Raw genomic sequence first — 72,089 nt, forward strand, 5'->3', positions numbered from 1 at the left:
TAGTAGCAGGATGGCCGTAAACAGAGCGAGAATTATGGGCGCTGTTAGTGTTATTCCAGAGACGATCGAATGAATGAAGTCTAGTATTAGACTAAAAACAGTTTGAAAGCCTGTGAGAAGGCCGGAGGAGACAATGTTAAAAAAGTGTGCCATAAATGTCAGATGTGTTGAAAATTGTGTAACAATTCACAAAGTGTAATGGGAGGTCCATATTTAAAAGGGAGTGTATTTTACTTGAAGTTTGTGCTATCTGCAGTCGATAAATTACTTTTGGAGACGTGAGGGACACTTCTGTTTGAAACAAAAGTGCTTTCAGTTTGCTCCGTTTAATAAAATCTGTTTTCAAAGTAGGTATTGAAGGCCATGTTGAACTTTGAGAGTGACTTTGTATGGGTGGGAATAGAGATTGCCAGAGGAAGTTATCCAGTTTGAAACAGTAAGGACATACGGTATGCCAGCTCACATTGTGTAGCAGTCCATGTTATTAAGAAGCAGATAACTGCCATTAGAAAGCTGTGTGAATGATGGTCTGATTGTGGAAGTTGGCGTGCTTTGAAGAAAGCACGCAATATTGGGGGCTGTAAGCTTAGAAGCGTCATGCAGTTGGACATTCTTGCATGGTAATGAATGACTGCCATTGAGGTCCCAATTTTCACCTGTGAGAAAATCTTTGGTATCCTCTTTAAGACAGCGATATGTAAATGGGAGCAACCACTGCTCGTAAATAAACGCGCTACCTTATATAATCACATACAACATGACAAACAACATGTACACTTAGCAGACACAATGACACTACGTACTGTGGGAACCGTGGCTAGCCATGTACACAAACCGAACATAGCACCTCTGGCACACAATGTAGAATGAGGGGAGATATGGGAGCAAAGTATGTGCGAAGGTGGCAAGTGATTCTCGATTTTAAAAGTATACAATGCAAATTGTTGAAGGGATGTGCCGGACAGACTTGAGTATGCAGAGCACAGACATGTACATGTCAACATACACTGATGGTCTATTGAGTGAAGTGGACAGTGGACGCAACCATGAAAGTACAATCAGTAGGGAAGATTACAAAAACATAGCGCATACGTGTCCCCCCAAATCTTTAGCGGATGGGCTGGCTCGGTGTACGCAAGGCTAGCGTAGGGGTATGAGTAAAAGGCACGTTTTCTCTGTGTGTGGTTCTCTTCCGGAATGGAGAACATGTCTGTCAGGTCTGCGCAGCTTACACCACCACGAGGCTGACGCCATGAGCGAAGGTGGCTGCGGGAATAATGCTCTCAGCCTGCTGCTACCCAGAAACCACCATGGCCGCTGTGACGCACATATGCCCCACAGTCCACCATGTGCTGGCGGAAGCTCCTGGGCTGAGGTCTGCGAGCTGGCAGGGCTCCTGAGATCAACACTGGCTACCGCCACACAGGCAGATAGCGTCCAGCATGAGGCCCAGCACCATGGAGTGCTCTGTTTACTACTAACGCAGTAGTCCAACAGGGACCAACAGTGGAACGATGTCTTGATCCCACAATGGATGATGTTAGAACTGCATCTGAGAGTGCAGATGAAGGTACTCCTTTCGACCAGCTGTAACCAACTCTAGGTCCCAACAGTTGAACGGTGTCTTGATCCCACAATGGACGATGTTAGAACTACATCTGAGAGTGGAGATGAAGGTACTCCCTTTGACCAGGTGCAAGCAACTCTAGGTCCCAACAATGGAACGGTGTCTTGATCCCAGAATGGCCGATGTCCGATATTACCTGCTGCTTGGTTTTCACAGAACTCCCTCCTTTGAGGTGCATCAGACTTTGTGCTTCCGTAGCTAATTGCTGCACATGATCATTTGGCTTGGCTGACTGCAGTCGCTGGAGTACACCGCTGTACAGCAGGTCCGAACAGTGGAACGGGGTCTTGATCCCAGAATTGTCGATGTTAGAACTGCATCTGAGAGTGCAGATGAAGGTACTCCCTTCGACCAGGTGTAACCAACTCTAGGTCTCAACAGTGGAACGGTGTCTTGATCCCAGAATGGACGATGTCCGATATTACCTGCTGCTTGTTGGTTTTCACAGAAGTCCCTCCGTTGAGGTGCATGAGAGTCTGTGCTTCCATAGCTAAGTGCTGCACATGATTATTGGGTTTGGGTGACTGCAGTCGGTGGAGTACACCGTGGTACAGCAGGTCGGAACAGTGAAATGGGGTCTTGATTCTGTGATTGAGGATGTCAGAAGTTAAAGTTTGTGATGATTTGTGTGTACACCCTCCGATCAGGTGCAACCAACTGCGTGCTTCCGAATCCAATGGCATGTGGTTAATGACCACTGCCTCTGGCCTACACTGCGGTCAGCAGGGCTCACAATTCAGATCGAGTGGTGATTGTTTAATTACAGAATCCAGTAGGCAACTAACTACAACGTCTAGTGAAATATACACAAAAGCCTTTTAGTATACTTGCTTGAAGAAGTTTTTTAAGATGACTTACAGCTCTAGTACAATGACCAAATTCTTCTTGGTAGTGGTAAAGAACACTGAATAACAGTGTACACAGTGGACAGCAGAGATCGCAATTTGAATTGTTTTGATTTATTTATTGCAGAGTTGTGTAATTTATGTTGTTGTATTTTGCGAAGAGGAAGTGAGAACAAGTACTCATGGAAGACTGTGCTCACTACTGCCTTCAATTTACACTGCAGACAGCAGTGTTCACAATTCAGATCGAGTCGCTATTGTAGATGACGCAGTCCTGTAGGCAAAAGATATTGCTCTAGTGTGCTCTGTCCGCACCACGCATATGCATCATCACAGGGTCCGCACACGGTTTTTATTGCTTCGCGGATGGCAAATAGGACAGCTCAAGTCAACGCCACATGGCTGTGGGCCCTTGCTGACCGCTCTCTGGCCTACACTGCAGACAGCAGTGTTTACAATTCAGATTGAGGTGCAATTGCAGATGATGTAGTGTTGTAGGCAACAGACATTGCTCTTAGTATGGCCCGCCTGCAGCATGCATCATCGCTGGCTGTGCACATGCTGAATACTTTTGATGTGGCTATCTAAGTGCACTAGACCTAATGGACCCTTTATGATACAATCTTCTTGTGTATTATTTCAGATCTACTGCCTGTCTCTCAGTATACCACAAGTTATCGTTTTTTTACGATAGAATATTTTCTGTATTATTTCACATCTAGTGTCCCTACCTTACTGCAGCACAAACTATTGACCCTTTTATTATTGAATCTCTGTGTGTGATCCAATGATTACTGTTGTAGTTGATGCTAGCAGCAACCATTCCCTGAGGGCTGGTTTACACTCACCCCACATGCATTCAGCATAGACGTCACTGGATATGTGACCCTGGTAATAAAAAGGAGTCAAGCGCACGTGCCAGTACCCACTTTCACTATCTATCTGTGTCCGTGTGTTCATTATCTATGCATGATAGTGTCCCTGGGCCGTACCACATTACATTGTGCTGTGGCTAGCGTATTCAACCATGTTACCTCTGGCAGTGGGAAAAAGTTCTGTTACGTAGCTTTTAGATGCATGGCTATCACAGGTGGAAGGCTACTTTACAGAGCATGAATATTGATGAAGATGATGGTTGCATGTTGTGTGTGTTGTGTCAGATATGTGTACATAGCAAAAAGCTTTCAAAAAAACTCTGTAAGCAGAAGAGGAGTCTCTCATCAAATGCTGTAGAGAGAATGACTAAAATGGGTGCGCTCCTCCAACTGTTACAAAAAAAGGATAATAGAATTCCAAAATATTACATAAAAATATAGAAAAAATATAGGTTTTTTAAATATTAAAATATGAAATTAACATTTAAAAAACCTTTGTAATTCACTGAAAAAAACATAGGTTTTACAGAAATTATAGTTAGGAATTAGCATTTAAAAAACCTTAGAAATTCCCTGAAAAAACCATAGGTTTCAGGGACGTTATAGTTAGGAATTAGCATTTGAAAAACCTTAAAAATTCACTGAAAAAAAACATAGGTTTCAGGGACGTTATGGTTAGTTGGACATTTGACTCATAAATTCAGAGAAATTCGCCCGTTGTAGTTAGTTGAGCTAACTATAACTCGCGTACCCGCAATGCACTGGTGATGACGTCACATTTACATCACTCATGACATGGTCAGTAACATCAGTGATGACATCACTGATGACATCTCAAATTACATCACTGATGACATCACTGATTACATCATCCACCTGATAATCTGATGCACATACTGATGGCCTAATATAAACTTTGATACACACAATCTAAAATACAGACTACTGTTTTTAAAACCATACACACAACAATGCCAGATACTACATACCACCCACTATTTCCGCAGTCTACACTCACATCCACTCACTTATACATACAGTTACTCATCAATACAGTACTATAATATGCACTCATACACCTATGCATACAGTCACAGTCACAGTCTGCTACTCATCCATAGAGTTACTCATACACCTAGTCAGTCATGAAAGGAATCAATCACATACCCATTTACTCATGTATACAGTTATACACACCAACTGCGTTATTTATACACACACCACATCACTTATTTATGCAGATACTAACACTCGCTGGAGATAACTCTTCTGGCCCTTTATGCAGCTGTAGTGTAGGAAAAGCAATATACATTTACCCAACGAGGTAGCACTTACTGATTAGCCTGTAGAAAGTACTCCAGTTGAGTTGAGGTATTGCACAAAACGGTGGCATCTTCTTGGATAAATTGTAGGGCAGGATTAATTCTGGCACGATGCTCCTGTCACAAAAATTAAACCTCAACAGGAAGCAGTTAGTCATATACTGAATTTGACCTTCAACTCAGGCACCTGCTTTATTTATATCTGTAAGTCTTACAGATATAAAGCAGGTGCCCGAGTTGAAGGTCAAATTCAGTAACGCATTAATCAGCACAAAATCTCCGCGAGATTTTTTGCCGTTTCGCGATATTTCGCGAAAGGTACTTTCGCGAATTCTGCCCACCCTTAATGATGTCATCAGTGATGTCATCAGTGATGTCATTTGAGATGTCATCAGTCATGTAATCAGTGATGTCACTGACCATGTCATGAGTGATGTAATATGTGACCTCATCACCAGTGCATTGCGGGCGCACGAGTTATAGTTAGCTCAACTAACTATAACAAATTTCTCTGCTTTTATATGAGTCAAATGTCCAACTAACTATAACATCCCTGAAACCTGTGTTTTTTTCAGTGAATATATATATATATATATATATATATACCTATTGACACTTTTGGGGCAGTAGTTAATTGAGAAGTATTTTGTGAATTACAATTGTTTTGCCCTTTTGTGAGTGTGTGTTTCATATTTGCAAGGCAATCCCAAACTCCTTAAATTTCACGAAACCCCTCCCTTTAGTTGAAAGTATTCCCCATTTTCAAGCCACTCCTCCTTTTTTTACTACAAAATATAAACTTACATTGCATTTTGTAGTACTTGAGTAGGACTACTTTATGTACTACAAAATGGGATTTGTAAATTGGGCCACCAGAGTGTATTTTTGAGATTCACAATCATTATAGACGATTTCTCTGTTTCTGTACATATCAGAATGTGGGAGATTGTCACAAAACTTTATCTTGTTGAAATTCTGTCTCTCAGACTCAGATATTTGTAAGGCTATGCCCAGTGCCTATGAAAAAGAACAAGGCACTTACCTCTTAGGAGTGCTGCATACTTTGGGTGCAACTTAGTGTCACCATCAGCACCATTTTTGATGGTCTCTAAAAAGGAAGAATTTTCAACCAATAATGGGTCCATTGCTCTGGCACATTTACTTGCAAGCATAGTGGCAGTTACAATGGCAGAGGAGGTGACAGTGGCCATTTTTAGATAATGAGAATCAGCAGGGGTGGCTATATTAGAAGGAGGCAAGAGAGTTGCATAGGAGAGTTGCAAAGGTGGTGAGTTGATAGAGAGAGAACTGGAGAACCATAAATGAAAGGTACAGCACAGAAAACAGGATGAGAAGAAATGGTGGGTACTTACAGGAGTGGGTTGTGGGAGTGCTGGTGAAGTTATAATGATAGTTACAGTAAATGTGAGGTGTGGGTTGAACGCTGAAGGAAGAGGAGGCCCCAGCACAACTCCAGGAGATATACAAGAGAGGAGGGGTTGGCAGAAATATATGCAGCCGATGGAGGGAGAAATGCAAAAGAGGAAGTAAAAATGAGCTCTTGCAATAGTAAGAGACGTATTTTTCACATGGCTGCCTTTAGGATAGTGAGACCGGTGCAGCCGAGTCTGGTGCTGAGCTTGGAAGGTGTTGTGTTTGGAAATACCTTTGTGTTTAAAAGCTCCTGCAGTAGAGTTCCTTATGTGTCCAACAGTTTTCAGACAACAACAAAAAAGGTAAGTATGAGGACTTGGATTGTAGGTTGAAAGGAGTGCAGGCCCATCTCAAACAAATGCCACGATCCTTGTCAGGGTGAACCACAAAAAGTCACACAAATCACCTGTATTTAAACCTCTGATAGCTTAGCACAAAAGAAGTCAGGGATGCTGTGTGTTCAGTGGGTCGAAGGGGACTCCAAATACCAGGTGCCTCTGTGCCAGGAGGGGTAATCTGCTGCTTTGGTGCTGGTCTGAGATGCTCTACAAAGCACTGCATCAACTCCCGCCGTGCCGGATGCCGTTTGTTCGTCTGGTCAAGGGTGCCACCAAGTCCCAGGTGACTTTGCGCCAGAATCGCCATCAGCCACTTGGGGGCCGGTCAGAGGTGTGCTACAAAGTGCTGCTCAACTCCCACCATGTGGGCTGTCTTAAGCCTGTCGGAGAACAGAAGAGGCCGGGCTGGGCCATCCCTCGAATTTCCATCTCACAGAGTACTTTTGCATTGACGGTGACTTCTAAATTGTACAACAAGCATTAATATTGGACCCTGGGACACTCCGTCACTTAGATTGGGACACTGTAGGCATTGTGGTTTTTTCTAGTGCCTTTTGCGTGGTTCATCACTTTTTTGTCTGTTGCTTTTAGACAGCGAACATGACAAAACAGAAAGCTAGGGAGGGTGATTTGAAGGCTGCAAAAAGTTTTTAAAAAACTCACAACTCGGTTGGGGCAAATTGCATAATAGCCAGGATCTATAACTTACTGGAAGAAAGCAAACAGATCTTCTGGTTCAGGAGCTCACAAACGCTGTTTCTAGTTGGAAAAAATCCCCTAATCCCCACAATGCAGCAAATTAGCATAGAATGCCAGGGATGTTTGTGAAGTCCAGAGACCAGGGTCCTGTGATTCGAACTGAGGCATAGATTGCTACGGGCTCAACTTTGCTTGATGCCCTCCCTACTGCATTACTCCCTGTTAATTTGGAAAACAGAGTGGAGGGTTTTCTTTGTAGCAACCGTTTTGCCCCTTTAAGCGAGCCACAGTTGGGGTAAAGTCTGGCAAGGGAGCATGTAAGCCCTGTAACTGATGCCTCCTCAACATTTTCTTGGTGCCCTGCTGTCAATGAAGCCACCATGACCACCCTTGAAATATACCTAAAGGAAGAGGTGGGTGTGCTGAAATCTCCAGTGGCATCCTTGTCTGCTACAATAAATCAGCTTTTAGCACCGAGTAGACATCCTGTGCCATTCATTCCCCTACAGTTTCAGCAGTCTCAAGCTTTGATTGAACTCTCACAAACAACGCAGATTCCATCCACGATCACTAAATTGCACCCCTCAGAGAACTCTGGGCCTCGAGCCAAGGCAAAAAGTGTAGTAATCAAACATACAACTGGCATGCTTGACATCACCCCCCATACATAAGTGATAAATCTTTTCCCACGGGTTATGCACAGCCATACAGGGCCCCACAGAGAAGATATGTTAGAACCAATCCCCAATTGGGGTAGGAGGGAAAATGCCACTTTTGGCTACATCACAATGACTAATGTTCCAAAGCTTCGGCCATAGAGACCCAAGTGTCCCTATTGAACACGTCCATCCACTGGATACGTTATGTTCATGGCTGTGGTCACTAATTCGTGAAAACATTGCTGGAGCAGTAAGAATGGTGAACAGAAGGACAGGCTCAACATTGTTCCTTTCTTCCTGCTGGCATATGTAGCTTTTCCCCATAGCCGCTGGAAGTAGGGGTGCTGGGAATGCAGCAGCACCCTCTCTAATAATCATGCTGGAGTTCAAAAGATGAATGAGCAATACAGATGCCTTTACTAGAGTGGTTGACCTTGAAGCTGGGGAACCAGGTTCAAGTCTCGGCAGGGACACTCAACATCCTGTGATTCTGGGCACATCACTTAATCTCCCCGTGCCTAACAAAATGAATGTGTCTGTCTGTCACTCAACTAGTGCTCATGTAAAGCACTCTGATACCTTCGGGTTGAATTTGTGCTATATAAACCCACCCCCAAAAACAAATTGTCACATTTGCTGTGTGTTCAAAGACAGAGGTCACATATCATACTATGCCTTTTGACAAATTGCCATATATTCTTTTAAGAGGGAGTTTGTGTTTACTTTTCTTTCTCTCACTGCAAAGTGAGAGGATTTTGAAAAGTAAACTATGCACAATATTTCTGGATACAGGAAGTATGAAAGAAAAGGCTGTAGGAAGTGATTACGTCTCGCCTGAGACAGCTCATGTGCTGTCACTTGCAAGACCTTTTTTTTTCTTATAGGAGACTTAGAGCGTGACTATTGCTTACCATTGGTTAGATTCATAGTTCTTATTTGCCTATTTGTCTTTGGTCAGAGAGTGCTCCCCTGACTTCCTGTTCTTGTATTTGTCCCTCCCCTGGAGCATGGCCCAACTACTTCTTCCTTGCTTAGTGTCCCTCTACTACTTGTGCTTTTGGAGCTACTATTTTCTTCTTGTGGAAGCACTCCATACGAGTGCATGTGTTTGCTCCTACTGTCCGTCATGTCACTTGTCTCCACCACTCTCCTCCCACTGTCTGTTGTGGTGCTTCCCCTCACCCTCATCCTGCTACCTAGACCACCCTCGGTGATGCTTGCCCCCTCCAGCCCTCCTCATTTTGCTTGCCCCTCCAGCCCACCTTCCACTGCCTGTTAACATGCCACCACTTCTCACTCTCCTTACACTGTCTGGCATGTTCCTAGCCCCCTCCCCCTCCTCCTGCTGTCCATCGAGTTGCTTGCCCCCTTCCACTGTCCATGTTGTACAGCCCCATCTGCTGTAACAAAAAAGGTGCTACGATGGAGCCAGCGCTGACCATGTCATAGCGCTGGTTTACATAACTTTATTTTTCCATTTTTATCTTACTCAATCTACAGTGTCCTCCCACATTGTTGCTTGCTCCTCTCACCCTGTCCTGCATTGTTGCTTGATCCCGCTAATCCTCCCAAACTATCCCACATGGCTTTCCCCTTTCACCAAGCCTTGAAAAATAAACTAACAAAGCCAATTATCTCTCCCCTGTGCTATTTTTTTAAGCCATGTTGTACAGCAGCATAGCCGTAGTACAGCAGGTTAAAAGTAAAAAAAGAGCTATGGTGCTGCCAGCATTGACTGCATCATTGCGCCTAAGTGAGAAACACTAGAAAGTGGATTTGGCTCCGACCACATGGTGGGAGCCAGGAGTTTTGATGTTTTGATTGGGCAGACAGCCAACTGTGATCATTTTGTTTATTTATCCAGCTGCCTGAACTTCCAGGAGCACACATATGACATTGTAATGCTTTTAACGTGTCTTAGATCACAAGAACATTTATGGAATTTTTCTCTGGCTCAGCAGGGATGGGAGGAGAGCAGTCTTTAACTTACCTGGATGTTTAGGTCTGGCTTGACAGAGCTACTGTCACCTGGCCATTTAATCTACACCATTAACACTTTATAATTCTTTGCAAACAGACAATAATTGAAAGGTTATGTTGTCTTATGTTTTTGTACCAGGGACACTGACACAGCGCATGGTGGAGGGTTTCCAACCATCGGTTGCGCACAGGCAAGTATTACTGGTAACACCACACTTTCTGACCTCGTCTCTCTTCTTCTTTCCCAGGAACATGACTCTAACTGGTTTGCCTTTATCCAGGTGCTTTTTTCCCCCTAGAACAGTCAAGTATGGTTGTACTGCTTTGTTAAGTTCTAGGACTCCTTTCAAGTGATTGCCTTGAACTAAGGCTATTGCTTCTTGGCATCCAGCATCTGTGTTTTAATAGCTCTGGGGCATGTTAGCAAGAAGAGGCGACAAATATCACTAACCCAGGTTAGCGGCATTTTTTTTATCGCCATCTATCGCTGGACTACATTGCCGAGATAGCGTGTTATTATCAACGCTTATCTCCAAGGCGATACAAGATCCAGCATTAGCAGCAAAATGCAGGAATATCTCTGAAAATCCAGCAATATTCCTGCAGCGATAGGGAAAACGTTGAAGATAGGGAGATGTCGATTCAACCACAGAATCCACCTCCCATTATATGTATAGCTAAGTCTGGATTTTTGCATTTAGCTTACGGCGATAATCGCGGTTAGCGCGATTATTTTTGATGCATTGATAATAGGGAGAACTTATCTTTGCGACTGTTTTCCTTTACTTTTAGTGAGGAACGCCTACTTTGCATGTCATTAGCGATAAACATAGCTGACATGCAAAGCGGCAACAAAACGGGTGCTGTTGCCAGTAAACTGTCGCTAACAGCTGTTAGCGACAGCTTGCTAATAGGGCGATAAAAATATCGCCGCTTTAGCGGCAAAAAGTGCCGCTAAAGCGGCGATATTGCCCTTGATAATAAGCCCCTCTGTTTCCATACCTCCTTTGTCTGAAGTATATAGGGGCATATTATCAAGAAACGGCGTTCAAATTATCGCCGCTTTGGTGGCAGAAAACTGCCGCTAAAGCGGCGATAATGGGCTTGATAATATGCCCTTTAGAATTCCCATAGAAGCCCATGTTCTGGTGTCAACATGGGCTTCTATTGGAATTCTCTGCGGCATATTATCAAGCCCATTATCGTGGCTTTAGCGGCAGTCTTCTGCCGCTAAGGCGGCGATAACTTTAACGCCCTGCTTGATAATATGCCCCGTGGTCATTGTTCTGTGTCTGAAGTAAGCTCTGACTTTTGAGTGCAATCCTTTTTCTGCAATTAAAGTTTGAATAGTGCACCACTTTCCCCCATTGACAAAAACACTGTACCCTGAGATGCTTATTTTTGCTTGTTTTCATTAATTCCTAGTGCCTGATAACATTTTTCACTAAACAAGACCCACTCATTATCCTGCTATACTAAATAGCCCCCACGGGATTGTTTACATGATATACATTTTTCCCATTGACCTATGTCACAAGAGCTCCATCTGCACTGAAGCCTTTCGGTACATTATTGAACTTTTATTCTTGTGAGAGATGGAATACTCACATCGGGAAGCAATTTGTCATTGCCTGGTTAATCTGTGATAACTCAAATGAAGAAACAGAAAGAGCGAAAAATACAGCTTCCCAAACTCAGATGCTTCCGGGACACTGTGGGAACCATTTGAGGGGGGTGACATTATATGTACTAAATTGTTTTTTCATTAGCGGCTCATTTGATGGCTCGATTTTAATAGTTCCACGTGCACGGATAAAAACAAAATGAATATGTTATAGAACTCAATTGCGCGAATATGTCAGGTTTTGTAATCTATGTTCTATCAATACTTAGCATTTTTCTGGTGGGTTTTTCATTTCATGATTGAAATGCTTTAGCCTTGTTGAATCTTTGTGTAGAGCCATGAGCCCATCCCAAATCTAATGCACATGTACAATGCACTAAAGTTTGGACTTGTATTTATTCATACATTTTTAGGTTCGGCCATATTAAAGTACACATGAGTGTTTTAAAATTTGGGAAGCCTTTTTGCGTGTTGCAAATTGTGCAAGTATGTGATAAATGCATATTATTGAGCATTTGTTTCTTTTTGAATTTCTGTTCCCTTCTTGTTTGTTGAGAAACCACTAAATATGATAATAGCATCAACCAACAAGAGGGCACTATTATAAGGTAACTGCCTGCCATAATTAGTTTGTTAAGTGAGAAGCGCACTTGAGAGTGCAGGGCGATTATTTCAGAGATAATGCCCTCTGAATGTTCATTAAAGCAATTAGAGCATGGTTCGCCGAGCAACAGGGAGTTAGAACAATAACTGAATTTTAAGATAAAAAACAAACCTAACTAGTGTGCTGTTCCTCAACGTAGCCTGATTTAGAGTTTGGCAAAGAGTGTACTTTTATCCAGGGGCGGCCAGCACGGAAGAATAGGGAAGTGCGCATGAGTGGTTTGGGCCTCCCCAGAGGGCCGAACAAACAGTCATTGCACACAGAAGTGTTCTACCGCTCCTCCCCTGTAGCTCCGCCCACCACCTTACGCACTGCCGCAGCAGGAGGACAAAATAAAATAATATTAACATTCCGTTATTATAATTTTATTTTTTCCTTTCTTTGCTGCTCCTGGTAGTGGGGTGATGCTCCTTCGCCTTAGCGGAGGAGCCGCCACTGCTCTCATCGCAACTGCGACAGAATACTCTGCTAAACTCTAAATCCCGCCAAACCTTTGGCCCCTTTACAGGTGGGCCAACATTCAGTATCTCCACGACGGAGCCTATGCCAGCTCTGTCACCGAGATAGTGCTCCGATGGCCAATGTTGTATGGGCCATCAAAGTTTTGCCGATTCAACCGCCTGCTTATTTTAGAGTGGGTGGTCTAATGGCCGGTTCTCACTGTTCTTTATCGACAACTTCCATTGTGTGGGGATCATTATTTTTTGATTTTGCAAAAAGAAACTCTCACTTTGGGAGTTTGTTTCTGAAAAACCCAACACCTCTTAAATGTTTGACGACCATCCATCAGTTTGATGGTCAAACTTTTAACACATTGCTGATGACTAGAAATGTCAGCAGAGCTGGTGGCCATCTCTAAAAGTGGAAGATGGGTACTCCTTCACGGTGACAGAGTATTTCACTCCATCGCCCTGATAGAGTACCTGCTGCACTCCTCACTCAATCAATTTTAATTAATGTCAGTTGAGTTGGCAGACAGTGTGGTGTGATTTCAAAAAAAGTACACTGAGGGGAACTAACCATCAGAAATAGTGAGTGATATTATGACTAATTGTTGGAACATGCTTACATCGCTTAGTAGATATCTGCAGGAAAAACACTGACTGCCATTTCGTGACCTATTTGTGAGTGGCCCAGACATAATGAGCATTCAATTGCATTTCTCAACATAGCATTATAACTCACTGCTAAGGCAGAAGGGCTATAATGTTATAAGAACATTTTACTCATCGAGGGCAGGATGTTCTGCATGAAACAGGGATGAACACAAACATTAAAATGTTGAAGCAGGAGGTATACGCTAGCCATTTTCACACGTTGCCACTAGAAATCTGTCAATTGAATCTGTTTATTTGGTTTACAATTCAGCCATAAAACCACAGGTACAAAATATAAATAATATTTAGAACATTTGAATAGTTAATGACATTTATCTACAATCAACGTGTTAACAGCTCATCACTTAATTTGATGTCATTATAAATCATGATGTCCACTTCTCGATTTCAAAGAGGCAATTCAGAAGTGCCTGACTGCATAAAGCATTACTGGGGTTGGCAACATATACAAACAAGCATTGGCAATGCAAATAAGTCTGGTTTATAAATGAAAGTGCCTCGTCAGTCATTTATTGTTTTAGGAAGTCAATAGGTTCTACATACAATGTGTCTCATTTTTCAGGCACGCATCCAGTCATCCTCCCACTGACTTATTCTTAAATTTACCCACATACACAACCATAATAAAACACATACAGATTCCACAAAATATGCAACATAAATTAAAAGAAAAAAAGTAGAACAAAATATAGCATGCTGCCACCTAAACATGGGGGCTTATGCTTGCAATACCAAATACAATTAAATATAGTAGTATACAAAGAAGGCAATGCTGCACACCACAAACGTAACCTGCACCCCTTTAGACAGTCTGTTTCCTGGGTGTAGTCCAAAATACGTAAAATGTTCGAAGTACACAATGAATTTCCAATCTTGATGTCACAGGAAATGTATATATTTATTCTTTGTTAATCATATGAGTGTCCAGTTTACACAACGCAGCCGACGCGCGTTTCGCCCAACGGGCTTTCTCAAGGCTGCATACAAATGAAAGACAAAGAAAAAAAAGAAAGAAAAAAACAACGTATCTAATTTACTGTATTTACAGAGACGTACACACTATTTTCTCAGCTGTGTTATGCCTTACAATCTAATGTAAGCAAGATCCATAAATGGACATCCAATTTAAGGGGATAGAGTTCCCCAGAATATAGGAAGAAAAGCGTTTATTTGTGTGGTTAGTAGAGAGATAGGTTCCGACAGGCTCCCCAAATGGATAGAAAAAAAGTCCAACAAAAACCCCTGAATTGCTACATACTATTTTCAAAAATTAACAGAATGTGTGGTTCATCTTGCAACGTGGAAGGGAGTGCGTATTAATGGATGTGCCTGTATTTAATATACCTGACCCAACAGTCATTGGTGCTAGTGTACTTCAAGTCATAAAAAGTAAGGTGATAATGTTTCACCTTATGCGTTTCACAATTACTGTTCCTGTTAGATGTATGGGAAATTTCCAAACTTATACCTAAAAAGTAAAGTTGTGATTTACAACAACCATTGACAGTATGGATAAAGTGATGCTCAACAAGACATCTATTGAAACAGTCCATATTCCTTACCTATTTCCCACCATAGGATTCGATAAAGCGTGGCTCAAAACGTGCACTATCACTATTTTCTTGTAGTTGTGGTCAGTCACATGTATTTCGAGGACCAGGATCCGTCCCCTCTGAATACAGAATGTAACGAAGAAAAAGTATTTAATTATATGTTATCGTATAACATAAAGGTCATCATTTCGTGTTGACCCCTTAAACAATATGTCCAATGACAATTCGTATTTAGCCACACCTATTGTATATTAAGTGTCTAAGTCTATATCAAGCCGACAGTCATTTACCTATTTCAATCCCCAACGTAATTAAACTAATGTATCCAAGTGAAATATTAGAGTCGATGTCTGCGTATTCACGACACCGCGCTACGTGCCCCTTGAAATGTTTCCGTATCAATGTTTGCAAAGTGAACAGCAATCTAGTTATAATCCTGACATCGCGCTTCCTCGCAACACGCTACATAATGCTACGAATATTGACATGATACTGTTTATGACGCGAGCAGAGACATAATCGTATTTATAAGTACGCGCTTCATCCTACTTCGAGTATTATTATGGCAATAACCATAACGCACTCACCTCCTTCAAATTATAAATTGTCCCGCATGTCCCTGGGCGTTCGTACCAAAAGCTTTACCGCCATTGCACTGTTTAAATAAAGATTGTGAACAACAACAAAGGACTGACATCTAAGGCGGCCTGGTTCAGAGTAATAGAACTGGCGGCCATATTGTAACGGTGTCCAAGTGAATGTAATATGTCTAAATGTCGTCCTCATAACCCGGACTGAAACCTAAAGTAACCCGGTTTGAAGTTAGCGAACTAGAGACCATATTAGTAACCGTATAATCATGTGAAACACCATCATCTTGTTCAGAAAAGGCAGGAAAGCATGGTAAACCATGAAAAGATAGCTAAATTCAGAAATAGAAAGGACAGGTAGCAGCAGGTTAAGAGAAATAGGAATCCTGGCTCCACAGCATGTTACATGGATTATTTTGTTTAAAAAGTCCATCACATTCTAATTATAATTAGCTATGATATTGTACATATTCCGTTATTGTAATGACAATAGGTGTTGGCAAAAAAATACCAATCTATGAGCCTATAGTTAACATTAAACAGTACATGAAAAAAAAGGGATCTACAGAAATTCGAAAAGTTCCTTATCAATATTAATCCCATGTTCAACTGCTCTGAGGGAAACAATCCATTTACATTCTTTTTGTCTGAGCATGCTGATCCTGTTGCCACCTCTTGGATGTGGCAATACTACTTCAAGACCATGAAAGGTTATTCTGATCAATTCAGTGTGTTTATGTGTCGTATTGAAATGTAAAGCTAACGGATATTGCAGATTATTATTTCTAATGGCTCTTAGGTGTTCCTGTATTCGTTCCTTTAATGGTCTAATGGTGCTACCAACGTAAATTTGTCCACAGATACAAATAATACAATAGACAACGTATTTCGTGTTGCAGTTAATGAAATCGTTGACTGAGTATATTTTTTCAGAATTGTATTTAAATGACGTGGTTCTATTCAGCGCGAAAGGGCAAATATTGCAGGTACCACATTTAAAAAACCCTTTCGGTTTTGTTGGTAACCAAGTCCTTTGACGTGTTTTGGGAATAAAACTGGGGCACAAAGATTGTCTCAGAGTATTGCCCCTGGAAAAAGTAATGTTGGGCCTTGGTCCCACCGCCTCCATGACTTTCTCATCGTCAGTTAGTAAATGCCAATGTTTTCTCAGAATTTTGAAGATTTCTCCACTCATGTTGTTGTATGGTGTGATAAACCTGATCATTTTAGTATTTTCTGACTTTCTTTTTCTTTTCATGCTACCCTTCAGTATGTCTGTTCTAATCATATTGTTTACAGCTTTGCGTGCCTTATGGATATCATATGTCTTGTATCCTCTGGCCCTAAAACGTTGTTCTACTATGTTAAGTTCATTTTCCAGTATTTGAAGATCACTGCAATTTCTTTTTGTACGGATCATCTCCCCCAAAGGAATTGCTCTAATCTGTGATGGTGGGTGTGCACTGGTGGCATGCAGAACTGCATTGCATGCAGTATCTTTTCTATATGGTCGTGATAGCAGTTTATTCTTTGCCACTACAATTGTGATATCAAGAAAGTTGATATGTGTGGTACTTTCTGTTTTAGTAAACCTTAAATTGAAGGGATTGGTGTTGAGATACTGGAAAAATTCATCCAGCGTTGTTAATGTACCTGACCAAAACATCAGTATATCGTCTATATACCGACCTAGAAAAAGAATATTTTCCGTTAGTATATTGGGACACTTCTTCCAAATATGGTGCAGTTCAAAATATCCCATATAGAGATTGGCAAACGAGGGCGAAAATTTCGCCCCCATCGCCACCCCTCTAATCTGACGGTACCAAATATCATTGTGTATGAAAATGTTATTTTTCAACACTAATTCTATCAATTCAAGTATCATGATAGTGTGTTCTAGGAATTGTATAGACCTAGATTCTAGAAAGTATTGTGCTGCCAGGAGACCCATGTCCATAGGTATACTGGTGTAGAGGGAACACACATCCAAGGTGACAAGATAGTGTCCATCTACCCAGTCTACATCCGAAATCTTATTAAGGACCTCTGTAGTGTCTTTGATGAACGAAGGTAGGTTCACCACCAATGGTTGTAAATATGTGTCGATGTATTCAGAGATACGTTCAGTTGGTGATCCGATTCCTGAAATGATTGGCCTACCAGGTGGAAAGGGTTCATTTTTATGAATTTTTGGTAGAACGTATATACACGGTATGGTTGGTGTGTCATTGTATAAATATCTGTATTCAATGTCAGAAATTAAACATTTGTCCTTCCAAAATCGTAATGTATTTTGAATAAGTTCTTTGGTGATATTGAGTGGATTGTGGTCTAATGGCTGGTATGTCATTTCATCACTCAATTGTCTATTGATTTCGTCCATATAGTCAGATCTGTTCATTAGTACAACATTACCTCCCTTGTCAGCCTCACGGATGACAAGGGAGGCATCATTTTTGAGACTGAGCAATGCCTGTCTTTCCTCCCTAGTAATGTTTGTAGGATAGTGTTTTCTTTTTTTTTTTTTTTTTTTTTTTTTTTTTTTGAATCTGTTTATTTGGTTTACAATTCAGCCATAAAACCACAGGTACAAAATATAAATAATATTTAGAACATTTGAATAGTTAATGACATTTATCTACAATCAACGTGTTAACAGCTCATCACTTAATTTGATGTCATTATAAATCATGATGTCCACTTCTCGATTTCAAAGAGGCAATTCAGAAGTGCCTGACTGCATAAAGCATTACTGGGGTTGGCAACATATACAAACAAGCATTGGCAATGCAAATAAGTCTGGTTTATAAATGAAAGTGCCTCGTCAGTCATTTATTGTTTTAGGAAGTCAATAGGTTCTACATACAATGTGTCTCATTTTTCAGGCACGCATCCAGTCATCCTCCCACTGACTTATTCTTAAATTTACCCACATACACAACCATAATAAAACACATACAGATTCCACAAAATATGCAACATAAATTAAAAGAAAAAAAGTAGAACAAAATATAGCATGCTGCCACCTAAACATGGGGGCTTATGCTTGCAATACCAAATACAATTAAATATAGTAGTGTTTGGCTGTCATGCAATGGTATAATGCATAGTGTATCATTGTTTTAAAGTTCCAGCAATGACGCCATATTTAGATCCAAAGTGTTGGCCATCTTGGGATAGCAAATTAATGAGACTGTATGGAAAATATCATTCCATGATGATCCCATTGTTTAGAGGCAGTGGCCATGGGGGATGTGGCACACAAGAGGAAATAAGCTGCAAAGAAGTGGCTCATTACTGCTGCCTGCTCCTAAAAAAGCAAAAGGAAAAAGGAAAGAAATGAATTGGGGCATACAAAAGAAGAAATTGGTAATTAAGGGACTGGCCCACTATCCCTGGCACTAAAGCACACTCATTTTCAGGCAGTTGTGAACATGCGATCAGACAAATGTTATCATTACCAGGGCAAGAGAGCCAGCGACTGAAGTTGTGTGACCCATTGAAAATAACTTTATGCTCTTGTGGATACAAGCAGAGTGTAAATAACACTCATAGAGCCTATGTATGTATGTATGTATGTATGTATGTATGTATGTGTGTGTGTGTATGTGTATGCGTGCGTGTGTGTGTATATATTTATATATATATGAAAAAACGACTGGCAGCCATCAGTAGGTAGTTATAGTTAGAACCTAGTTTCCGTAGGAAGAGTATTTTTTCATCTGCCAATAATTTTGGCGTAGTTTGACAAATCTTCATGAAATTTTCAAAACTAGTTTGCCATTCACTTCAGCTGCTGTCTTGAATTTCGGAGTGATCCATCCAGCGGGGGCAGAGAAAAAGGGGGGTCCCAAAATGCTTTTTTACCACGTTAATTTCCATAGGAAATTTTAGACATGGCTGCAGCCCAAACTGCTGAACGGAATGATACCAAATTTGGCAGAAAGGTAGCTGTTAGTCCAGAAAGCGCCCTTTTTGTTAATTGTTGTAAAACCATTCAGTAGTTGTGGAGTTATTTAAAGGTTTTTCTGATATATAACTGGGGACGGAGAGGTTCTGCAACTCTTCCCGAGATCTCCTGCTGAGATCTGATTGGCTGCCAACACTTCAAACCAAGGAGTGCTGGCAGCCATCTTGTGACTCAGTTGAACAAGTCACTGAAAAAAGGTAAAAAAAAGAAAAGAAAAGGGGCAAGGTAGAAATACCCTGACCCTCTAGACCAGTTGGGGGAATCCCACTGGGACCCCGCTGGGCCCCAAAAAACATTCATTATCGCTTCATTCATTATCGGCCCTCGGGTGGGCCAGGTCCTGGGGGCATTAGACAAATATGGGTGGGGGACACAGGGACCACCATCTCCCCTGGTCCTCTTTAAAAAAAATGAGAGGGAGGCCCTTATGGCCTCTCCAGCTGAACAAGGAACCACCTCCTCTCGGGGGCTTATGATTTTATAAATAGTGGGGCCTCTTGGACCCCCAGCCCCAGGGACCACCACCTCCCCAGGACTTTACTTGAAAAAAATACGGGGCACACTGACCACCGCAGCCCCCGGGACCGCACCTCCACAGGTATTTTTTCTTTAATTGGAAATGATGAGTGAGACGGCGGCTGCCGATTGAACACAGAAGAAACCCCCCTCCTCCGTCAATCCAACCCCCAATTGTTACCCCTTTTTTACCCATTGTTTTGCTTGATGTTGTTTCATCAATGAGCTGTTTCCCTAGATTTGATATACATCTTGCTAAGTCCGGTTTCCAAGAGTTAATAAATTATTGTTGGTGAGTTGTTTAGTGGAGGTAGATACCAAACAGTTAATACTGGTATTTTATTAATTATTTTTCAAGGTGGAGCACAGTTTTTTGGGAGTAATGCATTTCACTTTAACATTCATTCAAAGAGAGGGACAATTGTTACCTTTGAACTAATGACCTATTGATGAATTTAAATGGTTAGAGCAATGTAAACCCACTTGGAATTTGATTGTCATTTTTTGATTGATTGTTTTCTAGCCAGTATGTGGTCACTTGACATCAATTAAATAATTGGCAATATTTATTGAGCAGAACAAAATGAATTACATAATGAATGATTTAGCCGCTAGGATATGAATATGTATTGGAGCTTTTTTGAGACTAGCTTTTTTTTTAATTGATTTTTTATATTCAATTTCAATCATTCAATTTAAGAAAGCGCTTTACAAATATGCATTAATCATGCTTTATTTATAAATGACATCAGGCATGTATAATAGATTACATAACAATCATAATTTGAATGAAGAAAAATTAATTACTCCAGTCTTTTCACTATGTTTTCTGAGGAAGCAGTTTGTTACTGTTTTTTAAAGGAAATGGGCACAATTCAATGTAGCTTTGACAAAAATCGTAAGGTCGAAATGCATCAGCCAGTGGAATAAGTCATTCGGTGAAGAAATTCCTAGAGTGCGGCTCTTTCTTGGTTTGATTACCATCGAGATTATGTGCATATTTGGAACACTGGTCCTGCTCTGGAACAGCAGGGAAAGCTGTTTATATATATACATATATACACACATACATTTACATAACTGCGCATATATATAAAAATGAAAACAGGAAGCAGGGAACTTTGTGTAGTTTCCAAGTTTTAGGCAGCGAGCAGCTCCTTCATATGAAGCACCCTACAACACCACTGACGACACTCTTAATCTGCTCATCTCCAATGTCTATTTTTCTAGCATAGTTAAGCATAGGATTAGCACAGTGCCACCTACGCAGAGCTAGAAAGTAGCAAAACCTTTTGTCAATTTGATAGCAAAATCTTGTCTTGATACAAGACTAAGGGTTTCAATATTGACAAAGAGTTGTTTATGCAATTCGGAAGATGAATATCTATCTCTCCATAATATTTTGGCTTACCAACCCCCTTTGAAAATAACTTTATCACTGGTCTCATCAGGTGCAACAATAATTTTTGGTACCCACCCAAAGCCCTTTTTTGCCATGGATTACCTCATTGCCAACCCCAACAATTCCCCTCATTCCTCTATAGCTCCTCTCTCATAAGCATTTCAATTATTTTATAATACTACTCATACCAGTGTATGGTGTCAGAGCACATTACATCACATACATATTGTACTAAAAAAATTAATACAGAGATAAATGAATTATATGTGTAAATCAGCTATAGGACATGTTACATTAGACAGTGAGGAATACAAGGTGTAGGAGTAACATGTCATCCATACTAGTAGGCAGTGTATTTTAGGAGTATTTGGTCTGGAGAAGCACAAACTCCAGACTTACAACATAGCACAGTGGTTGACCGTGACTTTACAAATCAGAATGTGTTTCTACCCAAACTAACCCTTTTAGAAACATTAGTTTCTGCAGAAATATCAAGTTGGAAATATTGCCAGGCAGAGATATCATCAGCAAAAATTTAATTGAAAAGAATATCGCTTTTAAGGTAAGTCATATCGAAGTTAGACATATAGAAAGTGTTAAATTGATTAAAAAAAATCTATGTTGTTAATATCAATGCAAAAAATATTGTGGTTATTACTATTGATTTGTAATTGTTTTTTTTATTTTACTATGTATTTTAATTGTATGTTATAAATTGCTTGTATAATAATTGCTTTTAATATAGTTTGTGGATTCTTAGGGGCCTATTAGGATGGCGGGCGCCTGCCATCCTTGTGGTATTGGTTTGGAAATTTAGCTTGCAAACTGAACATTATCTGCGCCATCTTGTCTCTCCCCAGCGCGACACACAGGAAAGCGCACGGCAGCCATTTTAGGCACCCTGGTCTCTCCCTGCTCATTGCCGATCGCCAGCGTGTCCCCCTGGCGCTGCAAGCATCCCCCGCGCGCCGGCCACCCCCGCTCTCTCATACACGGGCCATAAACCCTCTCCTTCTGTGCGACCCTGCCATGGAACCGCATCCCACGCCTGACCGACATCCCATACATGGTCATGCATCTCTTTGATAACCCCCTTCCTCTGCGCCCCATTGTCCGAACCGATCCCAGGCCATCACCTAGCCCTGCAGATGCAGTTTATTGCCCCTTCTGTAAGGGAAACACCCCACATCAAAGGGATTACAGTAGATCAAGGCCCCCCACCCCCTGAGACCCGACCGGTCACACACACCCCCGGGAATTGGCGGAATATCCTGCTGTGTGATAGCCATCTCCTACTGCGGGTGGGGTGAGAACTTCTACTGTAGCTATGCGTGGGATCGGATCTGAGCCAGGGATTCTGAGGATGTTCTTTCATGCATCAAAGTGATCTCAAGAATGTGCCATGTATGATAACCCTGCAATAAAGTCATAAACGTGTGTATAAGAGGCCAGGTCTCAGAGATGCAGTTAGAGCACCTTGTGACGATACCTTGCTGTCTGATCTGATGTGTTCTGCTCCGACGGAATAAAAACTTTGTTTCCTGCCTTCCAGTCTCCGGCGCCTGCCTCTTTCATTGGTAAATTATCGAATGGTATTAGAGGCGATTACCGCCGGGCAATACTTGAAAGGTTATCGACTGAAACTGCCGCTACCATTTAACAATTGGCGCCCAACGTGGGGCCCATCAGCGACACGTGGATCCAGTGGGAGAGGTCCCGACCACAGAGTGAACGACTGCAACGATCGGGAGAGCTCCTGCCCGATAGACCCTCGTCTGGCAGCCGATCATCCGAACTTCACTGATTCCGAGCAGACCTCTCTCGAGCGATCTACGGTCCTGACTGGGAACCATCAGGAGTGCCGCGGCAATAACAGAGAGTAGAGGACGATCGGGCGCTGGAGGCGGAAGACGAGAAACTGTCCACGCGGTCCGGGTAAGTTCGTGAAACACGACAAATTGCGAAACGATTGATTTATTGATGGAAAAATACTAGTATTGCTTATTGATTGTTCTCTTTGAGATATTCGCTGTCTACAAACGGGGAGGAGTAGAAATACTCTCTCTCTCTCCCTTTGCAGATAGTGAAGGGTAGGTAACGCAGACTTTTGTCCCCGTTGTAACCCGTCGTGCCTATCTTTATCTCCCCACTGATTGATTGTCCGAACATTGATTGTTTTGAAGGATAGTGCTCTTTGAGATATTCTCTGTTTGCAAATAACGTAGAATAGAAATATTCTGTCTAGTCTTTGCAAATAGTAAAGGGTAGGTAACGCAGACTTTTGTCCCCATTGTAACCCGTCGTGCCTATCTTTATCTCCCCATTGATTGATTGATTGTCCGAACACTAGTTGTTCGATATTGGTTCTTTGGAGGTATTCTCTGCTTACAAATAACGAGGAATAGTGATATTCTGTCTAGTCTTTGCAAGCAGTGAAAAGATAGGTAGTGCTGACTTTTGTCCCCGTTGTAACCCGTCATGCCAATCTTCTCCCCACTGATTGGTAGTTGGTTCTGCCCGGACCGCTTATTAGAGGTGAACCATCCGGCTCCACTGGAGGGCACCCCTAATAAGGACATGTTCACTAAATATGGACTAGTCGCCGTAGCTTATAGCAAGCTATGGCATAAATATACCAAGAAGGACCCCGAGAGTCAGTGGCCACTGATGGGATCCTTCGACGACCATAAGATAGAAATGCTAGAAATAGCTCTGCGTAGCAATAAGACGACGCCTACTATGCTTGACAGTATCGGCATGTGGCGCAAAGAAGCAACACAACGGAAAAAGAGGGAAGAAGTAAAAGCAGAAAAGGAATTACGAAAGGCAGCTCACCTTGCCGCTAGAAAGTTAGAAGAAGAAATAAAGGAGAGAAGGGAAACTAAACTAAGACAGGAGCCCGAAATATCAGGCCAGTACCCTGTTAGGACCCCCTCTATGCTCTACCCTGAGTTGTCCTCTAAGCAACGAACGAATAACGAATTACTATGAGGTCCCCCGATCATTTACATGCCCCCTCCATACGCACCCTCCCAATCGGTAGTGCAACACCCACAACCCCCAAACACGAGCGAAACCAGTACAGGGGCCTCGGTCCTCACGGCCTCCGCGCCGGCCGAGCCTCTTGTACTGAACACAACGTCGGCAATAACGTTGGATGACCCTGAGATGAGAAAGAGAGATTCCACCAGAATGAATCGACTAACAAAGGATGAATGAGCAGGAATCGACAAGATAGTAGGGACACTGGTGGAGCGAAAGGAAAGTGAGGAGTATATAACAGACGTGTATAACTCGTATGCCGACAACCGCAGACGACACTTTGTCGTACGACTTTGTTATCACGCCCTGAATACATATGAGGATAGGTACCACGATAAAGGTCCCGAAGGCTTAGCGGCCCTATATAGGAAGGTAGACATTGGGGAAGAAGGAGAGGGCGATGTGACGAACCTCTTCACTCGTACACTCGAGGTCTATCGACACCTTAAAGAGCACAGACAGACAACCAAAGCAGAAACTCCCATAGCGACTGAGCCCCAGGCAGGAAGGACTGATACCATGATGCCCATCAAAGAGGCCGCCCCCTACTGGGTCCCCCCACGAGGTCAGGGAACACATGACGACATCAACCACCAAGATGCGAAGGGAAGGGTTGTATATAATTGGGTCTACCAGCCATGGGACCGACAAGATATTTTGACCTTTAGAAAAACTCTACCCGACTTAAGAAAGAACCCGACTGCCTTCTACACCGAACTAGGTACAGCCTTAGGTTCAACAATAATGACTTTAGCAGATATCGACTTGTTCTTCGGGTTATGTCTGCCGGCTGATGTGTGGAAGCAAATCCGGAAAGTTGACCACGCTGAGCCGTTCGGATATACCTGGGTACAACTCGATACCATAGAAAATGAGCGAGAACCGGGACAGAAACCCCCGAAAGCCATATTGGAGCTCCCAGACAAGATTGTACAGAAGTTGAAGACTCTAACCCCAGAAAGAAAGGTAGACTGGTCGATAGTGACGGCTTGTCGCCAGAAACCCCAGGAGGATGTGTCTGAATACTTCTCTCGATTCGAGACTGTGTTTTCCAATTATAGTGGCCAGGACATGACCACCGCAACCGGACATCACCTCTTTGTCCAGAATTATGTGAAGGGTCTGTCACAAGAAGTCTCCCAGAAGCTACAGACCAGCGAGAGTAGTTGGGCAGCCTCCAAACCCGCAGCAATCCTCCAGATTACCCAATACTACGAAAACCAAAAGAATGAGAACGATAGGGCGTCAGAGAGGATGAAAAAGGAACTGAAGGAGAGGGTAATGATAGCACAGTTGCAAGGGGTGACCATAGGAAGGGAACCCCCAAAAGGGAATTACCAACCAACCGCCCCTAGAAAGCTACCCCCTAGAGACCATACACCTGCACCCTACAACAGACGGAGAGACTTAGATGGGAACCAATGTGCGTTCTGTAGAGGGTTCGGACACTGGAAATCCCAGTGCCCGGTCCTTCTGGAATTGAACAAAAATAGGGACCCCAGAGACACAGCATATGACCCCAGAAATAGAGGACAGGGACGAGGGTACACGAACGACGCCATCAACGACAGGCCAGGCAGACCAAACACCTTTGATCGCCCCCGACAAAACCAGTGTCAGCAGTCCGACTATGAAAGCACCCATGACTTCGCATAGGACCGCCAGGGGCAAGGGAGGGATCCAGTCGAACTCCGTGTTGACCAGCAAGGTCCTTACGTCACTGCTAAGGACTTGGGCACAAAGTCTCCATTCCTGGTAGATACTGGGGCGACACGTAGTGCGTTATCTAAACGACTGATTCCTAGGGCACCCTTGTCTGGCTCACACGTAACCTCAATAGGCTTCGATGGAACGCCCTCCACTAACCCCTTATCAGCACCAATCTCCTTTGACTTAGAAGATAACGCCACTGACACGACCTTTCTGCTCTCCTCCAACACCCCCGATGCTATTATGGGACTTGATTTGCTAAAACATTTCCGAGCTACCATCAGATGCTCCCCAGACGGAGTTCGAGTCATCCTGCACGATAACCCAGATCTGTTCAGACCTTGTCACACACGACGTATGCTCTCTATAACTGATGCTGACCTGTCCCTACTCAACACGTTACCCTCACATCTATGGGCTAAAACCGACTCAGATGTAGGGCGCATGGTGTTCGACCCAGTACACATAACCGTCCGACCAGACGCAGTGCTACCAAAGCTTCCACAGTATCGAATATCGCCCGAAGGTGAGAAGGCTTTGGTGGAAATCATCCAGTCCCTAGTCAATGCAGGAGTAGTAGAAGAAGTAGTCAGTAATGTTTGCAACAGCCCTATCCTACCCATTGTAAAGAAGCAAGGCGAGGGAGATGAGAAAGCATACCGCTTCATTGTCGACTTACGAGAAGTCAACAAAGTAGTCATACCTCAGTACCCCGGGGTCTCAGACATCACCACCATCCTCACCCTAATTCCGTCCACTGCCACCACCTTTACTGTTATTGATTTTAAGAACGCCTTCTTCTCCATCCCCATCCACCCCGACAGCCGCTACCTGTTCGGCTTCACTTTGAAAGCTCGGTCGTACAGATTCTTTAGGGCACCCCAAGGCTACACTGAGAGTCCCAGCATTTATAGCCAAGCCCTCAAGAGACAACTAGATGCAGTCCAATTGCCCGATGGAGTGGTGTTAATACAGTACGTCGATGTAATCCTTTTGGCGGCCGACACCACCCCACTTGCTGTCACGGCCACCCTTCACCTCCTCCACTGCCTCGCGGAGAACGGTCACAAGGTCTCCAGGAAGAAGTTACAGTTCTGCCAACCCCAAGTGACATACCTAGGCCACCTCCTATCCAAGGATGGGAGGAAACTTACCCCTGACCGAATTCAGACCATCCTAGAAACCCCTGTTCCCAAAACTCAGAAGCAAGTGCGGTCTCTAGTAGGCCTCACCTCCTTTTGTCGACAATGGTTGCCAAACTTCAGTCTTATTGTAAAACCTCTGCTTTCCCTGCTGGCTAAAGATGTCCCCTTCCCCCTTCCCTGGACACCCGAATGCCAATCCTCCTTCAAAGAATTACGAGACGCCCTCTGCTCGGCCCCAGTCCTAGGAACCCCAGACTACACTAAACCTTTCTCCCTCTACACCCACGAAAGGGAGGGATGTGCGTTGTCTGTCCTAACCCAGTCCATAGGCCCTGAACAACGCCCTTGTGCCTACTTCTCTGCCACTCTTGACCCTGTAGCCAGAGCTTTGCCCGCCTGCCTTCGAGCAGTAGCCGCCGCTGCTGTCTCTATTCGGCAAAGTGAGGGGATCGTGCTCTCGAACCCCCTCACTGTATTGGTACCCCATGCGGTTGACACCCTCCTGAACCAGACCAAGACTCAACACCTGACTAGCGCACGACTGACTGGTTACGAACTGACTCTGCTTGCACCCCACATCACATTGAAACGATGCACCACTCTGAATCCAGCTACTCTACTACCTCTCCCTGACACTGACCCCAATGCGTCCCCTATACATGACTGCGTGACCCTCACCGACGAACAGACCAAGAGTAGGGTTGACCTCCGAGATACTGCCTTCCCGGACCCTGACGGAGAACTGTGGGTGGATGGCTCATGCATCAAGCTCCCCGATGGCACCACCTCAGCTGCCTATGCAGTCACCACAGCCCGAACAGTTGTTGAGACAGCCCGCATCACACAGCGATCCGCACAGGCGGCGGAACTAATTGCTCTCACACGAGCATGCATCCTGGCAGCAGGGACAACCGCAAACATTTACACAGACAGTCAGTACGCCTTCGGGGTAGTTCACCACTTTGGGCTCTTATGGAAAGAGAGGGGATTCTTGACTTCCCATGGCACACCCATCCTGCATGGAGATCTAGTCTCTGCCCTGACCGAAGCAGTCCTCCTCCCCACACGGCTGGCTGTGATCAAATGCCAGGCACACAAGAAGGTGACAGACATTATAGGACAGGGAAATGCACTAGCTGACATTACTGCCCGAACCACAGCCGAGAATAGGTCCACGACCCGTATGTACGTGACCAGGTCACAAACTGAGAAATGGAAGGATGCTAGGGAAACGATTAGGGATATCCAACTAGCCAGCACACCACACGAATTAACTGAATGGGCCCGGGTGGGATTGAAGGACGATGACGGTTGCTGGCGAACTAAAGACTCGAACAAATGGTTGCTACCTGACTCATACTTGATCCCCATGCTGACCATGGCACACTCCCCCGCACACATAGGGTCTGCCCCCATGATCGAACTCATCTCCAAAGTCTGGCACAACGACAAAATCCCAGACTCAGCCAAACGTCTGGTCCAACAATGCCTGGTATGCCTCCAACACAACCCTGGGAAAGGAACTGCTGTACCCCGGGGAGGGTTTGGGGTTCCCAATCACCCCTTTGAAGTCCTACAAATGGACTACATCCAGTTAGAAAGGTGCCAAGGTTTGAAGTACGTACTTGTCGTTGTGTGTGCCTTCAGCAAGTGGATGGAAGCCTACCCAACCCACGACAACACCGCTATGACTACCGCAAAAGTACTACTGAAAGAATTCTTCCCCCGATACGGCCTTTGTCGAATTTTGTGGAGCGACAACGGCCCCCACTTTGTAGCCGAGGTTATCCAACTCATCTTAAAGGGGCTGGGTGTAAAACAGAAGTTCCATGCGGTCTTCCATCCCCAATCTGCAGGCTTGGTTGAGCGACATAATGCCACATTGAAGCTTAAGATAGCAAAAATAGTTGCCACCACAGGACTGAAATGGCCAGACGCTCTCCCGCTAGCATTACTATCAATGCGTTCCACCCCCACCAAACACCACTTAACCCCCTACGAGGTCGTCTTCGGGCGGCCCATGAACCTTTGGACTGCACCGAAGCCAACATCCATCCACGACGTCCCGGACGTCCTCATGTCTGACTATTTGTATAACCTAACTAAAACGTTGTCTGTTATCCATCAGCAGGTGCTGCAAGCCATTCCCGATGTTTCCAGAGGCCCCGGACACTACATCCAACCCGGTGACTTTGTCTTAGTGCGTAACTTCCAGCGCACCAAGAGTCTGGAGCCCCGGTGGACGGGCCCCATGCAAGTCCTGATTACCACCCGAACAGCTCTTCGAGTGGAGGGGAAGCGCAATTGGCTGCATGCACACCACTGCAAGAAGGTATCATCGACCCTGACGGCCACGGACAACATCACCGCCCAAGAAGAACTTCTGGACAAAGACCGACCATCCCTGAGCCGCGGCCCGGATACAGAGACACTTGAATTAATGAAATATCCCGATCCCACTGTGCCATCCAAGGAAGGGTATAACCTACGACGAAAGGAGGGAACTTCGGCTAAGCAGACCACAAACTAAGTGGAAATCTCAGAGTGGTAGCCTAGTCACCTCAAAGGCCACCAGGAGAGAAACTAAACAAAGTCTGTGGTTCTGCCCGCTACCGAGTCCCTTGAAGGTGATGGAAGCGCCCGACATGAAGATGATGGAAGCAACCGGACGTCCGAAGATCCACTACAAAAACCCAAAGACTGACAGAATGCACAGCTCAAAGACTATTGCACTTTTCATTACCCTTCTCTTTTGCCTTCTCCTTATGGTCACCTTCTGGATCATGGAGGAGAGCACACCTGCTCATAAGACATTGCTGACCACCGTTCAACCTATCACCATGAAAGAACACCATTTGATCTCACTTTCACCCCAACTCCGAGAAAGGCGTAAGGAGTTCTGGAATAACTCTTTTGTGCAGTTGCTCCACCAACACAATCTTGCCGCCAACGCCACTAATTGCTGGATCTGTGGATTGCTACCACATGCCACTGGACACTCTATCCCTTTCATCCCTTCACCTTTTTCTGTCCATGGTTCCTTCCTCGCCTGGCTAATCCTCCTGCAGGAAAGCTACAAGGACAATGCCACTTCCGGCAAAACTATGTCACACTTCTACCATGGGTTCTGGCTGAACAAAACTGGAAAAACTTCTGCCCCCGTCTGCCCTCTGAGATCAAACACTTCCTTTCACATGGACATCCCTGCCAAAGAACGAGTTGAAATGCAAGTGTTCAACAACCCAGCCAGACCCACCTTCTCTTACCTCCGGAAACGAACGTCCGCCACCCTAACAGTGGCCCTATCCGTCATCAACATCACTGGATTTGTGTGCCTCGAAGGCCTGGGGGCGCAGCTGGTGGGCCACAGCTCCTGCCTCATCACCCGAACATTGGACTCAGTTGATCCACCCTCCTTTGTTGCCTCCCCGAATATGTACTTCGTCTGTGGTACTAAGGCCTACACCTGGCTTCCGAAAGGTTGGGGAGGCACCTGCTACATCGCTTTTGTCCTTCCTCCGACATATGTGGCTCCAGCAAACCATCACCGACAGAAACGTGCCAAAGACCTTGTACAAGCCGACTCCACCGGAGCACAGTTCCTGGATGCAGTAAAGGGACTTGTTCCACTCTGGGGTCGAATGGCAAACAGCCGTGCCATCCGCCACTTAACTCAGGCAGTCGAGACGGCGATGAACATTACGGCAGGCATCCTCGCCAACAACACCGCCGAGCTTCAGGCCGTCCGCCTGGTGGCTCTTCAGAACCGCCTCGTTCTAGATGTGGTTCTGGCTGATCGTGGAGGAGCATGCCGCATCATTGGGTCCAGCTGTTGTACCTACGTACCGGATAACTCACCCTCAGTCTACAAAGCAATTGAACACCTCCACAGACTTTCCGCAGAGGTTCATCAGGAGCAAGAAGGATGGTCACTTGGGAGTTGGTTTTGGGACACTATTAAAAGTTGGGGATGGAGGCTGTTTTCATTTATCCTAATACCGATTGTGATACTATGTGGATGTTGCTTGGGGATTCAATGTCTGCCACCTTTATGTTCGCTTTTTATGAACTGCATCTGCCCTAAGACTTTGAACTTTGAAGCAGAACGAATGAAAGCTCTGTATGAGGTGGAAGTTCGTAGTATTATGGGGATAGATCCGAACTAAACAAGCTGGCGAGATATGTTAAAAGGGAGGACTGTGGAAATTTAGCTTGCAAACTGAACATTATCTGCGCCATCTTGTCTCTCCCCAGCGCGACACACAGGAAAGCGCACGGCAGCCATTTTAGGCACCCTGGTCTCTCCCTGCTCATTGCCGATCGCCAGCGCGTCCCCCTGGCGCTGCAAGCATCCCCCGCGCGCCGGCCACCCCCGCTCTCTCATACACGGGCCATAAACCCTCTCCTTCTGCGCGACCCTGCCATGGAACCGCATCCCACGCCTGACCGACATCCCATACATGGTCATGCATCTCTTTGATAACCCCCTTCCTCTGTGCCCCATTGTCCGAACTGATCCCAGGCCATCACCTAGCCCTGCGGATGCAGTTTATTGCCCCTACTGTAAGGGAAACACCCCACATCAAAGGGATTACAATAGATCAAGGCCCCCCACCCCCTGAGACCCGACCGGTCACACACACCCCCGGGAATTGGCGGAATATCCTGCTGTGTGATAGCCATCTCCTACTGCGGGTGGGGTGAGAACTTCTACTGTAGCTATGCGTGGGATCGGATCTGAGCCAGGGATTCTGAGGATGTTCTTTCATGCATCAAAGTGATCTCAAGAATGTGCCATGTTATGTTATGTTATGTTATGTTATGTTATGTTATGTTAAGTTGATTTATTATGTGCACAGCTACTCCAGCCAAGGAGCGTCCCGGCGCAAAGACAAGGAGGAACACAACACAGCAAAACAAAGACGCCCAAGATAGACAGCTAAAACAAAAAAGTCTTAATCGCTCTACGGAAAGAAAGCAGATCGTCTAACTGTCGGATTTCAACTGGGAGGGTGTTCCAAATTAGAGCAGCTTTCACGCTGAAGGAACGACCCCCCATCCGACAGAGTCTAAATCTGGGGACCACAACAAGGGCCTGGCCCTGAGATCGGAGGCTACGAGTGGGGACATAGAAGGAGATAAGATTGGACAAGATTTCAGGGCCAATACCTCTTAGTATCTTAAAAGCCAAGCAGAGGACCTTGAAAAGAATACGCTTCCTTACAGGGAGCCAATGCAAGGAACGAAGGACATTCGCCACCGGGCAAAATCTGGGCAGGCCAACAATGGCTCTAGCCGCAGCATTTTGAACCCGCTGTAGGCGAGTTAACTCAGCCTGATTCGCCCCAACCAGAAGAGAGCTAGCGTAGTCCAGGCGAGAGATGATAGTAGCCTGGACTACAAGCTGTCTGGTAGGGGCATCAAAGTATTTGAGGACTGGTCTAAGACCTCTTAATAGGCCAAAACAACAGGCTGCCGTTTTTTTAGTATGTCCTGTGAAAGTAAGGCCGGCGTCCAACCAGACCTCCAGATTTTTCACCTCCGACACAGGGGTCGGAGTGGGGCCCAGCTCAGAAGGCCACCACTGATCACCCCAAAGCTCCACTCCCTTCCCAACAACCATCACCTCTGTTTTTGTGGCATTAAGCTGGAGACAGTTTTCTGTCAACCAGCAAGCCACCGCCTTCAGTCCGGACTGAAACCTAGGGGCGTCTAGCTGGACATCTCCGCTAAGAGTAACCGCCAGCTGAGTGTCATCGGCATATGAGACCAAAGTAAGGCCCCACTGCCTCGCGACATCAGCCAGCGGTCTCACGTAAAGGTTGAACAACGTGGGACTTAGCGAAGACCCTTGCGGAACCCCCATGGCCAGAGGCTGAAAACTGGACGAGAAGGGAGGAATGGCCACACAGAAGGAACGATTGTCCAGGAAGGAGCGGAACCACTGCAACGCCAGACCCCGGACACCAATCTCCTCTAGCCGATGCAGGAGGATGCCATGAGATACAGTGTCGAAGGCGGCGCTGAGATCTAACAATATCAGCGCCGCCGTCTGACCCGCATCCAACCTAGCACGCAGATATTCCACCATTGCGAGGAGAGCGGTCTCCGTGCTGTGACCAGCACGAAAACCGTTCTGTGTGGGATCAAGGGCATTGGTCCGGGCTAGATGTTCCGACAGGGCCAGATTGACATGGGCCTCTGTCAACTTTGCCGGCCACGGTAGCAGCGAGATGGGGCGAAAACTATGATATGATATGATATGATAACCCTGCAATAAAGTCCTAAACGTGTGTATAAGAGGCCAGGTCTCAGAGATGCAGTTAGAGCACCTCGTGACGATACCTTGCTGTCTGATCTGATGTGTTCTGCTCCGACGGAATAAAACTTTGTTTCCTGCCTTCCAGTCTCCGGCGCCTGCCTCTTTCATTGGTAAATTATCGAATGGTATGAGAGGCGATTACCGCCGGGCAATACTTGAAAGGTTATCGACTGAAACTGCCGCTACCATTTAACATTGGGACCGGCCGCCAGACATGCGGTGGTCCCACACCCCGAATTAGGATGCGACCACCACCCTGGCAGTCGCATTCTGCATTTTAACATTACACCGGGTGCCACTTACAGCAGCACCTGCCGCGATTTCAAAATCGCATGCCTGGCATTTCCCTGCACCACGTGGCAGGCACCACACGGTGCCTGCCACTTGGTGCAGGGAACTGCAGGGGGGTACCTTGGGTACCCCCCAAGTGCACCCCCCATGCCCCGGGCCCACAACGGGCCCCCTAAGTCAAACACCGCCAGCCTTTCACCACACACATCCTAATATGGCTGGCGGTGCATGCTAGGCACCGCCACCATATTAGTGGCCCACATCAGCCCGACCGGCAATCGGAACAATAGCCGACCGGTGGAAAAGAGACGGACAGACTTTGCATCCACCACGATACCCCCTCGACGGTGGCGATTGTTACGCCATCGTAATGGGCCCCTTAGTACTTTAAAAATTTAATTTCATTGTTTATTGTCATTTGTAGTACCATAGCGGGTGTGGGGTTTATAGAGGTAGAGGGTGGGAAGTAAATTAATTGTAATTATTAATAAGTAATTTTTAATTAATATTAATAATTTAATTGATATTTATTTATGTTAACTGTATATATATATTTTTTTCATTTAAGGTTTAGGTGTGTGTTGTAGGTTTTGTAGAAGTAGAAAGTGGTAGGTCCATTAATTATAATTTTTTTTTTCGGTAATAGTAATTAGTTAATTGATAATTATTAGTATTAATTAATTGTATAATTATTTTATTTTTTATGTAAGTTTTAGGTGCAGGATGTGGGTTTTGTAGGGTGGGTAGTAAATTAATTATAATTAATTTATAAAAGACCTCAGACCATGGCTAGGTTAAATTTTGCGCAGAATCAATATTAAATAACGTGAAAAATAAATCAACAGATTGCTCAAGGGAACAAATGGGAGACAGCCACTTTGAATCCCAAAAATCTCTGTTACACGGGTAACCGGAGAAAAGTACATAGACAATGGATTATTCCTGAGCAAGTGGAAGCAACAGTGATCAGTTTGAAGTATAACAATTCATAAAAGAAAAAGTCCAATCCGTAAATATGTAGATTATCTTCTTTATTATCTCCGTTTGTCGTAGATGTTAAATAATAGATCGTAATAGCAAGTTGTTCAAAGATGTTTGCAGCCAACACGTGTTTTGTCAGAGGGCGGAAAACCCAAAAGACTTCCTCAGGGCTACAAAGTGATGAGTACTGATCAATCAAATATGTTTAAATTGATCATAAATATGACTCATTAACAATAACATCTTAAAACGGATAAGAAAAATAAAGTGCCATGACATTTAGCATAGAGCAACCCAGAAAAGGAACAATTGTAAAGGATGGAAGATAAATTAGAAATCAGAATTTAACACCTCATGTGTAACACTGTGAATACAAGAGTGCATATAAGGAGAAACCACCATACAGAGGAGGAATAAACAGATAATGAGAATAAGCTAAAAAGTCAATATAGTAGTATGATCAGAAACAATGTGGATTAAGAGAATAAAGGGTGAAAGAAAATAATAATAAATGAAAAGAGTGATTCAAAGCCAAGTTACACACAAAAAAGAGAATGCTCATACCGGGATAAGCCACTAATGTTCGCACCTCAGCGTTCAGATTAAGTATAGCTATTAGAGCAGACACAAAGGTTCATCAGATAGTAACTTAGGATTCCCATGTATCAACATAATGGAATCTCCATATATATATATACACACTCACACAAGGGGAGTACCGGCATCAGGACCCGTCTATAAATAGGCAATAAATAACACTCACCCTCAAAAGTAAGTATTCTGCTTAATGGCATGTAGGGCAGAAAGAAAGAATCACACGTAGAAGTAAAATTCGATCATGGTTCCTCAGGATGATGTTGAGTAATCTGCAAAATCAATGCGTGCTAGTATTGGTAAGAGTATTCTGAAGTATACTTTATTCAGTTTAAAAGAATTTTATTAGGTAATGAAAAAATGAGAGTGCAATACAAAGTATCCGCTGGGAAGGGGGAGAGGAAGAAGGGGAAGGAGGGGAAAGGGTAGGAATGCAAAATACAATATGTAAGAGAGAATGTACAACCACATATTAATCATGGGCAATTGAAAGAAAACGAAATAAAAATTGCATTAATGATAACCTAGACAGCTAAGTACAAAAGAAGTGAAAAACAAGCAATATGATAGGAAATTATGGACAAAGGAAAGGCATCATGGGGGTTTAGGAACTTCTTGTTGGTCAGGTGATGGGCGAGAAAAACGAGCAACACAATTATCTAAATAAAACGTAATGGGGAGCCAGAGCTCCGCACGCTTAGCTGCTACTTGAATAGGAAAAACAAAGGCATTGTCAAGTCTATGATTATAACAAACATTGTACCACCACGCTTTGAAGGAAATATTAGACGTATGTTTCCAATTAACAGAAATCTGTTGAAAGGCAATGGCCAATAATAAATCAATAATGCGAACACACATATCTACATTATCCCAACTAGGAGATAAACTGCCCAAAAAAAGATGAGTGAGAGAAAAAGGGATATAGGTATGGAAGATAACATTAACTTGAGCCCACACCTGTAGCCAGAAAGCATGCACATGTTTACAAAGAAAGAGCATGTGAAGCAAGGTAGCATTGGGGGAGCCACATGACCATCAATTGTCTGAGGTATTGGGAAATCGCTTGTGAAGCGTAGCAGGAGTGTGAAGTAGTCTGTTATAAATAAAAAATAAGGATTGTGTCAAGGAAGCCGCTCTAGAAGTTTTGCATAATTTTATCCAAATTTTATCCCATAGGGATATCGGCCAAGCTATGTCAAGATCAGTTTCCCACTGAGATTAAACCTTGGATTTAGGTCTGAGCAGGTCATGAGTGTGGAGGTATTTATAAAGAAGAGACGCTGTAGGAGTGGTACGCAGGAGAGAGTGAAGACGAGAGATAGGGGTGTGCGAAGCAGGGGAAGGAGAAGAGACCAAGAGTCGCTCGTGAACCGCCAGAACCGCAGCTTTGAGTAGAAGATATTTGGGGAGAAAAGATAGAGGTAAGTCGAAGGAAGAACGGAGATCATGAAAAGAGAGGAAAGTGGAACCAGAAAAGAGCTGCGAGATCCAAATCAATCCTCGAGTCCTCCAAGACTTCCAATAAAAGGGCTTAAGGCCAATTAAGAGATGCTTATTATGCCAGATAGGGGAAGAAAGGAAATCAGCGACGGTTAGAGGGGGACCAGGGGCAGCAGATAATAAAAGCTTGAGGGTATGTTTATGGATAAGAGTAGGAAGCAGAGAGGGTTTACGAGAAAAAGCCAGATACTCTGCAAAAGAAAACGGAGAAAGGAGAGCGCGCTCAACCTTAATCCATAAAGGGCAAGGGGAAGTGGGATCTTGAAGCCAAAGGGAGGCTTGACGTAATAAAAAGGCCCTCTGGTACGCAGGGAAATCAGGAAAATTGACACCACCCTCAGAGGCAGGATGTATGAGTCTGGCGAGAGACATTCTAGGTTTTTTGGAGTTCCACAAAAATGAAGATAGCGTCGAGTTGATTTTTGTAAAGAATTTCGTGGAGATAGGTACAGGAATGTTGGAAAGTGTATAAAGAACAATAGGGGAAATCATCATTTTAATGGTGTCGAGACGACCCCACCAGGAGAGGTATAAAGGATGCCACCTTATAGTGAGATCAGCAATCTTTTGCGCACATTTGGACATACATAAAGAAACAGTATCTGGAATGGAGGGGGTGATATATAAACCCAGATACTTAATATGGGAAGGACACCAAGTAAACTGGGAGTCATGAAAGTCTTGTTTGAAAGTAAACTTGGTCAGGGGAAGGATCTCGCATTTGTCATGGTTAAGTTTGTATCCGGAGATAGAGGAGTAATTACAGACTTCATTTAGAAAGGCAGGAACAGATTCTGCAGGATTGGAGAGAAAAAGTAAAATATCATCTGCGTAAGCAGCAAGTTTGATGTGAGAATCTGCAATCTGGAAGCCGTGAATGGCGGGATTCTGACGTAACTTGGATAGAAAAGGTTCTAGAGCTAGGTTGAAGAGAAAGGGAGACAAAGGGCAACCCTGGCGAACACCACGACCTAAATCGAAATAAGAGGAGTGTTGACCGTTTGCAAAGACTGCAGCTCTAGGGTGTGAATATAACAGGGAAACTAAAGAGATAAATCTAGGGCCGAAACCGAACCAAGTAAGGGTATGAAAGAGATAGCGCCATTCAACCCGATCGAACGCCTTTTCAGCGTCGAGGGCGATTGCTGCAAGCGAGTATTGACAACGGGAGGATTTCAACAGGATGTTAAATAAAAGTCTAGTATTATCCGTGATATACCGACCCTTGACAAATCCGGATTGTTCTTCACCGAGAAGGTCGGGGAGAAGATGATCCAGTCGGATCGCCAATGCTTTAGCAAAGAGTTTGTAGTCAATATTGACTAAAGATATGGGCCTGTAATTTTTGCAGTGTTTGACATCTTTCCCAGGTTTAGGTATCAGACAGATATTGGCATCGGAAAACGTCCCCGAGGAGGCACCGTGAGCAGTAAAAGTGTGAAGAAGGGAGTGCAGTCGAGGAATCAATAATTTAGAAAAATGAATGTAAAATTCGACGGTGAAACCGTCAGGGCCAGGAGCTTTGTTAGGTTTAAGGTGTTGTAATGCAGTGAGTAATTCCTTTTGTGTGACGTCAGATTCTAAAGAGGAAAGATCAGGGGGGAAATTAGATGGTGTGTGAATGGTAGAAAAGTAACGTGCAAGGGAGCTGGGAGACGATTTAGTTTCAGATGTATACAGAGTTTCATAAAAACGTGAAAATTCAGCAAGAATATCAACATCCGTATGCTTTAAGGCACCTTCAGAGTCATACACAGATTCAATATTCAACTTATTATGCTTAATTTTTAAATAATTAGCTAAAAGCTTTCCTGCTTTATTCCTACCCCCATAAAACTTAGCAGTAGATTTCAGCAAGTACAGGGAGGCGTCCTCCGTAGACTTCTCATTAAATTTCATTTTTGCAGCAACAAGAGCAGTTAAGCTATCAGCAGAGTGAGAGGTGAAATATGCATGTTCCAATTTCTTAATGTCAGAAAGGAGATTTTTGGTGAACCTTCGTGCAGTCTTGCGTTTGTCCGCAACGTAACTAATAATAAAGTCACGTGCAGCTGCTTTAAAAGCGTCCCAAATAATCTGATCAGGGAGAGTGGCATCATCATTAATCTGAAAAAATTCATCAAAAAAAGAGGTGAAAGTAATCGTAAATTTGGGGTCGGCAAGGAGGGAGTTGTTAAACCGCCATCTTCTGGGGCCAGTAGGTTTAGGGAATACATCAACACTTGTGAGAACGGGAGCGTGATCAGAAAGTAAGATGGGGCCTATCTCAGAATGTAGAAGTGATTGGGCAAGATTGTGGGAGACAAAGATATAATCGAGTCGTGATTGGGAATGATGACAGGGAGAGTAAAAAGTGTTCTCCCGTAATTTTGGATTGCACAGGCGCCAAGAGTCTATTAACTTATGCTGCGAAATGGCATGACTGAATAACTTATGAGGTTTGTTGGGAATGTATGGATCCTTGGACAACCTGTCAACAAAGGGGTCTAGTGGTTGATTAAAATCCCCCGCCAGAACAAAATTGTGATCCATAAATTTGGTTATGAGTGGAGAAAAGACAGCCCAAAAGGAAGGTTCGCCCGTGGCTGGGCCGTAAACATTGAGAAAAGAAATTGGAACACCTCTTAGCAATAACTTGGCATAAGCCCACCGACCAGAAGCATCTGATTCATGGGTAAGAACCTGAAAGGGGAGAGACTTGCGACACAAAATTGCTACTCCATTTCGTTTGCCATCACCCTGTGAGTAAAAAAGTTCACCCACCCACCCAACAGATTCGACATCAGTTAAATGCGTTTCCTGGAGAAATGCAATATCAACATTCAATTTAACTAAGTGTGACAAAATACGTTGACGCTTAATCGGAGAGTTGATGCCCTTCACATTCCATGACAATAAATTCAATGACATAACAATAACTTAGCCAAAAAAATATGGAAAACAAGATTAAAGAATGAAAGATTCCTGAAAGGGAATGAAGATAAAAAAAGTGGGAGATCAATGAAGAAATGCTAAAGTAAAGGAAAAGGAATAGGTAAGTGAAAACAAGAGCAGTAGTAGGGAAATGAGAATGAAGGGCATTAGTATCCAAAGTGAAATAGAGAGTTAAAAGAGAAGAAGAGGTTGAGAAACAAATGCATCAAGAAAAACAAGAAATGTAACTCTTACAGAGACAAAAAATTCCGACGAGAGGTGAGAAGACAAAATATAGACAAGTAAACAGAGAAGAGAACAAGGAGAAAGGAGAAGGGGGGAATCGAAGGAAGGAGCAGCGGATGGACAGGGGAGACAAATAATGAAATAGAGAAGGAACATACCTACAGAGGAAGGGTGCAAGATAGGGTGGAGGAGGGAAGGAGCCAGTTGGGTGAGGCGACACATCCAGGAGCAACGAGGCAAGGACCGGGAGACATCATCAGAACACGGAAACAAAATTACCTGTAGAACAAAAGGAGAAGAAGGGAATAAGGCAAATTAGGAAAATGCAATAAGACCATACGAAACATCGAAAGCAACGGACAAACCATTAAGCATACACAGTGAGGACTAACATAGTGAACATCCGGAAAATGAGAAAGCTCAAATCACAGCAAGAAAATCTAAAAGACAAAAGATCAGTAGTCAACCAGGAGCAGAGGAGGATGGACCGGAGGCATCCATAGCAGATGGTCTGTGCGCATTGATGAAGCTTTGCAAGCGCACTGGATCCTCGTAAGTGGTGGTATGATTGTCATAAGTCACTTTGAAGAGACATGGGTGATAGAGGCCATATCGCGCTCCCATCGCCCGTAGATCATTCCGGAATCCCAGGAAAACCTTGCGGCGATTTGCAGTAGCCTTAGCATAATCCTGGGCGAAAAACAAGGACGAACCAGACCAAGTGAGATGTGGAAGGGACTTGGCCGCTGTCAAAACCATCAGGAGATCTGTATATTCCAGGAAGTAAAGGATGACCCCTCTAGGTTTCTGTGAGGAGGAAGCAGAAGAGGGTGGCCGACCCAGTCTATGGGCACGTTGGATGTTGAGAGGTTTGTCTTGTGGCAAATGCAGGATCTTGGGGAGGAACGACTTGAAGAAAGCAATTGGGTCAGACCCCTCCGTCCCTTCAACTAGGCCGTAAATACGAAGGTTATTGCGCCTACTTCTGTTTTCCAACTGCTCCACATGTTGCTGTAGGTCCGAAACTTGAGATTTCAGGTTTGAGACAACAGAGGATGTCTCTTGGAATAGCTGAACAGAATTCTCGATTGAAGTAACTCTTGTTTCCATTTGTGACCAGTTATCTGTAAGGACCTGAAGCTTGAGGTTAGTCTCTTCCATAAAAGGACGCAGGGATCTTATTTCTTCTAGCAATAATTCCATGGATACTGGCCCCGGATGCTTTGGGGGTGAGAGAGAATTTGACTTGAGCCGTTTCATATTAGATTTAGAAGAGTCCTGCGTAGATCTGGAAGGATCCATTGGTGTGTCCGAAGCAGATGAGGTAAGGGAGTCCTCCAATTGCGAGAAGGCAGAAAAAACCTTGGAATTCTTCACAATGCGAAGTTTGGTCGAACGGGGCAAATGCGACATTGACTTGAGTCTGCCCATGCAGCAATCCGTAAATTCAGTAGCCCAGCCAAGTGCAAAAGATCAATATGTGGAGAACACCAGACGTGGCACAGCAGGCGTATAAGGGTGACTAAGCACAATATGAGGGAGCACAACCAACTCCAGACAACTCGGATGTTGTTATCACCAGGGCGCTATAGAGAGGAGTATATTCTGGTCAATGCTGTCTCAAAATGCTAGCATACAAGGACCAAACAGCTATTGGAGTTGGCCATGAACGACAGGAAACACTATATGGTTACTTGTACATAGGTTCCATGCGCAGCACCACATAACCTCTTTCTCAACAGCAAACCCGGTCAAACTTCTGTGAAGCCTCCTGAAGGGTTCTAGAACAGCCAGGTAAAACCTTATATGAGTATGTCTTAGCTGCAGAGTGCGATGAGGTTACTACCTTGAGTTGTTGAAAAGACACCAGAGTGTAGCTCCCCGCGCGCTCCTAGTGTCTAAAATAAAGACTGGGAGGAGAGAATGTGTGGTGAAAACAAGCGCGGGTCATGGTCGATGCAAAAATAGCCACCAATATAAGATGCACCGCTGTGTTGTAAATATAACGCGTATATGAAGGACAAGGGTACCCCTTATGCGAACCTGGGGTGATACAATGTAGAGGGAAACAATGGTTCTGGATGGCCTAAGAAGGTACAGGACAAAGAGAAACCCTTAAGAGGGTGGATGATTTTGTATAGGTTCAAAGACTCATACGGGAGAATGATTCTTAATATAGAGAAACAGGGGACAGGAGAGGTCAATATCTGACACTTATTTATTATACATAGGATAAATTCAAGTGCTCACATATTTAGTGACAACAAGCGTGACGTGCAGGTGAGGGTGAACTTTTAAAAGAGAGCATCGCATTGGCAACAATAGAGAACCATTTTTCTTGGTTAAATCAGTACAAAAAGGTTCAAGTTGCGTAAGGTCGACGACGTTTCGAACTCAATTATTTGAGTTCATCTTCAGGACAAATGTGAGCATATGAACTTTAGCATATGGGAAGGTAAGTAATGGAGGTGTCGACAGTTAAGGAAGTTGCAATGGTGGAATCGCCACAGCAGTGAATGCCTCGATAAAGAACAATGGCTCGAATATAAAACTTAGTCCAACCTGCTCAATATATGAAGGCGGGGTTCCGGTGCCGGGAATTTAATTGCGCGTACCTGCACGCGACCAGGACCCGCTCCACCAACCCCCCGCGAGACCCCCATTGAATGATCCGTGTGCCGTTTGAAATGAATTAAATTCCCGGCACCGGAACCCCGCCTTCATATATTGAGCAGGTTGGACTAAGTTTTATATTCGAGCCATTGTTCTTTATCGAGGCATCAAATAATTGAGTTCGAAACGTCGTCGACCTTACGCAACTTGAACCTTTTTGTACTGATTTAACCAAGAAAAATGGTTCTCTATTGTTGCCAATGCGATGCTCTCTTTTAAAAGTTCACCCTCACCTGCACGTCACGCTTGTTGTCACTAAATATGTGAGCACTTGAATTTATCCTATGTATAATAAATAAGTGTCATATATTAACCTCTCCTGTCCCCTGTTTCTCTATATTAAGTATCATTCTCCCGTATGACCCTTGTAAATATAACGCGGTCACAGCAGGTGGGGTCATATATGTTGCAACTGTAGTTCAAATCGAGAGTCCGCAAGGAAACGACTCATTCGAAATATAGTAAATAGCGCATGCTGGATATCAAACGTGTAAGCGCCAGTGTCTAGTGCCACATCTTCGGTAATGTTGAAAAAATGAAAGTCTTGCACCAGCATTTAAAGTTAACAGCGCGGCATCTGCAATATAACGCGCGTCATTCAGGGAGTCTAAAATGGCGGCCGTCACCGTAGAAGAAAAGCCTGTCAGAACTTACAGGCAGCATTTGTAGCGTCGCGGAAGGAAATGGAGGACTCCATCGGTATCAGTGAGAATCAGGATAGATTCCGACGCATCTTCAGCTGTGTTCTTCCGTGCTTGAAAAGCGGGAACCGGCTTGCCTCTCGGTGCTGCCCCGGAGCCTCACTCGAACGCCGCCATCATCCGCGGGTGCCAAGCCACGCCCCCTGAAGTATACTTTATTAAACGAGCTTGTCACGATCTCACAAGTATATACCATAATATATGTCGAAATATCCAAATATAGAGATATCTCTAAAAAACTAAACACAGTGGCACTATCTATTTAGACAAGATATATCTGATAAAAGACAAAAAATTAGATTACCTCTGAAATAATTCCGGGGTTGGGTCCAAATCAATGTAAGTGGACAGCGTAAATATAAAAAATCTGTGAACAAAGAGTAAATATAAAATGTTCTGAAAGATCAAAGCTCAGAGAGGAGCCATATATTACACTCCTATGCAAAATCTCATATACGGGTAATGTAAACAGCAATACATCATTCACGGAGCAAAAGAAGGGCTCATAATTAGTAATTCAAGAAACCTTGATCTAAGGGAAAAATATTAAATAATGTCGATCTAATTAAACTATTACTTAAAAGAATAACCTATCGGCATATGGAGTATTCCAAACGATACCGGTATTCATACAGGTAAATATACGAGCACTCACGTAAGGCTACTTTCAAAAATCCAAAGAGAGGTTAACTCAGCATTTAAACAGAAGACAAATAGGAACAAGCCAACAGAAATATATTACTTAAAATTCAAATGCCTACAATGTATGGACACCATGGAAAATATCGCCAAGTCTCAAAGGTTCCAAAACACAAGTTATCTAAGTGAGAGGATTACGGACGGCCAGCTAAAATCCAAGTAACATACCTGTAGCACTGAGAGTACTCCGATAGGTATCTGACGACGAGTGCACGTAAACGAGCGGGCGCCATAGTGATCCTAGATATATGTGAGGCCCAGCCCCCAACAATAACGTCACTCGTAAGGATTAGAGAAAGGACTATCAGGTGAAAGCATGTAATATCTAAGTCGCCATCTTAGAACAGTGTAAGGTGTATTGCCCAATGTAAACTTGAATTACCTCATATCTGTATTCGTCAGTACATTGAGTAACTCTAAACGGTTAGACATCAAAGTATAACACAAGTATAAAGTAAGCAAGATAAAAACAATCATGATTAAAAAACGGTCAAGTAATCATGAAGCCTGTATCGCTAGACAAAGCACAGACTAAAATGTCGAAGGCAGATCAGATCCAAACCGCAAACGTCACAGTAACAAACATATGGAAGACCAGGTAGAGAAGAGAATTCTTAGTTGTGTTAATGAAAAACGTCTGTGTTTAGATTTAGCACCAGAGATGAAAAGAGCGATCATATAATTGCATCTACAGAAAACATTAACAAAAAAAAAACAAGAGAAGGTAATCACAGTACAGCGTATGGGCTGAAAGAGCAGATCACGATGTTCTGGCATATCAATATTGAGAAATTATTACAATATCGGTAATAGGTACATAAGAGAGACAGTAAGGGAAAGCATATTTTTACATATTTTCCATATTGTACAAGGCCATCAGTTTACAGATAAATGGTACTGGCATAAGATACATAGTTGCAGACGAGTATATTTAAAAAATAGATATAAACACAGAGTAAACTGAATAGGCAGTATAAGAATATATATATCTGTACAGAGGAGCATCAGACATGATCATCAAACACCCCATGTAATACAGTATTTAATGCCAGTCAGAGGTAGGGAAGATAGATGATGTAAACATCAGCACAGAGGTTATCAGATACATCACAAGACAATTCATATGTCCAAAAAATAATGTAATTCATGATCGATATTAATACCCAGTTTAACTGCACGGAGTTTTAGAAATTCAACGTGCCTCACACTGGCGTAACTTTAATTCCCTATTGCCACATCAGGGATCAATCTTTACAATTTCAATTCCATGGAAGAGAAATCCCAGTGAGGATCCTCGTTCCTGGCACATAGAGGCATGGTTGCCTATTGGGTACCTAATATCCAGATTTTTCAAGGCACGGAAGTGTTCTGCCATACGTTCCTTAAGAGGGCGGATGGTACTACCTACATAAATCATGCCGCAGTTACATTGGATCACGTAGACAACATATTTGGTTAAACAATCAATGTGGTCATAGATCTGAAACCTGCGTGATCCATTGTATTTAAAATCTTTAATTCCCTTTTTAGTAAACCTGCACATGCTACAATTACCGCATGTGTAGGATCCAATGTTGTGTTGGCCAAGCCATGTAGTTTTGATTGGCATCTGTTTAGGATAACTCGGACTAATGATACTCTGGATTATCTTCCCTCTCCTATAGGTTATATTGGGAGATTTGGAGATGTACCGTTCCAATCCCTTATCCGCAGTTAGTAAGTGCCAGTTGTCTTTCAAAATCGCATATAGTTTATGTGACCAGGGATGATAATTGGTCACTAGTCTTACTAAGGATTTGGTTTCATTTCTGTCTTTATAAGGGGTGCTCTTCAGGGTATCAGACCTAATAAGTCGCTTGGCCCTATTTTTGGCCCTACCAATGGTTTTGGCTGAGTAACCCCTAGCAAGAAATCTACACTCGATATCCTTCACTTGTTCATGAAAGTCCACATTTCTGCTACAGTTTCTACGGGCCTGTAACATTTCACCAAATGGTATAGCATTGATTTGACTCTTAGGATGGGCACTATTAGCATGAAGTAAAGAGTTACATGCTGTTGTTTTACGATACATTTTACTCTGTATTTTACCATCTTGATGGAATAATTCTAGGTCAAGAAAAATAATGTTGTCAAGATCAGATAATATAGTGAAAGTCATATTGTAGATATTATTATTCATATGTTGGAAGAATTCTGTGAGATCTTCATTGCTACCAGTCCAAATAATCAAACAATCATCAATATAGCGTCCATAGTATAAGATGTAATCATGCCATTTGGCACCCGAGGGGCCCCAGATGTGCTCCGCCTCGAACCATCCCATAAAGAGACAAGCAAAAGACGAAGCAAATCTGGAACCCATCGCCACACAGCATATTTGTAGGTACCATTGCTCATTGAAAATGAAGGCATTATTTTTGAGGATTAATGAAGACATATCAATCAGCATTTCAGAATGTTCAAGAAGTTCAATTGGACGTTGGTACAGAAAGTGTCTAAGTGCCCGAATACCGTGTTCATGTGAGATGTTAGTATACAATGAAACAACGTCCATTGTGACAAATCTCATCTCATGATCCCAATTAAGGTCGTTTAGAATATTAAGGACATGTTTCGTATCCCTAATATATGAGGCAAGATTATGTACATACATTTGTAGAAATGTATCCACAAACTCAGCCATCCTTTCAGTAGGGCCTCCAATGCCAGATATAATTGGTCTACCTGGTGGGTTGTCAAGATTTTTATGAATCTTTGGGAGAGAGTACATACAGGGATATCTCGGCCTATCCGTCCTGAGGAAAGCAAATTCATCAGGTGATAAAAGACCGTGCTCATGCCATTTAAGTAGGTTGGAATTGAGGAGTCTAGTTATGTTAAATATTGGATTATTATCGATTCTTTTATAGCAAGTATCATTATTTAACTGTGATCTCCATATCGTATTTCAATTTGTCCATAACAACCATATTGCCACCCTTATCCGCTTCTCTCACTATGAGGTCTGTATCTTTAGATAAATCTTTTAGTGCTTTATGTTCATTATAAGTCATATTCCTTGATTTTGGTGTAAATTTAGTGACAGTCATACGTTTGTCCCACCTGTCTATCTCAAGATTGTCTTGAGTGTGGAATAGATCAATATTATTGCCACTAGTAAGTTGAGGTGTCCAGCTTGACTTATTCTTAAGACCACTATCAATGCTGAGATTAGTTGAATGGTCTAAATCAGATGCCACCTCATGAATATTGATTGGAGCATCTACGTCCTCATTTAAGGATAAAAGAGTGGTCACATTAGAAATATCATGAATCGAGACATCCCCCATAGTCATATCATACACTTTATGGACAGGAGGCTTCGGATGTTGCTCGAAAAACTTCTTTAATTTTAATTGTCGTACAAATTTAAATACATCAATTTTGACATCAGTGACATCATAAATCAAAGTAGGACAATAGTTCATTCCCTTTTGAAGTGCTCTAGAGAGATCTTTAGACAGAGTTTTGCTCGATAAATTGACCACCTGCACATTCTTTGTATGTCCTATGTCAGTTATCTGTTCTTGTTCCAAGATCTGGTCTGTACTCTCTCTCTTTCCATTGTTTCCCCTCCTTAGTATTGCCAGTGCTAGTTCCTCTAGTAATATATCTAGCAGTGGAGATGAGGGTCCTAGCTGTGCACCGATGGTGGCACTCCCTGACAATTCTTTTTTAAAGGAGGTGCAACGCATCAGAATGGGCAACAAAGGGAACGAGATGAGACCAAGACAGGATACAAAAGGAAAAGGGGAGGAAGAAGAAACAATTCAAGTTTTAGGTGCAGGCTGTGGGTTTTGGAGTACGATGCGAACAAGCGCTGATGCACACGGGTCGCTCGGAGCCCAATTGAAGTCAATGGGAGCCTGTTGTACGACATGTACCTAGGCTCCATTGACGAAAAAGGTACATTGCGCACAAGGGCGTCCCTTGTAGTGGGGACGCGTCTGTGCCACCCGCACCATACACGCGTGTGTAGGGGGAGTCCCCCGCTGTGATCGACTCGTAAGACTATGGGTGAAGGGGGTCCGGCGCGGACCCCCGAAGTCCGCTTCCCAGAGCGTTTACATGTCAGAGGCTCCGACTCGATCCGGCTGTCCGAATCATGCATCGTACTGGCTCGGTCGGAAACTGCCTCCATTGCACAGCACGGTTTGCTTACGGACGAGATGTATGGAGCGGTTCGGACCTGGAAACCAATCAGTCGGCGATTTTGCGTTTCTCGCATCATACTTGTTCGCTCATACAGCTGTACGAGTCGGTCGGAAAACACGCGTACGGCTCGTACTTTTTTCCGGCCAGATCACTTCGAAGCCCTTCCGAGCGAGATCGGTATCAGCTCCTTAGTGTTGAGCGTATATAAACTGACTGCAAAGAAGTCTTTGAAATCAGTACCTGAGGAACGGCTGACCAAATCACAAGTATTTATCCATGTGGTAAGTCCCTGGGAGAATTTTTATGTAAAGGATTGTAATATAGAGGTTATTTCAGCTTTTGAATTTTTTTCAATTTAAGCGTTTGGATTCAAGCAAGCCAACTGTTAAAGGGGGGTAAATATATGTACGTGACCCACTAGAGTTGCTAATAAATGGAGCCATATAAAAACGAGTAGTGAACTATATGGTAGTTGTGACCAGGTGAATATTTTAAAGTAATAAATCTGGTCAAAATTTCTCAAAAAATAATTTCATTTCTAGAAATGCTTCTTCCTAAAACAACAGATTTAGCATTACTTAATATTAATAATGAATTGTAAATATCTAATAGAATTGATAACAAAGATATACATAAACGGACTACTGGTTATCAAAAAGAAGAATTCCCATGTCCATCTGCCGTATTGCATTGAAAAAGCCACGGCCCAAATTGATTTTACAGAACTAAGGATTAAGCAATAATATCCGGATCTAAAGGATGAGCTTAATAAATCCCTGATGCATCCATTGGAAAACAATGACCTTAACTTATAAGATCCATGCACTAATTTTAGACATTATATATGGATTTCAGACACTCAGCTGAATAGGAAGAAAATCCCCACTAAATAATGAATGAATCTCTATGAAACATGAAGAATTTCAGTAGTGAGCATCTCTAAGTAAGTCAGAGTTTGGGCAATAAGTGGAATGAGTGGGAGAGTGAATGCGTTTTGGTGAACAGTGTTTTTGGTAAAGTAGTGGCGACACTGTTCAAATAATGTGTTTCATCACAGGGTCTGAAAGTGGAATAGAATGGATCTGTTCACACTAATATGCTAGTGCCCATTTTTAGCTATACCCTCCTTTGTTAACGCTTACATATACATTCTGTTTTTGCATTTTTTAGAATCAACTATATTGTATTTTACGCATAAAAGGTGGTGTCAACTAACTCCAGTCCAGATAAACTTCAAGTCGACATTTGGTTTTAAATAATATGATAATTGTTTTAAACGATATTAGTATTCTAATTGTTTTTTCCTTTGATAGACAATCTCTGTGTGTATGTTTGAAAATACTTTCTCATGATATGTTTCTTTGGGAATATATATAAAATTACACATCATATAGATCAATATAAATCACTAATGTGTGAGATATGTACTCCAAAGTTGTTGAACTAACTTCTACACTTGGATAAAAACTAAGGATTTTCCCTTGGAGGAGAAATTAACTATAAATAAGAACTATTGTGTTTTTAAATGAATGGGATATTAAAATGTATTCATGAAGTGTTTTAATCAACGATTTGCATAATCTGTTTTGTAAAATAAAGGAGGAGATATAATTTTTTACTAAAAACAAGGCTTATTGGTTGTATGCTTTAAATGTATGAATGAGTATGAGCTATTATTTGTGTTGATAATTGAGGAAGAATCAGATAGGGAACACTCTTTGTTTATTGTTATTTAAAATAACTACTGTGTATGTAACGTTGTAAAGAGTGAGTGGAGTGGGAATAGTACATTTTGCCCTTCTGCATTCCAACACTTTCCCTACTGTTGTACTGACCGGAATGGGAATAGTACATTTTATCCCTCCACAATGCAACACTTTCCCTACTGTTGCACGGACTGGAGTGGGAATAGTAAATTTTACCCCTCTGCAATTTAACATTTTCTCTATTGTTGCACTGACTGGAGCGGAAATAGTAAATTTATCCCCTCCATATTCCAACACTTTCCCTACTGTTGCATTGACGGGAGTGGAAATAGTGAATTTTACTCCTCCACAATCTAACACTTTCCCTAATGTTGCATTGGCTGGAGGGAGAATTGTAAATTTTATTCCTCCGCAATCCAACACTTTCTTTACTGTGGCACTGACTGGAGTAGGAGTGGAGTGGGAATCGTAAATACTTCCCCTGTCCAAATCAACACTTTTCCTACTGTTGCATTTATTGTAGTGGGGATAGTCATTTTTTTGTTTTCCTGACTTTAATTCATTTTGTACTGTTTTATAAATTTGAGTGGTTATACTATATGTTTTATTTGTGGAATTTTATAGTTTCGTTTTTAATGTTTAAATGTATATTATTATGTTTTTGTCTATTTAAAATTATAAAAAATTAAATTAGTATTTTTTTAATATGTAATATATTTTTGGTAACGTTGAACTTTTATATTGTTTATTTGTTATTTGCAAATAAATTGTATGTTTAAAAAAATCAATTTTTTTGAGTATATATATATATATGTATATATATATTCACTTAAAAAACCATAGGTTTCACACATGTTATAGTTAGCTGGACATTTCACTTGTAAAAAACCAATGAAATTCCCCCGTTATAGTTAGTGCAGGCAACTATAACTCACGCGACCGCAATCCTCTGCTGATGACTTCAGATATTACATCACTGTATTTAGACACTTATTTACCCATGTCTTCTTCCATTAATCTTTAGCTATACATATATTACAAATATTTATTTTTCATAAAGACACATATGTCATCAGTGATGTAATATCTGACGTCATCAGCAGAGGATTGCGGTCGCGTGAGTTATAGTTGCCTGCACTAACTATAACGGGGGAATTTCATTGGTTTTTTACGAGTGAAATGTCCAGCTAACTATAACATGTGTGAAACCTAAGGTTTTTTAAGTGAATTTGCAAGGTTTTTTAAATGCTAATTCGTAACTATAACGTGTGTGAAACCCATGGTTTTTTCAGTGAATTTGTACGGTTTTTTAAATGCTAAGTTATGGATTTATTAATTTTTTTTTTATTTCAGGTTTTTCACCGTGCGCGCACCGTGTGCGCGCTGTGGGCGCTAGGTGCGCTTCGCACACCGAGCACCCACGGTTCGCCATGCGCGCTCCGTGCGCGCACTTCGCGATTTTTCAAAAAAATAAAAATTGTTTTTTTCGCTCCCAGGGGTCATTCTGTGACCCCCTGACCAAGGCTAGGGGGTCAGGAACTGTCCACTCTGCCCCCTTTTCACGTTCTCCACCTTTTTTTTTCACCCCCTCGGACTGCGAGAGACAAAATGGCGGCTGCCACTTCCTGGTTTCGACCGATTCGAATGTTTACCGACATCTAACCACCAATCAGAATTGCGCTCGCGCACCGCAGGGTGCGCGCACGGTGCGCGCGTATAGATATTGATATGCTTTTAAATGCTATTTTCTCAGGAAATACTGAACAGACTTACACCAGGCCTGCAAAAGGCACTTCCTTGAACTTATGGCTACCTCTCTGCCAAATTTCACGTAATTCTGTTCAGCCGTTCGGGCTGTAGCTGCGACTAAAGGTCCTATGGAAAAATGCATGGGGAAAACGCGTTTTGGGACCCCCCCTTTTTCTCGGCCCCTGATTGACGAATCACCCCGAGACTTTCAGGGTAGGAGCTGAACAGAGCGCCCCATTAGTTTTGAAAATTTCACGATGATTCGTCAACCGGCGCCAAAGTTATTCAAAATAGAATTTTGAGATTTCCTATGGAAACTAGGTTGTAACTATAACTATCTACTGGCGACCGCCAGTAGATAATATATACACATATATATATATCATGTGATCAAGTCCCCCAGGAGGGATGAAACGTGTAATGGCTGTCTTGTTTGTCTGAGGTCTTTGAATAAACTACCAGATATTGGACAAGAATCCCGTGGTCCGTGCTCCCTGTTACTCAGTTGGTTCTGTCAACACTATATGTTTTCACTGTCGATTACCCGTGACCAAGGTGCGGCTGCACCGAAACGCGTCGGGCGTTTGTTTGTTTGTCATTTTCTAAATAAAGAAATCACGCTTATGGAGCTGGGCTCGAGATTGCTTTTTGGAATACGAAAAGGCCTATTGAAAATTTTGTAGGAGGATCGCTACCTCGCTCGAGCCCGCCACTGCGAAAGTTGTAGGGAGACCAGCGAACTGTGTTTTGAATATATATATATATATATTGTTTGTTAAATTGTTATAATAATTATTATATTAGCATAATTATCATTTCCTTTAAAATTAGTAGTTTAATAATATTTTAGAATTAAATATATAAAACTAAATGTATATATTAATATATGAGTGTTACATTTTTAAAATCATTCTTAAATTAATACATGTAATTTTTATTATATTACTGTTACTTTTAAATATATTTCATGTTTATATTTATGTTTTTATATATACATAAAAAAGATATTTTTAACAACTATATTAGAGACCAATATGTTTTGTTTCGATATTGTTGTCATATACATTATAATTATAGAATGCCGCTATTTTAGTGGTCGATATTTTTATGTCAGTAATTTTGTAGGTCAATGTTAGTGGTGTTGATATTTTGTCAGTGAACCTCTTTTAGTGTGAGAAGCCTTTTTTTTAACTTTTGTTTCCAATAGGAAGGAAGTGCCTCAGATACACCAACTTCCTGTTCCTGACCAGTCGGCAGAATCCCAGTGCTTTGTCCATCTCCTGGTCACTTTTCATTGGGATTTGGAGCTGAAAGGATTACTCTTCTTGTCTGCTGCATATATACCATTGTATTTAAGGACTTTGTATTTGAGATTTCACAAATAAGGGGCCGATTACGATGCGGTCGGAAAAGTTCTGACCCTTGGACGGAGCCTTTCCGACCGCATCGTAATAGGCCGGTCGTATTCCTTTCCAACCTCCTCATTACAATGGAGGCAGTTGGAAAGGAATCCGACAGGTCATTCCGGCTGGCATCCGACTCGAGCCTGTCAGCCAGTTGGAATGAGGCCTGTTATCCTAATGGCGGCTCTTTCCGCCCTTGAGTTTACGATGTTGGGTTTCAGCAGACTTTCTGTGCCGGCCTTACCAACACAGAAAGGCTGTCGGAACTCGCATTTGGGGGGCCCCAGCAGGGCCCCCTTGAGTGCATGGCCTCTGGTCAGAAGCTGAGGGTTCCCCCTGTTGAGCCTTGCACCCCATGGCAGGCACCACAAGGTACAGGGATGAATTGCATCTCCCATTTTACAATAGGAGCATGCATTCCAGATGGATTGCGGTCATAATGCATGCTCCCATTGTAAAATGTAGGAATGCGACCGAACAGTGTTCGGTCGCATCCTAATGGACTGGTCTGGACCACTGACTGGGTGTCGGTAGGTCCCATGACTGAGACGCTGTTGGGTGGAGGCAACTCCGCCTGACAACTTAATCAGCTCCTAAGCTGAAAAACTTGTGTAGAAGTGTGTTTTTTGTTTGATTGGGGGCTTGTATCATGATTTATTTGTAATTTTATTCAATTTTTTAAATTTCTTGTGGTGAGTGGCCTGCAGTTACAGAAGGGGCCTAGTTATTTTTTTGCATGTAATTTTCCTTCTTTGTAAAGCGAAAGTGTTGCACAGTTTAGTACTTTTTCTCCATGTTTTTAAATAAATCCGCAGTACTCATTTAATTCACTATGTAGCCTAGTCTGCCTATGGGTGGCTCCTGCCAGTAGTCGCAGAAGTAGTCATGGATGCATGAAATGACTCTTTCTATGGTGTCTGTTAGATTGAAACATCATTTAGGCCATGGAAGGCATTGGATTAAATTACAAAATGTGTTTTTGGGGTATTTCGTGTTTTTTTTCCTGCTAACAGTGTATTGGTGGAGTCATTATATCTGATGTCTTTGGAGGATATGTGTTGTTGTAAAATATTTTAGACCAGTACATTTTTGTTTTTGGCATTGTGGAATAATGCTGGTTTTTTTCTATGTTACTGTTACCGTTACCATTACCATGCTTCCTTTGTCTGGCCAGTGTGTGAGTGGGTTGCCATAGGCCACCATTTGTCTTTGTTCCCCATGCCATTTGGCCAGGGGCCATTTTATATAGTTAGTGTCCATGGGCCTGCATGTCTTATTTGTTTTTATTGCCTTTTATTGCTTGTTGTTTGACTATGTGGCCAGAGGCCATTTTGTGCAGCTAGCCATTGTGCTTTTTCCATAGGCCTGCATGTGTTCTTTGTTGTGGACATGCCTACTTTCTGGTTGTTGTGACAATGTGGCTGGTGGCCATTTTGTGTAGGCAGCCAGTGTGCAATTGCCATAGGCCTGCATGTGGTCTTTGTTGTGGCCATGCCTCCTTGCTGATTGTTGTTGTGACCATGTGGCTGATGGCCATTTTCTGCATGCAGCCAGTGTGCTTTTGCCATTAGCTTGCATGTCTTCTTTGTTTCCCATGCCTTCATGTTGAGTGTTGTTGACTATGTGGCACTGGCTGGCAGCCATTGTGTGTCCAACCAGTGTGCATTTGTGTCACAATCACTATTCCATGGAGCAGTACCCTCAAGAGGCCCACCTTCCAGCAGCTCCGACTCTGTGTTTATAGAAAACAGAGGTTCAGAGTGGCTAGATGAGGAGAAGGGAATTAGGGAGAGTACTGCGGGAGGGAGATCTGGAAGAGAGCAAGCAGACAATTCAGGATCACTGATGGAGTACACTGTTACATACACAACTACATTCATATCATCAATACATAAAGATTAGGATAAGAAAGACCCATACCTCAAAGAAAGAAATGAAGATGCCTATGGGTTCATGGAGACTTGTTCTGTGAATCTTCATAAATTGTCTCTGTAAGTTTGCTATAGTACTCTTTGAATAGGTTTCTTTAATTGTTCATAGCAAATAATTCTAAAGGACAATGTCAATTAAGTATGGCCACTTGGTTCAATTATCATTTAAAATCTTTAAAAAGCAAAAGATTTGTGTGAGAACATTCTCAAAATGTGTTCTGTAATACTTCACACTGGAAATATACCACAATTCTTATGTGTCTTCGCCAAGTATCACAGGACTATCAATCCTCTTAAACTAGCAAATATTGCCAGAGAGTTTGATGTTTTTACACTTATAGTATTGTCAAGTCACTAAGGTGTCACAATATGAGCTTTCTTTCAACTCAGCCGTGGTATGAAAATGGAATGGCTCCATCAACGATCCTTCTAAACAAAAGAAAAATTGAGGAAGAATGACGTCACCCTGCCTTGTTCTTCTCAAGTTAAAACATGCTGTCTTCCTCCATCTCTCACTGACCGACGGAGTCCCCAAGCCTCACAAGGAAACTGCAAGGCTGAAACTTGGAGAACTGCACCATCAGCATCAGATGCTCAATACTTTGCAGAGCACCAGGAGCGTGGCTCTTTTTTTAGAAATAGGACTTACAATATGTGTACTCCTTTGCTGGGCAATATTGTTAGATTGCAACACTCTCCGTGGACACTTGGTTATTGGGCAATGTTCTTATTTATGGAATATCACATTATTGGGCACTGTTATTCTTGCTGTAACATTCTCTTTAGGCATCTCATTCTTATCGGAAGGATAGATAGGCAATATATTGTCTGTGAGGTAGCCATGGGTATATGAATGCATGGGTAATAGTTACAACTACAGATGAGGGAATGTTACAGTAAAGGCACAGAAGGAAAGGTCATGACAATTTTCCATAGGCTTGCATGGAAGGATGAGATATTATTTCAATAGTGGATAATTTCACTTAATGTAAAACAAAAAGAATGGTTGCATTTTAATTTTTGTATTTTTCTCATTTTTAATCTTAAGTTTTAAAGTTTATTTTTGTGTCTTTTATTTTTTTAATTTTTTTTTATTTCCATTTGAGGTTTTTACACAGGAAATTAGCAAGGAGGACAGTGCGATGTGCCAAGCTATCCCGGTGCTGCATCTGCTACATGACCAGGTAGAGAAGGTATCTGAAAGGTTCACCCCTACAGCTGTGAATGAAAAAACAGAAGCGCAAGCCTTGGTTGAGAGCTTAATCCTTTGCTTGGCATGTAATACAAGGCTGCAACATTACATCATCTTGTCCAAACAGTAAATCTTTGGCACACTACTAGTACAAATAGATTCTGCCCACTTTCATTCCTTTTTCTGAAGTGGATGTTTCAAAATGTAAGAGGTGGATTGTAGAGCAAGTCGTATACCTCAAAAAAGAACATCTGGAACATAGAGTCCCACCCTGCAGTTCTGGAGTACCGCCTTTAACCTCCAGAGAGGGCAGTCTTGCCTCACAGCAGCCAACAACACCATCAACCAGAACAACAGCAACAACGGCAACAGAAGGACCGGACCCAACCTCTGCATGCCATTGGTTGAGCAAGTCGCAGCACCAATGACCATCCACAGGATGTTCCAGGAGTGCCTGGATGATCCAAAGAGGTCTATGTGGATCAAAATCCATTGATGTATTGGTATGGGAAGGTGAGCCAATGGCCTGAGCACATCTGGCAATAAATTATCTTGCTTGTTCTTTAGCCAGGTGTCTGCTGAATGTGTGTTCAGTGCAGCTGGTGCAGTTGTTACAGTGCGAAGGACCAGTCTCTTGCCTCAAAATGTAGAGAGATTGACTATGATTGAAATTAACCAATATTTCATACCACACAATTACACCATCCCTGAAACAGCACAGAAGAAGGAGGAGGATTGGGCAGTAGCTTGTGTGTTGGCTGACCAACTTCTGGGTGAACCATCTGAGTTTGAGGACAAACTCAACTTCCCAGACTAAGTATGCCAGTGGCCCCCATAGAACGTTTTAATTATTTCCTGTTGAACTTCTATCTTTGCGGGGGGAAAAATAGAGAGTGGAGCATTATTATTTTTGTGTTAGATTTATGCTGCCCCATTATTTTTATTCACATATATTGCCAGATTGCAATCGGACCATTGCGCCTTGAAGAATCCTTCATGACATTGGAGACAATGCCTGCCCCCTCACGTACCTGTTGCCTATCACTTTTTGTATCAATTAGAACTCTCAGGTCTGCCCCAGAAGATCATTGATTTATAAGAACACCAATACCAAATTCCAATGTCTTGCCAGTGTAAAATATGAATACCTAATACCTAAACTACCCGTGCTTGGATTGGAAGAAGTAACTACAACTTTTGCAACAATGAGTGAGTGATTGTGTGAATGATGATTGATGATTCATGTGGTGGCAGACAGTGAGGGGGGCTGTTGAACTGTAATGTACGAACTTTCCGGAGATGATTGATTTGCAATGTTTGGGGCCTCTGTGATGGGTGATCATTTATTTCCTGGAGGTGATTGGCCTGTACAAACTTATGGAGCAAAAATGAATTAACCTGTATGGTCCACTATTATGGTCCTTCTGCTTTTTTCATCATCTAGGATGGCTGCCCTGGCAATTGTTTGATTTAAAAGACTGCCAAATTCCAATCTGTTGCTTGCATCAAAGGAGAGATAGTGTACCTACCGCCGTGCTTTTTTTGAAACAGGTAACCATTGTACTAATGAGTGATCTGAATATTGAGTGATGATTGATGATTCATGTGGCAGACAGTGAGGGAGGATGTTAAACTGTAATGCAGGAACTTGTTGAGGTGAATAATTTGCAATGTTTGGGGCCTGAGTAATGGCCGATCATTTTTTCCCTGTTGTTGATTGGCCCTTTCACACTTAGCCAGATTTACTTGCAGAGTCCTTTCCTTTTTTATGGTTCTTCAGAGATCAGAACAGTCACTTTAGTTAAAAAACTGAAACCTATGCTAAATAAAGCAATTCTGTTTCTCTACTTGTTCTTCAACAGCAGTGCACTACACGACTATCTTGCTCGGGTCATGATGACTGTTCTGGGATGGACTTTTTTTCACAATCAGCAACTACTGTTGAGCTGGTAGAATAACCCGGTCTAAGGATGTATTAGAGTGTTATTCAACTACCTATTTCTCAGGTGGAATATCAAAGATATTAAAGTAAAAGCCTCACTCACATAATAGTGACATGCTTCATCATAGGCAAATACTCCACACCCAGAGAAGATGGTACTCTCTGGGCGGACTCAACCAAAGATGTACTGGGAGTGCTTAGATAAATGAACAATTGGTTAAGCAGGGAACCAGATTAGATTAAAAAATGCCTATGAGTGTACCCTTTCCTTAATCCTTTATTCACGGGCACTCATGGTATCGTTAAAAACTTTATGCATGGGGTTATGTTGAACTTAATTCTGTTCAAATGTACCCTCAAGCCAACATGTTTCGGCCCATATGGATAGCCCAGTCGGGTCTGAGGGCCTTCGTCAGGGCGTTATGTCTCTGTGCCTTATTCTTCAAGGTCCCTGCCGTGTAGCAGTGCATGTGTTGCATGCAACCCAAAGAAACGTGAGGCCTAATGCACTCACCTGTCTGTGTATTCACTCCAACTTCAGTAGATTTTCTACTGATTGATGCCTACTAGCATCATGCAGATGTTGTGTGTTCCGGTGCTGTCCTGTAGTCAAACATTCGTCAAGGACGCCGCACCGCCGTTACACCTCGTAAAACACATCGTCTGCCGTCGGACGGAGTCAGGAAGAGAATGGAAGAACATAGGGTGGGAGCTGTGGGGCTACCTCTTCAACTGCTAGAAGCAAGAAGTTAATGACTTCAGTTAAAATGTAAACCAAGAGTCTGAGGCCTAGTACTCAGCTTTGTGGAATAGAGAGAGTTGTGTTTCTTTGTGAAATGCCACTATGTGTGTGTGTGTGTGTGTGTGTTGCACTTGTGGCAAAATTGAAACTCTGAGTCCTCCTCTTGGATTTTTGCTCTGCCTCTGAGTCTTCTTGATACACTCCTCATGAAGCTATCCTTCCTTCTGTCCTTCACCTTGACTCTAAAATACAGTTTTAAAGTATTAAGGCACAATAACACCAGATTTTTAAAAAAACAGTGATTTGATTTCTTTTTCTTCTGCAGGCTTTTCAAGTAACTATAAATAGACAGTTTGAGTGGAAAAACAAATTACCTCTCATTAATGAGTACAGCATTATACACTATGGAGGACAAGTTGTATGTTGTGCTAAAATAATTGAGCCATGCTCATTGCTAGAAAGAGCATCTGGTATTTTGCTTCTGTTTGAAGCTGGGACAGCTGCAGTTGTCACATATCTATTATTAATTCCAATGGCCCTGCTCTTCACCAAATGCATTTCTCTTTCTACCCTCTCTGACTCCAAAGAGGCAGATGGATAATAAATAAGAAACTACTTCACACACCTCACATATGAAATGTGGATATTATCCTGTCTGCCGTTAAGAAGATTTTGGGAATGTAGATTGCATTTGGCATGTTCGTCACAGTGCATACCATACGCCAAACTTGACATCAAATGATGTGCTTACCTCCACTTTACTCACTGACCTCACCCACCACCACATATTATTTATTTCCAACAAATTAATTCACTGGGCAGAAAGTAAGGAAAGGAAACTTGACTTACTGTACTGCATGGTAGGGTAGAGGGTTTAGGCTTGTAGGGTAGAGCTTTTGATATGGAATAAAGGGTCACAATACTGATCAGCGAATCATCATCTTTGGCTTATTCATTCACTGTACTAGTAGACGGAAGTCGACGGGACAAATCTGCATAGGTGTAAAATTAATCTGTTATGGGAAACCATGAAATATATTCTAGAATCACTTCACATGATTATAAAATCAAATGTGGCACTTGTCAAGAATAGATTTTAATTTTTTTTGGTAGGCTGGGATGGAAGAACTTATGAGAAAATATAGAAGTGAAGTACTAAGAGGTGACTGAGTGGGTGAAGGGAAAATTACCTTGTGTGTTTGGTTTGCACTTTGCAATACATTGAAAACTTTTCAAATGGCGCTTTAACTGAAGCAGACGTACATTGTAAAGCCAACACTGCAGTCACGTCACAAATTGAACCATACTGCACTTTGGTCATAGGTGGCAAAATGCCATTGGTGGAAACAGATGCTGGAGCATCCGTTACCTCCAATATAGCCCAAGTCCTACTAGAGATACTAGAAGTAGCCCAACATCTGATTTAGATCTCTCCCTGACTGCCTTTGCCATCTTTTTGGCCGAAATGGGACATTAGCCTTCCTGGGTGGCCAGGAGGAGCGCCAACCCTCCTACTTGCCCCCATTTCCATCTGGCATTATAACTATGGGAAAAGGCGCTGGGGCCTCTGTTATCACTGTGGTAGCCCAAATTCTACCAAATCTACAAGAGGAGCCCAGCACCCAATTCTAATGCTCCTTCATTCCGCTGCCTGCTACTGATTAATTTTTGGCTTGAGCATAGTTGCATTTGGGGCATTGCGGGAATCTTCCTTGAGAGACCGGGAGGAATGCCTACCATCGCTTGCACTACTGATTTACTGTCTGAACACTTCTTAATGTATATACTGGATTTAACTCACCTGCCCATAGCCAGATCGCACCGTCCTGCACACAGCAATCTCCCTGCTAGCTTGAATTCCCAAACTGACCAGACTGCTAGCAGCCTGGCTATAAACTTTTGGGCCAATGAGCTGTTGGGCTGCTCTCTGCTCCCCTCTGCCTTAGCCAGGGTTAGCCTCACAAGGTCAACCTTGTTGTTTATCTACTGGATTACAAAGGGCCATTCACTGACTGAACCCTGCCGCTACTCATGATCAATCAGCACCATGAATGGGTATCGCCCATGCTACCTGGGCTCAGAAGCTCAGAAGCTAATGTAGGTTCTCCCTCTTCCTGAAGCCCAGCAACTCAGCAGCCATCCCTGACTGTGCCCCAAAGTAGGCATCTCTCCGAATTAATGCTTAAACCACTCCTGCAGCCTATCAAAGTTCGCCCTCCTGGCCTCACCGATCCCCTTCTCTCACCAGTATGGCAGGCTCTTGCCTGAATGCAACAGGGGGCAACTCCTACACCATTGCATACCCTCCTAACCTCTCCAAGACCACTGCTAAAACCTTCAAACATACCCTCCTGAGAAGACACCCTGAGACTCTGATCTCCGACCTGTACTTTAACGCAGACAAGGGCAGAATTATCAATTACCCTATTTTCTACTCAAGAAAAATAGCACTATGGCGTGCAGCCATATCTAACCTACTTAACGTACATGAATCCAGGAACATTCCGAACGGCACCAATCTCATGATCATGCCCTCCCATAATCTAAGAGCTTATCTTACCATTACCCTATAAAAAATGGCACCTTTCTGATCCAAGCGCCAAACACAGATCTCACCAAATTTGCTGACTTTTTTTACCTTCCTTAAAAAACATGTACATACCTTCTATCCCTCTATACTCCCCTAGTGCCTGCTGTCGCCGTCTGACTCCACTCACAACTCCGGTCAATGCATCTCTAAAGACAAGGCTAAGGGCTTCCCATTAATGTCCACCAAAGTTATGGCCACTCCCTCTTGCACCCCCTCTCCTAAGGTTCAGACTGACCCGACTCTACTCATGGTGTTCCCCACGCAAGACGACACTCTGGGCAGCATCTCCCCTATATATACTAGTGAATCTCCCTCCACTTCCTCCTAACCTCCATCATATCTCAATAAGACAACGCCACCCTATTCCAACCCTTTGCTCCTCTCCATCACTCATAGTGACTAACACACTGATCACTCACAGCGCAGTGGACACCCGCCCCAATAGCCCTATGTCCACCCTGCTGAGCGTACCTAGCCCTTCGCACATCCCCTACTCTCAGAAACCTAGACGCAGGGTGGTCGAGCTCCACTAGCAGGCTACCCAACCATGCCAGCAGAACAAGTCCTGACCCACTGATCGCCTTCCCGCAAGTTGAGCCTTCACTTATGGACCTTGAAACTTCGATCCTCAGAGCAACCAACATAGCTCAGAGCATCCATAACTCCGTTCTTGAAATGAAAAGCATCCTTAAACTCATGGAACAATCTATCTGGAATATCATGCTCTCCCAGAACTCAGTTCTTCCCCACTCACCAAGCCCTTCCTTCAAACCTTGCTGCTAGCTTTTAGACAACTTTGCCCTCGCAAGCATCCCAACTACCTCTCGGAGAACGAAATTCAAGCCCTCCTCTTATCCTATACGTCCTCTCCTGATGCCCAAGTCCTCCAGACAATAAAGATGAATGCTTAATTCACACGGTTGCAATCAACTCTAATAGACCATCAACTCTCTGTAACAGAGAAGTAAACAGCAACAACTTAGCACAAGTACCATTATCCTCTCTAACTCACAAGACATGCACCTACCCTCCTCTCTCCGGCCTTCTAATTAACTGCCGATCTGCAGCAAAGCATGCCTCTGACATCTCCGCTCTCTTCCTGAGCCAAAAATTGGACATAGCAATCCTTACCAAATCATGGCTTAATGAATCATCGTCACCTTACCTAGATTTATTGGTCCCTTCAAATTATAGCATTGTAAGGCTTGACAGATAATAAAAAAAATGGGGAGGCATTGCTTCCATTTACCGCCCAGACATCCTCGTCACTGAACTTCATGCTGACCCCACCGACCTCTGCGAATATCTTGCACTCTCCATGTGAAACAACGCTACCCAGTTATGCAAACTGCGCATATTCTACCACTCCCCAGGCAAGAACGACACCTTCATTGACCACCTAATAGAAATCATTACAGTTAAGGTTTCCCCTCACTCCAATGACATTTTCCACAGAGACTTTAATCTGCACTGAATTGACCTGATTAACCCACAGGTTAACGCCCTCAAAGACTTCCTTGCTGACCAATGACTTACTCAAGCCTGCACATTACCAACTCACACGAAAGGTGCCACACTGCAGTGAATCATTGCTAAGGCAACGGCGATCAGGCTCACCTCAATAGATCCATGCAACTGGTCTGACCACCACGCTATTACCGTCCTATTTCCTGGCACCCACAAGACAAGGCCAGCGCAACCTGTGAAACCGAAACTCTGGCTCAGGGACACAAAGAGCCTAGATCTCGAGAAACCGGCTGCATATTGCGAGAATGACCTCCTACCCCCCCACCCAAAGGTCAACAACCTTACAGAACACTACAAATCGACTATGCCTGACATAATTGATGCTCTTGCCCTGCTAAAGCTAAAAAGATCCAGAGTTTAAGAAAAAAAAACTGGTTCAACGGATCCCTCAACAATGAAAGGAAAACCCTCTGGCTAACAGAAAGAACCTGGAGACAGCACCCCACAGCCTACCAACTAAAACTGCTCTGACAGACCAGAAATGCTTACAACAGGAATATCCACAAATCGAAAAAATAGTTATTTAGATCGGAACTGGAAAACGCTAAGAACAGACCTCGTAATCTCATTGAAATAAACAACCACAATGGAGCGCACACCGCTAGCTCGTCCTCCGGGTCCCCCCATGGGAAGCTGGTGCATGAAGTTCTTAAGTGGCTCACCCCAGTGGGTGCAAGTAAGTATGTGTTGATAATCTCTAGACCCGATACATGTCCCGGGTTTTAAAATACCGCCCGAGACATGGCTCGGGTTTCGGGATAACTTCCCTCCTCAGTAGAGAAAATAGTTAGGGGTGGAAGAGAGGGCCGCCAAGCAACCGTCAAGGGCCTCAGTGCCCACACAGGCACGCAGGTGCGTCGTCCAGGAGCTCGTCAGCTCAAAGCTCGAGGGAGCCATTTTTATAAACAACCGCAATGGAGCGCACACCGCTAGCTCCTCCTCCGGGTCGCCCCATGGGAAGCTGGTGCATGAAGTTCTTAAGTGGCTCACCCCAGTGGGTGCAAGTAAGTACTTGTTGATAATCTCTAGACCTGATACATGTCCCGGGTTTTAAAATATCGCCCGAGACATGGCTCGGGTTTCGGGATAACTTCCCTCCTCAGTAGAGAAAATAGTTAGGGGGGAAGAGAGGGCCGCCAAGCAACCGTCAAGGGCCTCAGTGCCCACACAGGCACGCAGGTGCGTCATCCAGGAGCTCGTCAGCTCAAAGCTCGAGGGAGCCATTTTTATAAACAACCGCAATGGAGCACACACCGCTAGCTCCTCCTCCGGGTCGCCCCATGGTAAGCTGGTGCATAAAGTTCTTAAGTGGCTCACCCCAGTGGGTGCAAGTAAGTACTTGTTGATAATCTCTAGACCCGATACATGTCCTGGGTTTTAAAATATCGCCCGAGACATGGCTCGGGTTTCGGGATAACTTCCCTCCTCAGTAGAGAAAATAGTTAGGGGTGGAAGAGAGGGCCGCCAAGCAACCGTCAAGGGCCTCAGTGCCCACACAGGCACGCAGGTGCGTCATCCAGGAGCTCCTCAGCTCAAAGCTCGAGGGAGCCATTTTTATAAACAACTGCAATGGAGCACACACCGCTAGCTCCTCCTCCGGGTCGCCCCATGGGAAGCTGGTGCATGAAGTTCTTAAGTGGCTCACCCCAGTGGGTGCAAGTAAGTTCTTGTTGATAATCTCTAGACCCCTAACTATTTTCTCTACTGAGGAGGGAAGTTATCCCGAAACCCGAGCCATGTCTCGGGCGATATTTTAGTACCCGGGACATGTATCGGGTCTAGAGATTATCCGTTTACAAGTACTTACTTGCACCCACTGGGGTGAACCACTCAAGAACTTCATGTACCAGCTTCCCATGGGGCAACCCGGAGGAGGAGCTAGCAGTGTGAGCTCCATTGCGGTTGTTTATATAAATGGCTCCCTTGAGCTTTGAGCTGACGAGCTCCTGGACGACGCACCTGCGTGCCTGTGTGGGCACTGAGGCCCTTGACGGTTGCTTGGCGGCCCTCTCTTCCACCCCTAACTATTTTCTCTACTGAGGAGGGAAGTTATCCCGAAACCCGAGCCATGTCTCGGGCGATATTTTAGAACCCGGGACATGTATCGGGTCTAGAGATTATCCGTTTACAAGTACTTACTTGCACCCACTGGGGTGAACCACTCAAGAACTTCATGTACCAGCTTCCCATGGGGCAACCCGGAGGAGGAGCTAGCGGTCTGCGCTCCATTGCGGTTGTTTATATAAATGGCTCCCTTGAGCTTTGAGCTGACGAGCTCCTGGACGACGCACCTGCGTGCCTGTGTGGGCACTGAGGCCCTTGACGGTTGCTTGGCGGCCCTCTCTTCCACCCCTAACTATTTTCTCTACTGAGGAGGGAAGTTATCCCGAAACCCGAGCCATGTCTCGGGCGATATTTTAGAACCCGGGACATGTATCGGGTCTAGAGATTATCCGTTTACAAGTACTTACTTGCACCCACTGGGGTGAACCACTCAAGAACTTCATGTACCAGCTTCCCATGGAGCAACCCGGAGGAGGAGCTAGCGGTGTGCGCTCCATTGCGGTTGTTTATATAAATGGCTCCCTTGAGCTTTGAGCTGACGAGCTCCTGGACAACGCACCTGCGTGCCTGTGTGGGCACTGAGGCCCTTGACGGTTGCTTGGCGGCCCTCTCTTCCACCCCTAACTATTTTCTCTACTGAGGAGGGAAGTTATCCCGAAACCCGAGCCATGTCTCGGGCGATATTTTAGAACCCGGGACATGTATCGGGTCTAGAGATTATCCGTTTACAAGTACTTACTTGCACCCACTGGGGTGAACCACTCAAGAACTTCATGTACCAGGTTCCCATGGGGCAACCCGGAGGAGGAGCTAGCGGTGTGCGCTCCATTGCGGTTGTTTATATAAATGGCTCCCTTGAGCTTTGAGCTGACGAGCTCCTGGACGACGCACCTGCGTGCCTGTGTGGGCACTGAGGCCCTTGACTGTTGCTTGGCGGCCCTCTCTCAAACCCCTAACTATATTCTCTACTGTGGAGGGAAGTTATCCCAAAACCCGAGCCATGTCTCGGGCGATATTTTAGAACCCGGTACATGTATCGGGTCTAGAGATTATCCGTTTACAAGTGCTTACTTGCACCCACTGGGGTGAACCACTCAAGAACTTCATGTACCAGCTTCCCATGGGGCAACCCGGAGGAGGAGCTAGCGGTGTGCGCTCCATTGCGGTTGTTTATATAAATGGCTCCCTTGAGCTTTGAGCTGACGAGCTCCTGGACGACGCACCTGCGTGCCTGTGTGGGCACTGAGGCCCTTGACGGTTGCTTGGCGGCCCTCTCTTCCACCCCTAACTATTTTCTCTACTGAGGAGGGAAGTTATCCCGAAACCCGAGCCATGTCTCGGGCGACATTTTAGAACCCGGGACATGTATCGGGTCTAGAGATTATCAACAAGTACTTACTTGCACCCACTGGGGTGAACCACTCAAGAACTTCATGTACCAGCTTCCCATGGGGCAACCCGGAGGAGGAGCTAGCGGTGTGCGCTCCATTGCGGTTGTTTATATAAATGGCTCCCTTGAGCTTTGAGCTGACGAGCTCCTGGACGACGCACCTGTGTGCCTGTGTGGGCACTGAGGCCCTTGACGGTTGCTTGGCGGCCCTCTCTTCCACCCCTAACTATTTTCTCTACTGAGGAGGGAAGTTATCCCGAAACCCGAGCCATGTCTCGGGCGATATTTTAGAACCCGGGACATGTATCGGGTCTAGAGATTATCCGTTTACAAGTACTTACTTGCACCCACTGGGGTGAACCACTCAAGAACTTCATGTACCAGCTTCCCATGGGGCAATCCGGAGGAGGAGCTAGCGGTGTGCGCTCCATTGCGGTTGTTTATATAAAGGGCTCCCTTGAGCTTTGAGCTGACGAGCTCCTGGACGACGCACCTGCGTGCCTGTGTGGGCACTGAGGCCCTTGACGGTTGCTTGGCGGCCCTCTCTTCCACCCCTAACTATTTTCTCTACTGAGGAGGGAAGTTATCCCGAAACCCGAGCCATGTCTCGGGCGATATTTTAGAACCCGGGACATGTATCGGGTCTAGAGATTATCCGTTTACAAGTACTTACTTGCACCCACTGGGGTGAACCACTCAAGAACTTCATGTACCAGCTTCCCATGGGGCAACCCGGAGGAGGAGCTAGCGGTCTGCGCTCCATTGCGGTTGTTTATATAAATGGCTCCCTTGAGCTTTGAGCTGACGAGCTCCTGGACGACGCACCTGCGTGCCTGTGTGGGCACTGAGGCCCTTGACGGTTGCTTGGCGGCCCTCTCTTCCACCCCTAACTATTTTCTCTACTGAGGAGGGAAGTTATCCCGAAACCCGAGCCATGTCTCGGGCGATATTTTAGAACCCGGGACATGTATCGGGTCTAGAGATTATCCGTTTACAAGTACTTACTTGCACCCACTGGGGTGAACCACTCAAGAACTTCATGTACCAGCTTCCCATGGAGCAACCCGGAGGAGGAGCTAGCGGTGTGCGCTCCATTGCGGTTGTTTATATAAATGGCTCCCTTGAGCTTTGAGCTGACGAGCTCCTGGACAACGCACCTGCGTGCCTGTGTGGGCACTGAGGCCCTTGACGGTTGCTTGGCGGCCCTCTCTTCCACCCCTAACTATTTTCTCTACTGAGGAGGGAAGTTATCCCGAAACCCGAGCCATGTCTCGGGCGATATTTTAGAACCCGGGACATGTATCGGGTCTAGAGATTATCCGTTTACAAGTACTTACTTGCACCCACTGGGGTGAACCACTCAAGAACTTCATGTACCAGGTTCCCATGGGGCAACCCGGAGGAGGAGCTAGCGGTGTGCGCTCCATTGCGGTTGTTTATATAAATGGCTCCCTTGAGCTTTGAGCTGACGAGCTCCTGGACGACGCACCTGCGTGCCTGTGTGGGCACTGAGGCCCTTGACTGTTGCTTGGCGGCCCTCTCTCAAACCCCTAACTATATTCTCTACTGTGGAGGGAAGTTATCCCAAAACCCGAGCCATGTCTCGGGCGATATTTTAGAACCCGGTACATGTATCGGGTCTAGAGATTATCCGTTTACAAGTGCTTACTTGCACCCACTGGGGTGAACCACTCAAGAACTTCATGTACCAGCTTCCCATGGGGCAACCCGGAGGAGGAGCTAGCGGTGTGCGCTCCATTGCGGTTGTTTATATAAATGGCTCCCTTGAGCTTTGAGCTGACGAGCTCCTGGACGACGCACCTGCGTGCCTGTGTGGGCACTGAGGCCCTTGACGGTTGCTTGGCGGCCCTCTCTTCCACCCCTAACTATTTTCTCTACTGAGGAGGGAAGTTATCCCGAAACCCGAGCCATGTCTCGGGCGACATTTTAGAACCCGGGACATGTATCGGGTCTAGAGATTATCAACAAGTACTTACTTGCACCCACTGGGGTGAACCACTCAAGAACTTCATGTACCAGCTTCCCATGGGGCAACCCGGAGGAGGAGCTAGCGGTGTGCGCTCCATTGCGGTTGTTTATATAAATGGCTCCCTTGAGCTTTGAGCTGACGAGCTCCTGGACGACGCACCTGTGTGCCTGTGTGGGCACTGAGGCCCTTGACGGTTGCTTGGCGGCCCTCTCTTCCACCCCTAACTATTTTCTCTACTGAGGAGGGAAGTTATCCCGAAACCCGAGCCATGTCTCGGGCGATATTTTAGAACCCGGGACATGTATCGGGTCTAGAGATTATCCGTTTACAAGTACTTACTTGCACCCACTGGGGTGAACCACTCAAGAACTTCATGTACCAGCTTCCCATGGGGCAATCCGGAGGAGGAGCTAGCGGTGTGCGCTCCATTGCGGTTGTTTATATAAAGGGCTCCCTTGAGCTTTGAGCTGACAAGCTCCTGGACGACGCACCTGCGTGCCTGTGTGGGCACTGAGGCCCTTGACGGTTGCTTGGCGGCCCTCTCTTCCACCCCTAACTATTTTCTCTACTGAGGAGGGAAGTTATCCCAAAACCCGAGCCATGTCTCGGGCGATATTTTAGAACCCGGGACATTTATCGGGTCTAGAGATTATCCGTTTACAAGTACTTACTTGCACCCACTGGGGTGAACCACTCAAGAACTTCATGTACCAGCTTCCCATGGAGCAACCCGGAGGAGGAGCTAGCGGTGTGCGCTCCATTGCGGTTGTTTATATAAATGGCTCCCTTGAGCTTTGAGCTGACGAGCTCCTGGACAACGCACCTGCGTGCCTGTGTGGGCACTGAGGCCCTTGACGGTTGCTTGGCGGCCCTCTCTTCCACCCCTAACTATTTTCTCTACTGAGGAGGGAAGTTATCCCGAAACCCGAGCCATGTCTCGGGCGATATTTTAGAACCCGGGACATGTATCGGGTCTAGAGATTATCCGTTTACAAGTACTTACTTGCACCCACTGGGGTGAACCACTCAAGAACTTCATGTACCAGCTTCCCATGGGGCAACCCAGAGGAGGAGCTAGCGGTGTGCGCTCCATTGCGGTTGTTAATATAAATGGCTCCCTTGAGCTTTGAGCTGACGAGCTCCTGGACGACGCACCTGCGTGCCTGTGTGGGCACTGAGGCCCTTGACGGTTGCTTGGCGGCCCTCTCTTCCACCCCTAACTATTTTCTCTACTGAGGAGGGAAGTTATCCCGAAACCCGAGCCATGTCTCGGGCGATATTTTAGAACCCGGGACATGTATCGGGTCTAGAGATTATCAATAAGTACTTGCTTGCACCCACGGGGGAGAGCCACTTAAGAACTTCATGCACCAGCTTCCCATGGGGCGACCCGGAGGAGGAGCTAGCGGTGTGCGCTCCATTGCGGTTGTTTATATAAATGGCTCCCTTGAGCTTTGAGCTGACGAGCTCCTGGACGACGCACCTGCGTGCCTGTGTGGGCGCTGAGGCCCTTGACGGTTGCTTGGCGGCCCTCTCTTCCACCCCTAACTATTTTCTCTACTGAGGAGGGAAGTTATCCCGTAACCCGAGCCATGTCTCGGGCGATATTTTAGAACCCGGGACATGTATCGGGTCTAGAGATTATCCGTATACAAGTACTTACTTGCACCCACTGGGGTGAACCACTCAAGAACTTCATGTACCAGCTTCCCATGGGGCAACCCGGAGGAGGAGCTAGCGGTGTGCACTCCATTGGGGTTGTTTATATAAATGGCTCCCTTGAGCTTTGAGCTGACGAGCTCCTGGACGACACACCTGTGTGCCTGTGTGGGCACTGAGGCCCTTGACGGTTGCTTGGCGGCCCTCTCTTCCACCCCTAACTATTTTCTCTACTGAGGAGGGAAGTTATCCCGAAACCCAAGCCATGTCTCGGGCGATATTTTAGAACCTGGGACATGTATCGGGTCTAGAGTTTATCAACAAATACTTACTTGCACCCACTGGGGAGAGCCACTTAAGAACTTCATGCACCAGCTTCCCATGGGGCGACCCGGAGGAGGAGCTAGCGGTGTGCGCTCCATTGCGGTTGTTTATATAAATGGCTCCCTTGAGCTTTGAGCTGACGAGCTCCTGGACGACGCACCTGCATGCCTGTGTTGTTTATCTACTGGATTACAAAGGGCCATTCACTGACTGAACCCTGCCGCTACTCATGATCAATCAGCACCATGAATGGGTATCGCCCATGCTACCTGGGCTCAGAAGCTCAGAAGCTAATGTAGGTTCTCCCTCTTCCTGAAGCCCAGCAACTCAGCAGCCATCCCTGACTGTGCCCCAAAGTAGGCATCTCTCCGAATTAATGCTTAAACCACTCCTGCAGCCTATCAAAGTTCGCCCTCCTGGCCTCACCGATCCCCTTCTCTCACCAGTATGGCAGGCTCTTGCCTGAATGCAACAGGGGGCAACTCCTACACCATTGCATACCCTCCTAACCTCTCCAAGACCACTGCTAAAACCTTCAAACATACTCTCCTGAGAAGACACCCTGAGACTCTGATCTCTGACCTGTACTTTAACGCAGACAAGGGCAGAATTATCAATTACCCTATTTTCTACTCAAGAAAAATAGCACTATGGCGTGCCGCCATATCTAACCTACTTAACGTACATGAATCCAGGAACATTCCGAACGGCACCAATCTCATGATCATGCCCTCCCATAATCTAAGAGCTTATCTTACCATTACCCTATAAAAAATGGCACCTTTCTGATCCAAGCGCCAAACACAGATCTCACCAAATTTGCTGACTTTTTTTACCTTCCTTAAAAAACATGTACATACCTTCTATCCCTCTATACTCCCCCAGTGCCTGCTGTCGCCATCCGACTCCACTCACAACTCCGGTCAATGCATCTCTAAGGACAAGGCTAAGGGCTTCCCATTAATGTCCACCAAAGTTATGGCCACTCCCTCTTGCACCCCCTCTCCTAAGGTTCAGACTGACCCGACTCTACTCATGGTGTTCCCCACGCAAGACGACACTCTGGGCAGCATCTCCCCTATATATACTAGTGAATCTCCCTCCACTTCCTCCTAACCTCCATCATATCTCAATAAGACAACGCCACCCTATTCCAACCCTTTGCTCCTCTCCATCACTCATAGTGACTAACACACTGATCACTCACAGCGCAGTGGACACCCGCCCCAATAGCCCTATGTCCACCCTGCTGAGCGTACCTAGCCCTTCGCACATCCCCTACTCTCAGAAACCTAGACGCAGGGTGGTCGAGCTCCACTAGCAGGCTACCCAACCATGCCAGCAGAACAAGTCCTGACCCACTGATCGCCTTCCCGCAAGTTGAGCCTTCACTTATGGACCTTGAAACTTCGATCCTCAGAGCAACCAACATAGCTCAGAGCATCCATAACTCCGTTCTTGAAATGAAAAGCATCCTTAAACTCATGGAACAATCTATCTGGAATATCATGCTCTCCCAGAACTCAGTTCTTCCCCACTCACCAAGCCCTTCCTTCAAACCTTGCTGCTAGCTTTTAGACAACTTTGCCCTCGCAAGCATCCCAACTACCTCTCGGAGAACGAAATTCAAGCCCTCCTCTTATC

General features: G+C 44.2%; 1 long non-coding RNA gene across 2 annotated transcripts; it reads right to left on the reverse strand.

Moving 5' to 3' along the window:
• Positions 1 to 17,981: 17,981 nt before the first annotated feature.
• Positions 17,982 to 44,283, reverse strand: LOC146785784 (uncharacterized). Of its 2 annotated transcripts, XR_014970487.1 has the most exons (5): positions 44,208 to 44,283; positions 43,645 to 43,707; positions 40,125 to 40,245; positions 35,474 to 35,576; positions 17,982 to 18,641 (listed from the first exon to the last, which is right to left on the reverse strand). It is a non-coding gene; the product is annotated as an uncharacterized LOC146785784 (long non-coding RNA). The 2 variants fall into 2 exon arrangements; XR_014970486.1 differs by lacking the exon at positions 43,645 to 43,707 and having other exon boundaries at positions 44,208 to 44,274.
• Between the last annotated feature and the right edge of the window lie 27,806 nt (positions 44,284 to 72,089).

Source organism: Triturus cristatus, chromosome 11 (genome assembly GCF_964204655.1).
Source record: "Triturus cristatus chromosome 11, aTriCri1.1, whole genome shotgun sequence".
Taxonomy (NCBI): Eukaryota; Metazoa; Chordata; class Amphibia; order Caudata; family Salamandridae; genus Triturus; species Triturus cristatus.